This window comes from Crocodylus siamensis, chromosome 3 (assembly GCF_052110815.1).
Source record: "Crocodylus siamensis isolate JL-2025a chromosome 3, ASM5211081v1, whole genome shotgun sequence".
NCBI lineage: Eukaryota > Metazoa > Chordata > Crocodylia > Crocodylidae > Crocodylus > Crocodylus siamensis.
The window spans coordinates 136,812,263-136,884,351 of NC_143397.1; the positions used below are offsets into that span (position 1 = coordinate 136,812,263).

At 44.9% G+C, this 72,089-nt stretch overlaps 1 protein-coding gene across 3 annotated transcripts; it reads right to left on the reverse strand.

Moving 5' to 3' along the window:
* Positions 1–343: 343 nt before the first annotated feature.
* ZCCHC2 (zinc finger CCHC-type containing 2) lies at positions 344–47,057 on the reverse strand. Of its 3 annotated transcripts, XM_090039306.1 has the most exons (14): positions 45,793–47,055; positions 34,538–34,649; positions 29,630–29,706; positions 28,380–28,451; positions 26,633–26,745; positions 24,315–24,409; positions 22,146–22,229; positions 17,781–17,838; positions 15,119–15,257; positions 12,817–12,878; positions 11,237–11,331; positions 6,425–6,556; positions 3,354–4,853; positions 344–2,333 (listed from the first exon to the last, which is right to left on the reverse strand). In XM_090039306.1, the coding sequence occupies exons 1-14, from the start codon at positions 46,417–46,419 to the stop codon at positions 2,266–2,268; spliced, it is 3,234 nt and encodes a 1,077-aa protein (XP_089895432.1). In that variant the 5' UTR covers positions 46,420–47,055; the 3' UTR covers positions 344–2,265. The 3 variants fall into 3 exon arrangements, with proteins under 3 accessions (XP_089895432.1, XP_089895434.1, XP_089895433.1); XM_090039308.1 differs by lacking the exon at positions 6,425–6,556 and having other exon boundaries at positions 45,793–47,057; XM_090039307.1 differs by lacking the exon at positions 22,146–22,229.
* Positions 47,058–72,089: the final 25,032 nt, after the last annotated feature.

Consider the following 72,089-nt stretch of genomic DNA (forward strand, 5'->3'; position numbering starts at 1 on the left):
AAGGAGATAAACCCCGTAATAAATAAATCCATTTTTGTAATTGGGTGCTGTTCAATGCATAAAAGTGATGGAGGGGTGTTTTGAGCCTAAAAAGGTTGAGAACCACCTCACTAGGTTATTCTTTCCCTATTTATCTTCAAGAACTTTCAAAAACTCTCATCATTATTACTTAGTCCAAAACGCAGCATCTTGTCTTAAGGAAAGAACAAAAATTATATCCTAACACTCTATACCTGGACTGCTGTGCAAGTGAGACACAAGGTACTTATTCAGCTGGAAGCTGCTATCACACACCATAATGAGTGATTGTTATAAAGGATTAAGTATCGTACTTGCAGACAGATGCTTTTTTCTTTTTTTATTGCTGTTAATTCAAGGAAAAAAGGTTGCATAAAATCCAATCTCTTCTAGAAATATAAGTGACCTTTCCAGTACATTTCAAATATCAAAGTATATGGTAAACATACAAATAAAGAGAAGGTAACATACCTCCTATTTACAGTACAGTATTTTAAATCATAAAATAAGTTCTGTAAAGTACAACTGGCAGGTAATTCACAATGCGAGTCCATTGGTGCTTTAACACCCTCACTCAAACTCAAATGCAGTTAATTCATTTATCGTGGTCCAAAAATACCGAGATCAAATAAAATATTTAATCAAAATAATATCCATTTACTACTTAAACTTTCTCCTTTTAAATTAAAGCTTTCATCTACCTCCCTCCCCCAAAGAAAAGTTTCAAAATGTACACTGGTGCTATAAATATAAATGCTACCTATGAACAAATGTAGTAATCAAGCTTTTTTTTTCCCCTTCAAGTTTTTTTTGTTTAGCAATTTATTATTAGCCAGCTGAATCAAAGACTGAATTTTACTTATGTCCCTCTACTGCATACTAGTCTTAAACAACAACAAAAATACCCTCCTTTTGCTTCTGTCATGAACTGCGAGGAATGCCAGAATCCTATGGATAATACAGTGGTAGTTGTTCATCGGTGTTGAATGCAGCAGTCAAAAATACACTCATCTTCCAGATAACCTCAGTGCACTTTAGGAAATCAAATATTACCTGGAAGCAATTTAGTACATATATTGGCTTTAAAAAATAAAATAAAAAAATACAGCAGCATTAAACTTAGTGACATGATTAATACCATCTTAGCACTCATTTCAGTCTTTCACATTATACCATAATCACGCATAGTGGTAAACTGTTATAAAATAGTGACTTTGCTATTTGGTAGACAGGTTCTAATTATACCAATACCTGACTATTTTGTAGAAAATCTTAATTTTTGTTCAGCTTGAAATAAACCATTTACATTCTCAATACAATGCAACACTGTAACAGTTCAGGGAAAAAAAAATCTTCAATCAAATAACGTTCATTCTGTGTTGACACGGAAGTCGAATAGCTTAAAAAAAGGGAACGACTTTGCTGTCAACTTTCATTACAAATGCAAACACGCTGATTACAACATTCATACCAGGTTTGTTTTTTTACTGTCTCTGAAAAGAGAGGCTAAAAAGCTACAATGGATGTAAAATCTTTTTTAAATGTGTTCATTTTCATAAATTTTTTCAAGTCCACACAGTTTCAACTCCTTCCCATACCAAGTAATTTTGTTGATTTGAGACTCATAAGAGCTGTGTATATGTATTATCCATAATGTAGTACATATACACTATTCTGTGTTTCGGTAGTCTCCCCTAGTACAATGAGTAAACAGTTTTCCCTCAGTTTAGGAGTGTAATGATTTAGAATATGGACAAGGTCTGTATAAACGGCCAAATACTTGTTCAGTGCAATGAAACCATGTGGACAAAGTGAGGGTGAGAAAAGAAAACCAGCAGCATAAGGAGAATGAGGAGGGGGGAAGAGATTGTGGGAAAATATGACCAAGTTTCTTCTTTCACCATATGGCTGCTCCATCAGTGATGTCAGAGGTCAGAGGACATTTTTTTTTTTTTTTTAATGCAGTAAACATTGCACATGTCTCAAGTCTTCAGTGCAAAAGTATGGTTCAAATGCTCTTTTTGATTGTTTGGCTGTTAGTTTGAATTACATGCATTAGGCAAGACTTGTAGAACCAGAAGCCCAGGGACTCAGCTTTCTTCTTTTGTATTGGAACGGAGGTGCAAAAGCAATGAAAAATTCCAGAAAGAATATAAAACTGGGAATGTCCCAAACAAAGTCAAAGAACCCTCCCCCCTGCCCCCCCAATTTCCCAGCTTCAGTTTAAGTAGGCAATGTTTACTTGTTTCAGTCTGCAGAATCCAACGTATCATTGGAAGGGGGAGGGGGAGGTGCGTATCTCAGTCTGTAAGTGCCTAAAACAGGAAAGAGAACTACTGAGTCACTGTTTGCAATCAAATGGATTACACCACCACCACAAGGTATCAAAATGGACATGCTCTTCAAAAGGCACCATCTTATTCTCCAGTCCTATTTGAAGCAGCTCCGCAAAATTCCATGTCTTTGCTAAAATGTCACTTTTTAAAATAAATCCATCCCTATACATTTAAGACATCACCACAGAAAACAAACAAACAAAAAGCCCAAACCCCCAAACCTCCACAATTAGTCTCTCCTGTTCAAGTCTGGCAAAATGATTAGGTCACAGTGGACCACACAACATGGATCAGAAAGAGAACAAAGTATCCAATAGTCTAAACAAACAAACAAACAAACAAACAAACACTCTGCATTTGCCTCCACTCTTTTGAAGGAAAAATAAGACGGAAATCGTGAAACCAAAAGATACTTCCCTTCATCTCTTGGTATCTATGTGGTTCTCGTTGCTGAAACTGTCTCAAAAGTCTAACTAATTATGTGGTACAGAGGGGGTGCGGGAAGATGACTTGTGCAAAAGCAAGCTTTAGAAAAAACTAGAAATGAGCGCAGCCATTTCATTTTCTGAATCCACATGTATCTTAAAAATATATGGTTTGTATCACACGTAGCACTTGATAATTTCTAGTCCTTTTCAATGCTGAATTATATACCACACCTTTGATGGGGAATGAGTGAAAGAACCAACTTTAATGTGCAAGTCTCAACATTATGCCAAAAGCCCCGTGGAAAATTTAGATTTGGTACAATTTAACTTCCTAGCCCTATATCGTATCTCCTTTAAATATAACGCTTGTGAACCTATTCCCACGCAGTGTTCTACAGAATTAATGGACATAAACTAATCTGAAGTTTTATAGCAGATCACTTACGCACATTTGCAGACACACACACGCATACATACACGCACATTTCTGAAAGAACGGAAACAGCATGGTCAGTCAGATAAAGAGAAACTGAAACTCAAAAGCAAGTCCGTTGGGAGTTATCATGATTACCTTGTTGATTGGCCTCCATGGATGACTGCTTACAGTCCTGCGCATAATGTCCACTTATACCACAATTGTAACATGAAACGTTCCCATTCTTCTTGGGCCCTGATCCATTTGTGTTGGCAACTACGTTAGGTGCTGGATATACCGAATAGAACCTCCCAAATCCTGCCATCTGCTGCATACCATAGTTGGCTTGGCTCCCCATTACTGGGTCATGCATAAGCCCGTTTGCATATGGAGTCTGAGGCAGGAAAAAAGGAAGTTGTGTTCCATTGCTTTGATGTGCTTGGTTGAGGTAGCTGCCATTGCAAAGAGATGGCAGAGGGAAGAAAGGTGGAACTCTGTAGACTTGTCCATGAAGTGGGTTATGATAATAATAATTACTGATCTGAAGGCTTCCATTGGTCCCACAGCTACATCTACGTCCACAAGACCCACAGGTCCCTGACCCCAACTGCTGGGGCGGCAATATAGTTCCATTAGTGTTAGTGTTTCCAACAGCATTTATATAGGATGTGCTGTCACTCTGTGCAGTGCTGTGTGTTAAAGCAGGGCTTGGGCTAGGGGCAGGGCCTGGTGTATGGGTAGGTATTGCAGGAGGAACTGAGGACTGGATCTGACCAACACCTAGACCAGCTGATTGAGGAGGTGATGAAGTTGCTACAGTATTTAGCACATTTGTATTCTGGTTGGGCAACACACTGGTAGCATGAGGACTGCCTGGCAAAGTATATGAAGCTGGTGGAGGTGGCGGTGGGGCTGTTGAAAGACCAGCTGCTGGAAGAACTACCTTAAGACTGGTAGGCTGAGGGATTGCTCCTGTGTTTCCCTCAATATGAGGCACCATTTGATTCAGTCCTATCACCTGGGATGCAGGTTTTGTGACAGTATCTGTAGTAGGAACTGGGGATCCTGGAAAACTACCTGGGTTGTGGACTGGGATAAAGGCAGTATTTGGTGATCCAATGCTTATGTTTCCTGTTGGCTGTTGTGGTCCATTAACTGTGCAACTTTCTGATGATCCCTGTGGAGAGGGAATTTTCAGTCTCTGTATTGCCAAGTGCAAAGCTGGGCTAGCAGGTTGGGGAAGAAAAGTAGGTGGGACTGGTAGAGGGGAAGCCAACAGATCAAGGCGTTTCTCAGATTCACCAGAAGTCACTGACCCCAATCCGCTTGGAGTTGGATTTGCAGATTCTCTTAGTGGTGATGTAGCAACAGGAGTGGTAACAAGCATCTCCATTGTTTTACTGTCAGCAGATATGGGTGGTGGGACTACTGTTTCAGGCTTCTGGGCACCATTGTGCATCACACAGTGTAAGGCAGACATAAAGGAAATATGCTGAAACTTAGAATTCAAAGGAACCTCTGAAGTGCTTCCATTTTCATTACTTGGTGAAGAAATCTGAGAAGCCGATTTGTTGATATTAGATGGATCGACAGTACCATAACCTGTAAACCTGGTTGCATTTCGTTTCCCAGAATCTTCAGAATTGCTGTCCGTGTCTGTGAAGATACAGCGTGGTGGGGGGGGGGAAGGGGAAGAATCATTAAGTGTATATTTCTGAAAACATCTTCTGTGTCTCCTCTCAGTACCAATATTTATTCACATTAACTTAACTTTCATTTATATCATAAAATCCACTCGTTTCTTTTTTTTTTTTTTTTAAGGACTGTATTAGGAGGTAGTTCATCTACCTTGTCATTTCAAATAGGTTTGATTCCCTCTATAAAAAGACTGAGGGTTTTATTGCCTTGCTCCCTATTGCTTGCTTACACCAAACCTATGAGATTATTTGCATTTGGCATTCTACATGAGTGGAAGTCACAAAAACTAGAAGCTGTGGCCATCTACCTCAGAAAGTGCAAGACAGTCATTGCTCCAGAACATGAGTAGGCTGACATGATACAAGGCAAGGAATTGAGATTTCAGGCATAGAACTTTTTGGCTCCTTTTTCCTTTCAGGACAGTCAAAACATTTTGATCTACTGCACTCTAAAACTCAAGCAAATCTCAAAATCTAGAACACACAAATAGATAATGCTGTGATTTAGGACTAGAAATGCATGGCAGTAATGGACTTGGGGACATTTCAAGGCATGCTGTGTGGCACACTGGTCGGCTGCATGCCACATTAAAAATTAAAGCACTAAACAAACCAGCCACAAAGACGTTCCACATTCAGTGTGGAATATCTTTGTGGCTTGTTTGCCGTTTTATCATGTGATAAACTGGCTGAACATGTAGTATAATAAATCACAAGATAACCGTGACATCTGCCAGGGCCCTTATATAAAACCTTTCATGTATTTGTTTTCAATGAAAACATTACACAGTTTTTTTTGTAAAGAGAAAAAACTACTCTGCTTTCCAAAAGCCTTGGTCTTTATCAAAAAGAATGCAAGATTACTACAGAATCTAGGGACCGTATCTTCCCCCACTCTCAGGTTACTGCATACGTGGAAACGTTATTAGTTTCCTTGGTTATATTATAATAAGGATCATAAGACAAAGATGAGCATCATCTTTTGTTTTCATGTATCAATACTGCAGAACAATTGTCTAGGTAGTCTGCTATCAATACTGGAGGTACTCCAAATATGTATACATAGAGGAAGCCTGTGCAACAAACTAAAAATGGAAGGGCATACAATAATTGGGGATGTTTTTCCAGGCAACATCTGCATGTCAAGAGTTATATCCAGAAGATCCCATGTCATCAAAAATTTTCTTAAATTAAAAATGTTGATTATGTAGTTGAGTTCAGAAAGAATTAAGACAAAACCTTACTGAAGTTTATACGTTTCTTAGTAAGGTAGAAAACAGGATATATCCCAAATCAGAAGTTAAACAAGATTTTAAAACAGCAGTAAAAATCTAAATACCAACCAGCTGGCAAGAGGGTGACTGACTAAATAGAATGACTAAAAGCAACAAATTAATATAAAATAGTGTTTACAAGAATAAAGATGTTTCTGGAACACTGGTTTGCGTTTAAAGTGGTCAAGCTAAATAGGTGAGGTCCTACTGAGATAGGAAATGAGTATCAACATGCATAACACTGCACAAATCCAACCTCTGTCTTTTTCTTCTTCACTTTCAAAGCTTTCTTCCCTCCCATCATGCCGTGGGCTAGAAGGAGAACTGTAACCTTCTGAAGAAGTTTCTCCACATGTGTCATGTCCAGAACCAATATCCAAATTCAGATCTAAAAATGAAAGGGGAATCTCTTTATTTTGCATCACAATGCATATAGTGCCTGGGATTACTCATGGCCTGCTAATTCAGATTTAAGTATTAGTCTGTGTTTCATTCACAGACTTGGAGAACAGATTTATTCTTAGATCTTAATATACTGTATTTACCCCAGTCCACAACAGCTTCCAATTTAAGAGGACTCCCCAATAACTAGATTCTATATGGAAAATTTATAAGTCGGAGTGCCTGATTACCACCCTGAGGAAACTGAACTCTGCAAGGCAAGGCAACTAACTACCTATTCCATGCAACTGCTTTGTGTTCTCTCTTAAAAGGATGCTTCGATAGAGTGGAGTTTGTGTCTCTCATCTATAGTTTTTGCCCTTATCAAACCAATGTGCGAGTAACAGGAACAGGCAATGTAGAAGAATCCAGTTACTATTCAACTTAACCAAATTTGGGTTATGTAAAAATAGTCTGAAATTCTATCTGCATGCTTAAGAATTAGCATAACATTTGATTAAAAAACAAACAAACAGTGTTTGCTGCTCTAACAATAGAAAATACAACCCTGAAGTACCTGGCATTAGCTATACGTGTACAAGATTACAACACTAATTATCAATAGCTACAAGATGAGGCTTTTCAAACTTCCTGGAGGTATATACACCTCTGCCAACAGCTACAGATCACTAAAGTGTACCAGCTGATTTCTGCAGCTTTTATTGCAAAAGGCACAGCTTCTCTAATCAGCTGTGTGGGACTATTGAGGAACTCCAACAGATCAAAATAGTTGCATCCTTTGAAGTGAAAGCTGCAGCAAACAGCTGAGTGGCTCATCTTTAATTCAGTAACTTGCTGAGAATTAAACAGGTTCTAAACTACCCAGACATGAATAATCCAGGTCCTAATATATTGCCAGCTCAGGGAACAGCCAGATAACAAAAAGGAATGGATAGGAAGGAAGAGAAAGGCTTGAGAAACAGCTAAGGAAAGAAAAAGGGTTGCAGCTGGGTGACAGTAAGCTTTAAGAGATTCAAGTTTTCCAGATTGTTAAAATGCCATAAAAGAGGATTAAACTACTAATTTTTTCTTAATGAATGGCTGAACTGTTACCTTCAGTACTATGATCCTACTAACCAGTGATCTGGAGTGGAAAGAAGAGAAGACAAGCAGTTCTGAAAGGAGGGATGGGGCAAAAGAGCTCTGACCATACCAGTTTTTAAAGCAAACCACCAGTTAGCATATGTGAACTACTTGACTGTACTGCAGGGGTGGGCAATTATTTCGGCTGGAGGACCACTTAGGGTTTTGGTGAGTTGTTGAGGGCCGCAAGGGTAGCCCCACTCCTTCACAGATGTCCCACCCCCTAACCTCTGACCTTTGCCACCAGAAGTTCCTCCTCCTTGCCCCCCACCAGAAGTACTCCTTTTGGGAGGGGAGGGTTGCCATCTGGAACCAGAAAAAAACCCAAATCATACGCTAAAAGTCAAACACCTATTATAACATTTTAATTTTATTACAAAAATATTTTCGTTATGATTCGTGTTTGCAGACTGTGTATGGAGATGATTTTATAACTCAAAAATAAAGTCTTACTCTTGGTGTGTGTGGCTGTGTGTGGGGAGGCAACAGGGTATGCTGGGGAGTGGGTGTATATGTGGGGTGGTTCTGAGAGCAGGTTGTGGGTGACCCCTGCCCCCACTCCTCCCCTATGGCACACAGTTCCCACCAGCACTGCAGGTGGTGGCAAGGCGGCATCCAGGCCAGCCCATCTAATTGCATGGGGCTCTGCATGGCTTGCATGCAGCTCGGAGCACTAGTGCACCACTGGGGGAAGACCTGTGTGATAAAGCCAGCTGCCTTTGTTGCTCTCTGCTGTACAGGTCCTGGAATTCTACTGGAAGTGGTGGGAGCCCTGCTCCTGGCTTTCCAGCCAAGCTGCAGTACTTGCATGGCAGGGGGTGGGAAAGGCAGCCAGCTCCACTGCAGGGGTTTCACCCATGGTGCGGGGCACCACGTGATGGAAGCGAGCTGGCCTGGATGCACTCCTCACCATCATGTGAAGCACTAGGTGGTGCTGTGTGCTGCCAGGTGACAGCACCTGCACAGGCCACAAACACTCCAAACGCCTGTCACCTGCTGCTGCCACTGGGGCCTGTGCTCCATGGGGGGAAAAGTATGGGAGAGGGTCCCTACATCCCCCACCTCAAGCTCCACACTCTTGTAGCTGCCAGCCCCACGGTCCTGCACATCTGTAGTAACCCCCACTCCTGCCGCTTCCCTATCTGGTGCCTGAAGCAAGCAGGACATTGGGGAAGCAAAGGTCCCCCAGCAGCTGCAGCTGTGACAGCAGCAGCCCCACCCAGAAGCTGTGTGCTGGCTGGGACGGAACCTTCCACCCATGAGGGTGGAAGCAAGATTCATAGATTGATGGGACAGAAGGGACCTTGCACATCATTGGGTCCAGCCCCCTGGCTCTAGGCAGGAAGACAATTGGGGTCAAGTGACCCTAGTGAGGTGACTGTCCAGTCTCCTCTTGAAAGCCTCCAGGGTAAGTGACTGTACCACCACTGGAGTTTTTTCCAGTCTGGACACCCTGACTGGGAAGGAGTTTTGCCTGGTATTAAGCTTGAAGTGGCCTTCCAGGAGTTTGTATCCATTGGTCCTGGTCTTCCCCAGGGGTGCCCAAGTGAACAGTTGTTCACCAAGCTCCTGATGCACTCCTCTGACATAGCGGTAAGCCACAATCAAGTCCCCTCTCAACCTTCTCTTCTTTAGGCTAAAGAGGCCCAGGTCCCTCAGCCTTTCATCATATGGCTTGGCTTGCAAGTCCTTGATCATATAGGTTGCTCAAGTTTTTCCACATCCTTATTGAAGTGTGGTACCCAGAACTGGATGCAGTACTCCAACTGCAGTCTCACTAGTGCTGAGTACAGCTGGAGTATCGCTTCCTTAGTTTTATATGAGATGCATCGGTTGATGCATGCCAGCATGTTACATGTCAGCACGTTACGATGCGCAGGCTGGGCAGGCTACAATTAGTTGATGGGTGCTGACAGGATGAAATTGCCTGGTAGGCCAGATTCGGCCTTAGTATTTTGCCTGCCCTGCTCTACTGTGATGAAGGGCATCCTTACCAGGGCCCTGAAGGTTGCAATAATTTCTAATATAATCTCAAACTGTAAAGGAAACTGTAAAACATTAACTCTTAATGCAACAGGAAAAACATAAAAATTCATTTGAAGAGGAACAAAGAACATACAGAAATAGGCTACTGTACTGGGGGTGGGGTTCAGAGTATTATTCAGTTCTTCAGAGAGATAACAGATTTCACAGTAAAGCTTAAAAGGCACTCCCCCCCCAAGAATTTCATTACAGTCTTCTGATTAATTTCTGTCCTAATTTATCCTCTGTGCAACTCCCATTGACTTCAGTTTCTGACTGCTTGAGAGGCAACCCAGATGTTGTGTACTAGAAAGGTAAAGTAGCAAAATTCTTTCACAAGCTCAGGAATGCTGTAACGTTTTGCAGGTGGAACAGCTTTTGCAGCAAAAACAGCATTCATCTATCACATCTGATTTTATCTACTCTCATGAATCAGAGGATCATCTGACTAACAATATTTACTGAGATATGGTATACATAATATTCTGAATATGTTATTAGGCACAGGCTCAGAAGGAAATAGCCTTTACCATCTGCAAAAAAAAAAAATCACATTCCAAAACAGCCACATGACATTAAGATGCTAAATACTCAAAGCATTCCTATAACCCACTAGGAGTTGATAGTCTAAAAAGCCAGGTCCCACAGGATAAATATTTATCAGCCATCTCCACTGTAAAGGCAGCTTTCCCACAAGTTTTATTCATTAGATAATATGTATAATTGAAGTGGCAGTACTAAAATGATGGCAAAATCTCCAGTTATGCTGAGAACTCCTTGTGTGATGGATAAGTAACAGCTAAATTGTTACACCAGAAGCTTTCTAGAGAGCTAGGTAATGAATACAGAAGTAGTCCTCAAAATATGGCAATTCAAAGATTTATTTTCTAGCTGAAAAAACACACAGACAGTGACTTGACTAAGAAAGGCCACTAGCTATGCTACAAAAGTAAAAGAAAACTTTGAATGAAATACTGAAGACTGCAATTCCATATGATCAGGTATCATTATAGGCTTTCACACTTGAGGTTCTGGTTTTAAGCATTTGAATCAGACTGAGAACAGAAGTGAATATTTGCTGAGTAACTGGTGTCTTGCCACCATCTCATCTTCCATTTTTCTTGGGTTGTGGGGAGGGGAAATGAGGAGAAACAAATCACTTTATACTTATATTCAGTATAAAAAAGGGTTGGCTGCTGGTCCACAGTATGCTGGTCACTTCTGGTCCACAGTTTACCAGTCCACAGCATAAAAGGGTTGGGAACCCCCAAATTACATAATACATGTAGGGGCCTAAGGACTCATCTGCAACAGTAGTGGCACATATTGCAGATGCTTTTTTATTTTAATATTTTTGTGCCTAACCATTACAATTCTTCCATCAGAAGACTTGAACCCTGGACAGCAGTAATGCATGTAGTACACATGCAAAACTCTACTGGTTAAAGCTTATATTCTTCTGTAATATTGTCAAAAACTAGTATAACTGGTAAGGAGCTTTTCCCTTACAGGAATTTCTTACCTTTCACTGCCCCTGAACGGATGTGCTGTGTGGCTGCAATTCTTACTCCATTTATTCTATTGCTCAATCTGTTGTCAGTTTTCTTTATTTTCTCTCTGTGTAGATTAAACAGCAAGACATTTTTCAAGGGGTTTAAGCAAAACAATGGAAATTCCATTGGAAACCTCCAAAAATCCTCTAGAAATGAATGTATTCCAGTATCAGGGGTCAACACTGCAAATGGCATTAAAGTATCTAGTTAAGGTATCATAGTTACTTAAATCCAAGACAAGATTTCTTCCCCCTTCCTCCTGCCCACCCTCAGTCACAGCTCTGGCCTGTATCATCCCAGCCAGGCAGCAGCTGCAACACCAACTGCACCACCAACCGCAACCCCTGTTACCTAGCTGGGCAGGGGCTAGAGCCACTATACACTTTGTGCCCTAGACTGCAACTGGGGCCAGAACTGAAGGTTGGCAGCAAGGGTGTCATGCTTGGGAGCAGATGCTAGGGGGCATAGGCACAAGTGGCAGGGGGTTATAGGGAAGGAGTCAGGCTGCTTGCTTCTCTACCACTGCAGCAAGGAAAGCAGCATCAGGGGACAAATTTAAGATGACCCTGAAATAATTAGATTGTATATGTAGAAAATTATAAACTCATAAATTGTCCATGTATGGAGTCTGACTGTTAGGGGAATCATCTTAAACATGTGAAATTATCTTGGATTCAGGTAAATATACTAAAGACAAGACAAAAGGCAGGAATTAGTGTTAACATTCTTCAGGGAATAAGGAATAGTTGAGATAAACTCCAATATTGGATTTACAGGCATTATGGCACTGAACAGCAAAAAAGGGCAGATGTATTATTTGCATCTAAAATGAAATATACGAGGGGGAAAAAAAAACCTGTCTGCCACTCTCATGGGCTACTGCATGTGCAAGAAGATCTGAAATTGATCCAAATTTCAGGGCTGATTTGATTTAATACATTCTACTGCAAAGCAAACTGTCAGAGATTTCAGTCAGCTAGCATCACTTGATTGTAAGAAAACATTGGATTGTTTTACTTTAGCCTTTCATGGAAGCAAAAATTGGCCAGAAAAAGGCAATTCTATACCACTTCAACATCCCTCTTTATCTTTCCTCTGCCCCTCATACATTTCGCAAATTTGCAATTGTGTGCTGGGTATCTGTTTGCCTCTACATTAGCTATACTAATACTTTACAATATTCTCCCTTTTCAAAATGTGGCTTACATGCCAATTTTTTTAAACCAATGTGAAGCTGAAGCAAAAAGCTGAAAGTATATGCATAATCCGATCAATAGATAAGAGACATGTAAACTGACAGGTCCACAATTTAAGACTTACAAGAGACTCAAGCTATGAAATGGAAACACAAAACTGTTGGCTGACAAAGAGTATCAAGCCTTCAAGGATTTGCTGAAAATTAAGTGCAAACCCTAACCAATCTCATTTATTAAAATAAAGAAGCTTCATCACACCTAGATTAAACACTTTTTCTGAGGTTATGCATTATATTTATATACTTTTTTTCACCAGTTATTAAATTAAGTTAGTGGTAAGCTTAAACACCTACTTTTCAAGCTGCGGCTTTCCCTTCTTGTTTATTGCAGCTAAACTCCGCTTCTCTCCTGTATGCTAGAGCAAAGACCAAAATGACATTAAGAAATTCCCATCATAAAAATCATTCAAGAACTGTTTAAACCTAAGACTGGACAAAAATGGAGGGTTTCTACAAAATTTAAGACTTCTTTAGAAAGAGAAACCTTGATACTTTTCCCATCATTAAAAGCCCATAATTAAGGCAGCTAAGTAAATTACAACACAGGTTAAAAAAAAAAAAAAAAAAAAAAGTCTGTTCACAAACTATTTAGAACGCATTTTAGACTGAACATAAGAAAACAATTTATGCCTCAAATTATGCTTACGCATTGCCTTGACTGAGTGCTACTAGTTAGTGGTTAAAAAGCCCAGGATTTAACCTATATTTGGAGGAATGAACCAAATGGTTTACATGATTGCTGGAAACAAGATACATAAATATTCTTCTCAACATAAAAAGTACGTTTATTTACCATTGTCCCCAAATAGCAGGTAGTATTTTCCCCATTCTGCTATAACATTCAAGTTTCACCACCTAAAGCTTGTATACCTCAGCCTCTATTACTTCTAGACTGAACAGCAGAAACTTGGATACAGGTACATCCGTTACGGCTATCCAGTCTTTGAAGTGTTTGGTGGTCTCCTACCTTGAGAGCTGCAGCAGCAAGGACTGTACATGTGAGCTACACCAGCATGAGCCACGGGACTCCTGGGCTTCACACCACCTGTGCCAACCCTGTCTCACATACCATTCGGGCCCCTAGGTCCCCACTTCCAGCTCCCCCAATCATGTGCCTGCTGCACCATGCCATGTGAATACCCTACGCTATGAGCCACTCCATCACCCATGGGTTGTACCATGCCACCCATCCCCACCTCCCAGGGTAGGGGCAGGAAGGAGGAACCCAGAGACCCCTGGGTAGAGCTGCAGCCAGAGCAATGAAGCAAGTAGTGACTACATGGGAGCCAAAAGTTAACCTTACGATGGGGCATGCACATCTGTCCACTCTATTTCTGTAGCAGCACAGGTGTCACATCTGCCTATGGCCTGGATTACTCTGTACATGTGGCTTGCAGTGGCCAATTCAGCCATTAAATACCCAATTCTGCTTATGCGATGAAAACGTGATGTAGCACTACCCTATACAGCGACTCAAGTGTATGATATAAGTGTCATTACTTTCATTTCTGTCACTTTTGAAATCCTTACAAGCACAATGTTTCAGCTACTATGAAATGTGAAAATAGCTCCCAGTCACAAATACATGTTTCATGGCAACTGTATCATCCAAGATTATAGTATTTAAGTTGATAATACCATTCAGACAGGCTGAAAGAGGAGAGGGGCTAAAGAGCTGGGACTGTCACTGCAAGGGTGGCTGCACCCCCCAGCTGGCCCCTAGCCTTCCCTTCCTCACTCCCTACACCAAGACACACAGACCACGCTGCAGAAGCAGCAGCCAGGGAGCTGAAGTCTCTGAAGCAGGTAACTAGTCCAACACCGGCTCCCAATCCTTACTCAGCACCCACTGCCTTCTCTGTCCTCTGCAGAACTTCTCCTCCCATTCCCCCTCATACTTTCCACTGGGCATAGATAATGGATTGCTGCCCACCATCACCACTGCTGCCCTGGCCACTCATATGGAGACCCAGACTCAGTCAGGGATAGCAGCAGCAGGTGGATTCTTTTTCCCCTCAGCCTACTCCCAGGAGAACCAGACAGAGAAGGGGAACCCACCCAGCTGGGGTGAGGGGCGAGTAAGGGGAGTACAACTGAGCACTGACAGAAAGCGAGGAAGTGCCACATGAAGTACCACTGAGCACAAAGTGAGGGGGAGGAGACACGGGGGACAGGAACTCTTACCTGCTTCAGGGACTTAAATAAGCTCCCAGCTGCTGCTCAGGCAGTGAGGTCCAGACTCCAGTAAACCCAGGGGTCAAGGGCTGCAAGGAATCAATGTCCCAGAGCTACACTGTGGAAATGGGAGGGTGCAGTTGTGCCATTGCACCCACTTTGGGATTTGCCCCTGAATTCAGGCATGGTATAACGGATGCATCTGATACTACTTTAGAAGCATCAGTTTATACCAGGAGTGCTCAACCCCCACAGCCTGGTTTCTCAAGTACTCAAACCACTGGTCACTTGAACTTTTTTAAATGTTCTGAATTCAAATGTACACATTAGCACAAATGTGAAATTAAAATGTGTTCTCTGGATAATTTCTTCATGAAACATTGAATTAAAAAAAAATGTAAACCCAGAAGGAGCTACACACCTGGTCAAGTAAGTTTGTACAGTGCTCTGCGTGCTGTTGGAAGCTGTAGCTTTTTCTTCCCCAGTCTATTACCCCATTCTGTTCAGAGTGCTGTATGCTAAGGCCATCCAAAGAAGAGCATTTTGTACTGCTAGTTGTGCTAAAATTAAATAAAAAAAACTTTTATATTACACAAGATGAAGTTCCAAAAGTTTCTTAAAAGCAAAGCACATACAATTTTAGTTGAATTCTGGGAAGTAAAGGAATTACTACCGTGCTTTTAGGAAAAAAAGGGGGAAAAAAATCTCTCAATTAGTTTCAACACCAAATGTCAATGAGCAAAAAGTTATGGTCTTGTGCAACACAGATAAGTTAGTTCCATGAAGACAACTAAGTGTTCCTTGAATATAGCTACTTGTTATATAGCTTGACACAACTTAAGGTTGTAGAAGGTAGCTGGTTTCAATACGCATATCCTAATAGCTAATGGTAGTGTTTATAATCATGAAACCTCATGCACTTTAAATCTGGAAAAAATTCTCTACTTTTTAATTGTTCCAATCCATTTTTTTCACATCCACTCTCCCCCATCTTTAAGGACATATTTACTGTGACTACATATGCATTATTTCAGGAATTCACAAAACATTTGGGCACGCTGGACAGGAAACCCCAAACACCACACTTACACTCTACTTCAATGCAGTCACATGGAAGCATTTCCAATCACCTTTCTGGTTGTTCACTATGCTAATTGCTTTTAAGAACACTGGAAATCTGAATTAAGCATTTGGCAGTTACTTCAAGTCTCATAATGCCTTCCACTGAAACTACACATGGCAACAGACAATCTGATACTATGCATGAACATAATGGCCAGCATGCACTGCTCTAACAAGATTTCTTATGGAGTCAATAGGGCATATAGACCTATAACCCATCCTTCAACTGTCACCTACAGATGTGCCCAATTGTTGACTGGAAACAGAGAGAAAAGTAACAGTAAATGGTCTCAAATTCTTGCAACAGTATTTTGCAATGACAATTTGCTTTTAAATGCATTTTAAGTAGTAGTTCCTTTTTACGGGATCATCCTTTTTTTGTAGAAGCAGCAGGGAATATCACGTACCCAGTCTTATCCCAGTGAGCAAGCTGTGTGGAGAGAGAATATGCAGGGATGCCGTATAGGTTTCCCTAAAATGTATCACTGTTACACCAGAAAAGACTGTCCAGAATCCAGGAAGTACAGCTTTGTTTGGACAAACACTTAACAGCTTTCTCACTCTTAGATGAGACTATTACTAACAAACCCAAAGGGAGATAGGAACAGAAATTGTGTCCAACTTGCAGACAAAAACGACTTCTCAGCAGGACACTTCTGTCCCTGCAGCAACTAAGCAGGACAAAAGGTCTCCAATGCTGTCCCTCTGCTCCTTTTACAAAGACTAGATTCTGGATGGGAGACCAGAATATTTCTCCTGTCTGGCAGCTTGTAGAGGTACCACTTCCAGTCTATTAAAAAATGCTGACAGTTCTGAGAGATGGACTGTGCCATGTGGTGAATGCTATCACACTTTACTATCCCAGCAAGTGGGATAAAGAAAGGAACACTTTTCCAGTTACAGAAATGGGGGCCAGGGTTACATAAAGCAAGGCTTCAATCCTGATCCATTATACCAATAGGCATAAAGCCTGATGTGGAGTGTGAGGCTGCTGGCAGACATTAGTACGACTGCATGATTTGGATCATCATGCCAGATGTACAATTTTTGGGGATTAGGATTTGAGGAACTGTATGCCCAATCATGCAACTCTTGGAGCACACAGCCAGGGACAGCCAGTGGACTCATACCAGGCAGGAACACAAAGCTGTATGTTGCAAGGCAGATGGAAACCCCAGGTCCAGGACCTAGCAGGGAGCAGCCTCAAGTCCTGGTCTGAAAACTGGGGCTGCCAAAAAGACACCTCTCCCCTGCCCAACCACTTATAACATTCTGTGAATCTCCAGGGAGCTGCTAGTTTTTGAGATAATCCCAGAGATCTCTGCAATTAGCCAGCTTCTGAGAAGCTCACTCAAGACTTAAATACCCAAGAACAGTAACCTATAGCCTGGAGGCTGGATCTGTCCCTGGAAGTGATGGGGTCCAACCCACAGCACAGGGGAAGAGCAGCACAGCTCAGCCCAGTTTGCGTCCTCTCCCTTGTGCTAAGCCACCAACTCCCTCTGCAAACCTTACTGCTCTCCCTACAGCAGAGGGCGCTTTGGTAAGCAGCACTTCTCCCCTGGGAGATGCTTTATATCAGAGGAAGCTCTCTTCCTCTCTCCCTATCCTCACCCCTCTGCCCTGCAACTGAAGAAGTGTGTGGCTGGTGGTGGCAGCCACGCCACAAGGACTCAGCCCACCACTCTAAAAGGTTGCCAACGCTTGCCCAAAAACATGGATCTTTGGGAAAGAAAGGTAGAGGTTATTCAGCCTACATGTTAAGCAAGTGAATGTTCTGCAACATTAAGTATTTGCCAGAAAAGACTTCAACCAAATCTCACTTCCTCTTACACATATATTTTTAATATTTATGAAAATTAAAAAACTTTAATTCAAAACACCACATGCCTACTCAGTTAAAAGTAATTTAGGTTTTAAAAACAATCATTGTGCATTCATTTCAAAGATTCAATACCTACTTGGCAACAGGACTTTTCCCATTAAGTTTCTTATGAACCGCTGCATGCTGCATGACATCTGGAAAGAAAAAAAAACAAACCACACAAATAAACAGTTCTGATAGCAACAGTTGCACTTATTATAGTTTACAGTCTGCTCCAGTAAAGATTTTAAACCAGTTCATTAAGTTATTTGTTATGACTGAAGCATGACAAATAGCACAATGAAGGCCACAGGCCCGAATCTTGAAATGGATCCTTGCCAGTGCTGTAGACGCTTATGATCATCTAGGTGACCAGACCATTTGGGCTCTGCATAGCTGCACAATTAACTGACATCAATGAAGTGATAGGATTGGAACACTCAGTTTTATTGTTTTGGAAAAACACAATACAGACAGCAACCTATACATTTCTCAAGCAGTGGTATTTGGGAAAATTGGCTGGCATGTCATGCTCAAAGCATAGCGAACCAATGGCTCAATGTTTAGTTGGCAGCCAGCATCAAGTAGTGTGTCCCAGGGTCTTCCCTGGGGCAGTTTTTATTCAATATTTTCATCAATGATCTGGAAGGTGGAATGGAGTGCACTCTCAGCAAGTTTCTGATGACACCAGACCGGGGAGAGTAGTAGATACACTGGACAGCAGGACTAGGATTCAGAGACTGAACTCAACAAATTGGAGGTCTGGACCATAATAAATCTCATAAGGTTCAATAAGCAGAAATGCAAAGTCCTGCACTTAGACAAATCAATCCCATGCACTGGTACAAACTGGGGACCAACTGGCTAAGCAGCAGCTCTGGAGAAATGGACCTGGGGATTATAGTGGACAATAGGCTGAATACGACCCCATAGTGCGTCCTTGTTGTCAAGAAGGCTAATGGCATACTGGGATGCATTAGTAGGAGTGTTGCCAGCAGATAGAGAGAAGGGATTCTTCCCCTCTATTTTGCACTGGTGAGTCCACATCTGGAGTATCGTGCTCCATTTTCGGCCCCCCCTTACAGAAAGGATGCAGACAAATTGAAGAAAGTCCAGTGGAGGGCAATGAAGATGGTAATGGGGCTGAGGCACATGACTCCTGAAGAGAAGCTGAAGGAGCTGGAATTATTTACTTTAGATAAAAAATTGGGGAGCGGGAAGAGGACATAGGGGAACTAAAATAGTACAGGACAGATTGGAGAATATGGAGCAGAAGGGGGACTCCAAAGAGAATGGAACTAGATTGTTCTCAGTGGTGGCAGGTGACAGAAGCAGCAGCAATGGTCTTAAGTTGCAGCAAAAGAAGTTTAGGTTAGATATTAGGCAAAATTGTCTAATCAGGAGGGTAGTGAAGCACTGGAACAGGCTACCCAAGAGGTTGCAGAATCTCCATCCATGGAGTTTTGTTCTGTTTTTTTTTTTTTTTTTTTTTTTTTAAGGCCCAGGTAGACAAAGCCTTGGCTGGGATGATATAGTTGGGGATGGTCCTCCTTTGACCAGGGGGTTGGACTAGATCATAGTTTCACAGTTGGTAGGGTCAGAAGGGACCTGAGCAGATCATCAAGTCCGACCCCCTGCCATGGCAGGAAAGAGTACTGGGGTCAAACAACACCAGCAAGGTGTTCATCTAGCCTCCTCTTAAAGACCCCCAGGGAAGACGCCAGCACCACTTCTCTTGGAAGTTGGTTCCAGATCCTAGCCACCCTGACAGTGAAGTAGCGCCTCCTGATGTCTAGTCTGAATCTACACCTCTGCCAGCTTGTGATCATTACTTCTAGTCACTCCTGGTAGTGCTCGGGGGAACAGGGACTCTCCCAATGCCTAATGGTCCCCTCTGACTAGTTTGCAAACAGCCACTAGATCCCCCTTCAGCCTTCTCTTGTGGAGGCTGAACAGGTTCAGGTCCCGTAGCCTCTCCACGTACGGCCTGCCCCCTGATCATGCAAGTGGCCCTCCTCTGGACCCTCTCCAGGTTGTCCACATCCCTTCTGAAGTGCGGTGCCCAGAACTGGATGCAGTACTCCAGCTGCAGCCTGACCAGTGCCATACAGAGGGGGAGGATCACCTCCTTGGACCTGCTTGAGATGCATCTGTGGATGCATGACAAGGTGAGGTTGGCCTTCCTGACCATGTCCCCACACTGCCGGCCCATGTTCATTTTGGCATCAATGATGATTCCAAGATCCTTTTCTACATCTGCATTTCTTAACCTGGGGGTCATGACCCAAAAGTGGATTGCCAAAATGTACGGAAAGGTTTCAAACAAACTTCAAAAACCGATTCTCCTTTGAAGGAGATAAACATGGGAAACCATAGCTATTCCTGGCAGAGTTCCAGACTGCAAGGGGCTGCCCAGGGCCCTTCATGCCCCACACACACCACTCTGCCCCATATACTGCGGGGCTAGGGCCTGGGGGCAGCGGGTCAGGACTGGCCAATGGTTACAAATAGATCCTGGTACAAAAAGAAGTTGAGAACCCCTGGACTAGCTGATCCCCTGAGATTCATTCCAAACCTAGTTTCCTATTATTCTATTTGATCCATTGGAGTAAAGCAGGGAAAAATAATAAATCAATTAAAAAAGAGAAACACTGTACAAGTTTCAAAGTGCTAGACTTCTCAAGGAGTCCAAGTAAGTCTACCGCAAGTTCTTAACTGCTGAATAAGAAGCCTCTTGCACTGATAATGCACTTCAAACCTCTAATTAATTCAACATAAACAAAAATTAGAAGCATCTGGTGTGGAAAAAACTACACAGGTTTTATTATACTTAAATGATGAGTTTCTTGAGGCAGTGGTCTTCAGTTGCACAATTATTACACATTTATATCTAGGGATCTACCTAAAGCATGCAGGGGCAAAGTAAAAATCACAAGCTGCCTAGCACCATCTTCATAGTCTTTTTGCAGCGAGCACCTCCTCCCTGGCAACCCAGCCCCTTACTGCTAATTGGCCCAGAGGGCCGTCTTCCATGTGGCTTCGCACCACTGATTGGCATAGAGGGCTGCCCTTCATGTAGAACCACCCCTCACCTCCGACTGACACAGAAGGGCACGGCTGCATAAAAGACTGTCCTGTCAGCCAAACAACAGCAGAGGGAGTATGGGGCAGCTGATATCATGGTTGCTTCCCTTCATGCCAGCAGCTTCCCCTCCACCCCTCCTGGCAGGCTGCAAGGCCAGACCACAGCAGCTGTTAGCTCCCACTGGGGAGCCAGCATTTTATTTTTAGTAAGATTCCCTCTTCCTCCCCCCAGCAATTCTGTGCAGAACTGTGGGGAACACAAGTTTTTGTGGCAAATCGCTGAAACTGCTCTTTTGACGGTTTCTGCAAAAATCATGAAACTGCAAACTGAATAGATCCCCATTTATACCCTGTCAAAAAAAGTAAAAAAAAAAGTGTTATTGTTCCTACTGATGCTGATCATAGTCCTAAGTATCTTTTGACTCTAGTAGTCTGAAGTGTAGAGTGCAACTTCAGGATCAAGGAAAGAGTATTACACTATGAAAATTTTCAAATAAGATAGCGAAGTTTTGTACGTAGAAGTGATAACCAAACAGAGCGCAACACATCTTGCAGCACTGAGCTCAGCTTGTAACTTGTTCATAGAAAACAAGAAGAGACACAAAGGAGTCACAAGAACCATAGTGTCCATAATAAAACCAATTATTCTTAGTTTCTCAACCTTGCTGTAACCCTTCATTTTCAGGCACTCTAGAAAAACATGCAAGAGCCCTATGAAATTAATAAAAGCATCCAGTAACACATTTACTAAAACACTGTTTATACATATGCTTGGCAGGATTCTATTCTTATTGATAAATATTGACAAACATTGATTTCACTGCACACTAAGACTAACAAAAAATACTTCCATTGTTAATAATCAAAAAGGGATATAAGAAAAGTGATGGCTGATGGAGTGTGACATGACAGAAGGGAGCAGTCCCTACAGAATCATGCTGAATGTAGTTTTAGACTGCAACTCACAGAAGCCCCAGGGGACTGGGAACAAAGGGAGAAGAAATGACAAAGCGGACAGTGGAGCTACAGGCAAGCAGAGCTGGGACTGAGGGTAGCTCTGCGGATCAGCTGGCAGCAGTCCTACAGTAGTGGTGTTTGTCATTAATAAAGTATGTGCCTCCCACACTCCTAATTTCATGCAATCCTGAAATTTTAAATCTATAAAAGAAACAACCACCACAATAAATGCTTAAAAAGTAATCAATACTATCTGTTGAAATTATTAAAAATAAAAATTGAATTCTGCCAAGCCTATTTATATGGAAGTTTTTATGCTCCAAATGAGCAAAGAGATTTGGAGAGTTAGTTGACTACATCACCATTTCCAAAATGAAGCCTAGTAAAATTTCTCATAGAAGAACCCCCTTTGCACAAATACCTTCCTCCTGACTGGAAGCCTCTGAACTGTCCTCCTTGAAGTGTTCTGACATCTTAGTGGTTTTCAAAGAAGGCTGTAAATTACCTGCAAAGTGAGACTTATGTAATAACTTTCTAAAAAATTGCAGTAGCCAACTTAAGGGGGAAAAAAAGGCAGTTCTGCAAAGCTGAAACTACTGTAAGGGAAGAACAAGCAAATGCTATTATCTTGTGGTTACATGCTTGCCCCCTCAATGCACTATCACACGGCATAGACAGACAAAATAGAAATTCTGAAATAAAAGTGCCAATGGTGTGCATCAATCTGCTCTTATAGCAGTGTAAGGAAAGCAAAACAGCTGTTTTAATGCCAAATGAAACAGGTTAAAATTACGAGAGTTTTGCTCCACTTATCTAGATGCTCAAGTAGCGATACATAACATTTCAAACAGAGAAGCTGATGCACACTTGTGTGTGCAAAATACTCCCTTTTCGAAACAGATTTCAAGTTACATCTGATCAAATTAGCCTAAAACAGCAGGTACAGCTTCTACAAATACATTTCTACAAATGCAGGTACAGCTTTCTACAGATATCAAAAAACAAGAACCATACTATAAGTTTATATATAAACTACTGCACATACCAAATATTTGTGTAGTTAGATAATTAAAAAAAATGGAACAAGGTGCATATCAAGTTGTCAAATCTCTCCAGATGTGGCGTATAGTTAGGGAAGGTGTGCACAGACATGTCATTTTAAAATCATGATAAAACTCTGGGGAAATTCTCAAGTTGACTTTGGTGAAGCTATCCTTGAAAACTTGCCAGACTGAAAGGCTTTATAGTCTTTTCACAATGGAAATGGTAGATCATTTTAAGTACAGGTAAACACAGCTACAGGTGTTACTGATGTTCCACTACAAGCCCTCACCTTCAAGAACTACTAAAACTGCCAAACCACCCATTTTTTTTGTTTCTGCAAAAGAGGGCTGGGGTGGAAGGAGAAAGGTTTGGGTAGAAAGGGGGAATAAGAGGAACTTCTTTCCCAATATTCAAGCGTACGAATTTTCTGTGTTTTAAACAAAACACTTCTCTGCCTGAGAAGGACTTTGTTCCAGTAGCATCTGCTCTGGGTTCAGTACAGTTTCCTGTCAGTTATAAGACCATCCAGAATTGGCCCAATCACACACCCCTGAAAACTGCTGTTTGCACCTTCTTGGGAGCCTGAGAATACTAGAAGAAATCTTGTGGTCAACGAACGCAGTCAGTACTGGGTGTGCTCAGCTCCGAAAACTATGATAGGAATGTTTATGTGAGCACATGGATAGGTGAACGTGCTGTAAGTTCCTCAAGGTAACTTACTCCTGTACCAATGACCTGAGCAGTTGCCCTGGCAAGGCATTTTATGCCAGATATTTATCTATCTATTTGGATCCCAAACTGACTCTAGACAAGATCCAATATCCTTTAGAGACAAATTTGCCCCAGGTTAACATGATGTACAACTAATGCAAATCCTGCTTTAAGCACTGAAGCATTCAACAAAATATCATATCTATGAAGGAATTGATTATCTTCATTCTCCTCTTAAATTGTTCCACATCTGTGACTATGACAGATGCTCCCTGAACAAAGTAAAGTAACAAGACAGTGATACACTGATTACTACTCTCCTTTAAAATGCCTGTAAAGGACATACTGCTTTCCCCGATGAGGTCTTGCAGGCCATTACTCAAACTCTACAAGTGCAGGCCAAGGTCAAAAACCTATGTTTTCACTATTGGTAGCATACTAGTATGGTGGGTGAAAGTTTTCCCTCAAATAAAAGATATTCAATTTCATGATTTATGAAAGCCGAACTAATACTTTCAATTCAGCTTTGTATACTTCCACCACTCCTGTCATTGGAAAGGGAACCATACTATGAACAGCCAAGACAATTTTATATATAAAAGAACAAAGCTGCCAATTGGTAGGCATACACAAGTTCAGAACAATCAAAAAAATGAAAATAATATCCTGCAGCCTCTCTCTTCATTCAGTCAGAATTTGGCTAGCCTTAAGGGGAAATGATGACCACAAGAATAAGAATGCAAAATACAGAATAATAAAAAACAACTGGGGTAGCAGAATAAATCTTATAACACATTCATATTATACAAAATAATAATTTTTAAACATTTCTTACCATGAGTGTGCAAAGATTCTGATGAAACTGACTGGAAGAAATTGTACACTTTCTGACTCCGCAGAAAAGCTTGAGACGTATTTGAAAATAGCTGCCTAAAGGGGAAGTTACAATTTGTTACGAAATAAATCAGTATCTTCCTGTGAAGGATTTAAAGTAGCACCACAAAAATACTTTTAATAAATTAAGTTGACTTCTAAACATTTAATTTTGCATAGTAAGCACAGACAATATAAAATAAAAAAAGCAACTGTTTTCTTGTTCATTTGAGGCTAGAACAGCATTGTTTGGGTAAAGTTTGCAAAGGCATAATCCCGTCAAAGCCAACATATACACTGCAATTTTGGACACTAAGATGTTCAAACACTATTAAAAATATTCTGAATAGTCTTCACTGAGCCAACATTATCTGGAACTTTTTAGTTGTCTGAATTAACTAGAGGTGCACTGATACACTGGCCTGATATTGGATTGGCAACAATATAAAGAAAATCGATTGAATCAGAAAAAAAAAAAAATCAGCCTGATGTGGCCGATAATTTGGCCAATAAATGCCCATGCACTCATGCAGCAAGGAGCACAGCCCAGCAGCATGGAGAGCTGAGGGCAGCTGGTAAGTCTGTTGTGGGGGAAGGGGGAGGGGCAGATCAAGGTCTCCTGCAGTGAGGAAGGCAGTGGGGCTGGGATGGCTCCTGCTATTGCACACACCTGGGGAGGCACAGGGGAAGATGGTGGTGGTGGTACATGTGTGCCCTCGGATCTGCACAGGGTGGGGCAGGGCAGACTGCAGCTATGGGCTGGGGCAGCACCCAATTTCCTGGCAGGGGCTGGGCCAGGCTGCATTCAGGGCAGGTGGCGATGGAAGGGGGCTGCAGCCACCCCAAATCTTGCTGTAGCCCCCTCCCATGCCTCCTCCCAGCACTGCCACCTGTCCCGAGCACAGCCTGACTCAGCCCCCTCCGGGAAGAGCCTGGTACAACCCCAGCCCACACCTGCAGCCCGCCTTGTTCTGCCTGGCACAGATGTGGGGGCACACACCTCACCCCCTTCCTGTGCTCCCCAGATGAGCCGCAGATCCGTTACATGCCCCACCTGAACCTGGCTGGGCGGTGCCTGCCCCAGCCCCTGCCACACTCCCTTCCTCACCATGGGGGATGCCCCCCATATCCCTTCCACCACAGACTTACCAGCTACATGCAACTGTATCAAAAATCAGATCATACTGGGCCCTAAAATCTCTACCAGTGTACCCTAGAATTAACCTATGATATGGTGACGGATCTTGGACTATATCTCCAAAGCTTTACATTAACTGTTTAGAAGAGAAAAGAGAAAACTATTACTACCAAAGCACTGCATCCACTTGTTAATCAAAGTCAATGCATTTTGTTACAATTTAATTTTGTCAACAGAAGTTAGTCCTCTTTTACCCATGTTTGTCTTCCAGTAAAAGTGTAAATTTAAGAAGTCTGGGGCAATGAAAGCGTACTGTTAAGACAAGCTTGAGAAAGGACACCCTCAGGGATGTAAAAACAAAACTACAACTAAAACATAACCTTGTAACAGTGGCATGGCATCTAAGACAGCTGATATGTGGGTATCTTAATTGCACTTCTATACTGTAAAATGCTTGGATTTCTTTAAAGCAACACTTTCACCAAACAGCTTTGCAGCTGTTCTGAAACCACACATCACAACTTCCATTACTTTAAACCTCAGACTGGTCACGTACTTTCCACCCATACCTCCATTTTAAACTGCCTGCGTCTTAAGGCTGTTGAAGTCTATCACAATTACAAATTGAGAGCTGCCACTGGTTTTCTGAACGCTTTGGCCAACATAATTCAAGGACATTGAGCACATTTTTTAGCAAATATGCTAAGCAACAAAGAAAATCACCCAGCCCTAATTAAAATCAACTTGGTTTATCTGGGACCAAAATGCACTCTATGACACTATGAATATGGAATTTCATAGCCTCGTTATTCTTGTCCACTCATTCCCAAGAAACAGGAGAAAACAGAAAGATAACAGATGAAATGGGATGAAAGTGAAATGCAAAAAATGACTGAATTTGGACAGAGGAGGAATACACCTCTGACTTAAAATAAAAATTAATTAGCAAGGGAGAGAAAAGAAAAATCCAGACAGAACAAGCTATGACCTTTGGAACGTAAACATACTTAACTGTACTTTCTTGTAACGATGTGCGTCTTAATGTATTTCACTGAGGAAGGCCTTATTCATATAGTGCCCATTAATTAAATTTGACTTTAGTTCTCCTAAAAATAGTTTAACATGCCTTCTATAATCCTTACCTTACTATGGGCTCCAGATCTGCATGTCGCCTTTCTTCTCTCTTCTGAAAACCCTGATTTAGTGCCCGTAAAATAGTCTTATCAAACGCTTCAGAAGACAGCTCCTTTGGAAGCTGGTAAAAGGGTTCAAAATACAAAACTATGTGTTTTCATATGAAAAATCTTATCACTATAAAAGTTCTTTATACATGCTATTGCTATATAATACGCTATTCAGATCCACTACTGTTCCGATTCTAGACAATAGTCAGGATACAAACGTAAAGACTGCAAAGTACAGTATTTTCAAAAGTAAAGGTTGAGTTAACTACCACCACTGAGTTTCATTAAAGGGCCAGTATTTGAGGCACAGAGGATGAAATGCACAACACAGGACCACAGGTAATTTTTACAGCCAATTTCAGTTTCTTGTGTACATAAGTCTTCCCAATTGAAATAGGAGGGGAAAAAACTTTTAAACAGTAAATCTGCAAAATAAATAGAAGGACTTGCAGGCTAAGAATATACAATTTTCAGTGAATTAAGTAAGACAGGTTGCCCTAAAAGTGTGTGTGTGGTTGGGGGTGGGGGGTGGGAAGGAAGGGCGGGAAAACTAAGGCAGCAGCACTTACAGTTAACTGTGCACTGCTGCCCAGTGGCAGCATGCCCCTTAGATTTGCTACCTCACTGAAGTTATTTTTGTTGCTAACCATGGCATTTACTTCAACAATAAAACTTGCAACATTTTAGAGCTGTGAATGGCTTATGTACAGTATTAATACATTCAAGACAATGTTACAGCTTGGGAGAGACATACTCCTCTGCATTAATCACCATTTCAATACTATGAAATATATAAGTTGTTCCTCCATATTATTCAAGATTCTTTGAAATACCCGAGATTCTGATTTGAGGTATTTCTCTATCAATGAGGATACAGCTTTATTTTCATTTAAATGTTAGATACTTTTCCCTTTTAATTATCACATAACACACTGTCCAAAGTTTAACTGAACAATGGTAATGCAAGTTTTAATCTCTAGTATACCTTTAGATCAATGGGACTACTGAAATCACAGATGTGGCTGTTGGCAGGTTCCTTCTGCAACTTTGCAAGGAACTGAATCCAGAATGCTACCTGGGCACGACTTAGCAATTCACTGGCAATGAATTAAGTAATTCTTAAACTGAAGAGCAGTTTAATACAAGGTGGAAAACTGATCAAATTGCTCAAGGGCAGCCTTTAGAACTGAATTAGGATTTCTAAATAGATTTGGTGCAAGCAGGTCACCACAGTACCAAAAGAGTAGTGGGGTGTAAAAGCCATCTGGAGAGGCAAGTTTTCCAAATAGTATCTTTTTAAAGTTAGCCCCTTAATTTCAATATATACTGTCAAGTATGTTGCATGAATCCAGACTTTTAATGGTTTGATCTTAAGATGAGATACCAGATGGAATGAAATGTCCGAGTAGGCCTGGTTAGGCTTCTCAGCACACCAGAAATGACTAAGGGTCCAAGGAAGGTCTTGCAGAACCCTTCAAAGCACTCATGGATCCAGAAGTCTTCCATCAAAAATTTCAGCTAACTACCTTTTCTCTCTCAAATCACCTACAACACTACAAAACGTATCAAGATGATGACCCTCACCCAAATGGAACAAAGACTGTTCTCTGATTCCTGCAATTAAAATGAAAGATCTACAATCCCCTTCTAAGTTTTAACATAACGGCTAACATTTTACTGTACTAAAGTTAACTTTTATACATACTTTTAATAAGAATTCTTGCAGCTCCTGGTGTGTTTTCGTTACACATGTTACAGAAAGATCAGACCAGGTTACCTGATGAGAAAATGAAGAAAAAGAAAGTTAGACAGTATTACCTCTTTTCATGCATCCTACGATTAGTTAAGTTTAAATATATGTGCAGTGAAGTCCACGTTCCATGTGTGAACACTCATGAACAGTTCAGCATCAATTCCTCTTTTGTAAAATAGAAATAGTGAGGAACACCCTTTTGAGGAAATCCATTCACTTTGGGTACCAACTTATACACAACCTGAAGTTCATTTCTTGAGGAAATAAAATCTTTATCTGAGCTGCCTCAATTCAAGAGTGGCCAACTGTACTAGAGTGGTGCGCTGTAACAGGGCCTGCCCCTGTCACTGTGGGGAGGAGAGTGCCCAAACCGCTGCCAGCCCAGGAGGGCTCCCTACCCCCTACAAAAAGGACACCAGCATGGCCAGCATAGCTGCATTAGACAGCCCCGGATGGGGCAACACTCCCAGCTCTGGGCAACTGGGGGCTCATCTGCCTAACCAGGCAGAAGGGCCTGAACCTGCAGGGAGAGAAAAGCACCTAGGAGAGGCTGCCCAGGGCTGACAAGGAACAGGCAGGGAGGCTTCCCCTTGACTGACAGGAATCCTGCAGGGCAGCCTGTGCCCAGACCTGATTGCTAGGGGGACACACAGGACCCGCCATGTGGACAACAGATGGTGGGGACCGGAAACACAAGCACAGATAAGTACAACCTTTTTCAAAAACTCTTTATTGCTGATTTGAGTTTAACAATTGTTGACCCAGGGCAGGGAGCCCACAGCCTCAGGGAAGTCTGTAATTCCAGTGGCAAGCCTCAGGCTAGCTGCCTGGGGAAGCCAGAGTCCAGATCAGTGGACCTTTCGCTGACTGTCTGTAGCTATAGTAAAAGGGGCCAGGAGCACACCCAGCAGAACCCTTCCCAGGACCACAGCTGCCTTGGCAGGTCACACGTGCATAAAACATTTTGGGACCCAGTTAATTGTACCATCCCACCTCAGCATTACACCATTACAGGGAGTGCCACCTGCTCCAGACTTTAATGAAGGAAGTCCAGAAAATCTTGGAATATATGCTACTTTGAAGAACTATTAGTTAAAATTTATTTCCCAACTAGTAGTTTGTTTAAATAATCATATAATATTTTTAAGTTTGCTAGGCTCATAAGAGTTTTATTTTAAAAATTCCAAATGTTACAAACTTACTTTAAAGGTGTATTCCAAATGTTTGTCAGCCCTTTTCCTTGGTATGCCTTTCAGTGTTATCTTCTCAATATGTACAGCTGCAAAGAAAAAAGCACCCCCATAGAGTTTATTATATAAGCTACAGTTAAGCTGAAAATAAGTCTGCTTAGTTGCTAGAAAAGTCACCACATACTCCTAATAAAAATCATGCACTCTTACCTTCTTAATTATCTTACTAGGGCCAACAAGGCAAACTATCCTCAAATACTGTATTTTCTCACATGTCAAATGACTCCAAGACATACCATAACTCTGAAAAATGTTTTATTTCTCTGCCTTTCCAAAAATATGACTGCATACAGCAGGGGCAGAGCCTAATCTTCAGCTCACTCACCTTCCTTTTTCTGCACAGGCAAAAGCTACAATTTTAACAATTTCATAGCTGAACTGTCAGCAGCTCTTGGCTGCTCAACCAAAAGCTGAAAAACTAACTGCTGAAGATGTGCTCACTCTCCATAAGCACGTCTAGGATTCTGAAAAGAGCTAAAAAAACAAAATAGAAAAACAAAGTCTGCAGGGTTGTAAAATATGGGAAGAGACTGGGAGCAGATAAACTGCAAATTCTTCACCAAAGAAGAAAAAGTAGCTTGATTAGCAGAACAGTAAGACCATAAAAAAGGAGAGTGGGTCCAAAAAAGGAGAGAGTGATTAGTAGAAGCCAAGTAGACTGTAATAAACCATGAAGCCACTCAACTCCCCCAGCTGCCTGAACAGAAATACCACTGTTCTGAGCAGAAAATTGGGGTCCCCACTTAAGATGCATATCTCAATTTTGAAAGGCTACTTTTGGGGGAAAGAGTAGGTATGGTATGAGTAAAGACAGTGACTTTGTTCAGCCTGAACCCCAACTTAAATCACTCTGTCCACTATCATCAATTTGCCCATTTCCATTAATATTTTCCTGACATAGTGGACACAAGACCCTACAAAAACAACCATTAATCAAGTAACTACTACACGTGAAAGCAGTAACATAACATTTTAAAGTTAAATGATTAAGGGTGCACTGATAAAGTTTTTTTGGGGGCCAATACCAATGGCTGATTGTTAACGAGCCATATCAGCCAATACCAATCTGATTGCCAATATGCAGCTCAGGCAGCATCAGGCTGGTAGGTCTGTTGGGGAAAAAGGGGCACGGAGGGCAGGGGGCAGATAGAGGCCTTAGAGGTAAGGGAGGGAGTGGGGTTGGGGCAGGCGCTTCACAGCTGGGGCAGGGCATGGGACAGAGCCATGAGTGGCTTGTCTGGGGCTATAGGGGAGGGGAGAGTGGTGGTCTCCACTGCTGATGTACCCCGGGGAGGCACGGAAGGGTACATGCTTCCCAGATCTGTGTGCAGGGCAAGGGTGGGCTGCCACTGGGGATGGCACCAGGTTCTTCAGGGGTGGCTTGGGGAAGGAAGGGGCTGGGCTGGGGCTGCGCATGAGGCAGGCAGCAGTGGCACAGGAGGGGCAGGTCGGGGGGGGGGGGGCTACAGTGAATTCTGGGGTGGCCACAGCCTACCCCATAGCCCCCCTCTCAGCAATTGCCATCCACTCTGCATGCAGCGCACCCCCCCTCTCCAACAAGAGCCTGGTGCTGCCCCCAACCCCAGCAGCAGAATGCCCTTACCCTGTGCACAGATCCAGGGTGCACGTGCCCCTGTGCCTCTCCCGAGGTGCTTCAGCAGCAGGAATTACCCACCTACTGTCAGTGCCCCAAGATGAGCTTCCTGTGGCTCCATCCCACACACCACCCCAGCTGGCCAGCACCTGCCCTAGCCCCACTGCACCCTTACTGCAGGGGCCTGATCTGTCCCCCATGCCCCCCCCCAACTTACCAGCCCAATGCTGCTCTCCAAGCTGCCAGGCTGTGCACATGCAAATAGTATTTATTGGTGACATTATCGGCCACATTAGCCAAAAAAAGCCAACTGCCAATAATGTAAATCTTGCTTTTATTGGTGCTGATATGATTTGAACCGATATATCAGCGCACCTCTATAAATTATGTTTACAGAAAGTTTCACAACTGAAGAGAGCCAAAGCCATTATGTCCCAGTTCCACAGGGCAGGAGAGCCAAACAAGAGAAGGCAGCCCAATGGGCCAAAAGCAGCAGCCGTAAAGGAAAGTGAAACCGGAAGCAGTATTTGAGGTAGGGGCTGAAGGAGATACAGAAGTGGGTATATGAATAGGAAAGAAGTGAAGAATAAGAATATGAAGTTATGCCTTCACACTAGTTTTTAAACGCACAACACCTTTTCTACCCATTCTGCTTACACAAGGTATTGACAACAATGGACCTAATACCCCATTCTTATCAAATAAGCTCAGTCACATCCCTCTTATGAGAACTGTATGTCATCTGCTAATGTTTAAAACTAAAAAGATGCAAGGAGTATTACAAAACCCTGTTTCATTCCTGAACTGACATTCTTATGTCAGCTAATGTAATCACTTTGATAAAGGCTAAGAATCAAAGTGCTCAGGCCTAAAAACAATAAAAACACCTTCATTAACGTTGATAACAACTGTTTAGATTTTCGGCAATAAACAATGAATGTCCTTCTTTTGCCAAGTCTCATTTCAACTCTGAATGCTAGCATGATGGTTTTCATATAAAAGGGAACTTGTTTTCTATCTATCAAGAAAGTAGAGGCAATAAATTATTTTTTTAAAAAAAATAAAATTCACAAAACTCTTTCAGGAGTTAAGCTTGCCAGGTAATGATACCTGTCACTTATAAACCTAAAGAACTTTTAACTAAATGTATAATTAAGGACACTGTCTTGGATCTCCCCATGTAAAAACTTACATTATACACAGAGAAACAAATATTGCATAACATTTTAATTCTGGTGCCTAGGAGTTCCTCAGCAACATGGTTAAAGGGGAACAAGCAGTCTGCACTGTCAACTGACAGAAGACTTCTGTTGCCATCTTTAGAATATGTTGTAGATGCAGTTGCATCATTCTGCCGTAAGTCAATGTGGAATTGTGTAGGGCTTGATCAATGTTTCATTCATTTGGACACAAAATTACATTTTCTACACTATGAAACAGTTTGTGCTTCAAGATTACTAATACAATCCCTATTTTAGAGAACTTGAGTTCAAGGTTTTTTTCTTTTTTTAATATTTCAAGACATTGACTGAGTTGGTAACACAAGATTCAAGACACCTTTAACTATTCTTCCTTCTCCTTGTTCTTATGTCATACTCCCTGCAAAGCCTATGAGCTCGACAACTACAGCACTGTCACTTGAAAAAAACATCAAATGGTACCTGAAGTGAAAGTCAATTTTGTAGCTTTCCATATTGCCTTAAGACATTTTTGCACTGCCATCAGCCTTTTTAAAATTTGAAATGGATGGAATGATCACCAAGTAACACCAGGCAAACTAATAATGGCTCTATCACCCTCCAACTCAGACCATGCACAAGACACACATTGACAGCAAGTGTAATTAAGTAAACATACATGCCTACTGCGGGCTACCTTCATTCTGAAAATTAGTAAAGAGTTCTGAAACAACAATTAGATTCATCATCAGAACTAAAACTAGAAGGAATATCTGATTTCCACAACCAGCATAACTTCATGATGAATATCTGAAGCAGGGACAGTTCTTCTGTTACTGATCTATATGGTCCATGGCAGTTCCTAACTATTATAATGCAAAAAGACAGTGCCTTTTATCCAACCTTCACTCACCTCTCTTGTACCTTTTATCTTATCGGCAAATGCTGCTAATAACATTTTGCTCTGTGTGTTAAATTTAAGCACTTTTTTCCAGTTGGCTTAAACACAGGGATTTGAACTCACTGGGTTGCAAAGCACTTTATTCTACTGAATGTAAACCAGTTTGCTACAAGCTTCCTATATAACTTTCTGCAAGTTACTTGAACTCCACTCAGTTACTTCATCTGTACTTGCCACTGCACCTTCACTCCCTAAGCAAAGGGGACATCGGAGGAAGACTGCAGAAGTCACAACATATTTCCTATTCACTTTTTCCATTCTCAAATGTCTCTCTTCAGCCCCAAAGAAAATAAATAGCAGATGTTTCTTTGAAGACAGACCAATTTTTTAGAACTGAAATAGCCGATATAGCAATTCTACCTTTCATCTGCTTTTAGAAATCGTGCCCCAAATCAAGGGTGGCCAACTTGTGGCACATGCACCATACATGTTACAGGCAGACTGTGTGGGGCACATGTCTTCTGCTCTGCTTCCTGCCCAGTATGCCCAGGCAGAAGAAAGGGATTAGAGTGGCACAGGGCTTAATCTGTGGCATACCTGCCATGAAGGCTGGCCCCTACTGCCCTAAAAATTCCTCCAAATGAGACACAACAAGATTTCTTGCTGATGGCTCTTCTGTTCCACAGACCACAGCCCTTATTGACACACTGTAATTCTGCATTCAGTAGGACAAGCAGAAGTGGACTCCTTCCACTTTCTTTCTCTTTATAATATACTAACCTAGAAAATGTATTTTAGTTCCAAAACTTAAAATAAACAAACAGAGAGAGACTGAGGTAAAAGTGAATCAAGTAATCAAAAGCAGTTTGCTCTGTCAAAGTATCAATATCTTATTTCACAATTTTGTTCCGCCTCGCAATGCCCGATGCAACAAACACAATTAGTTACTGAGATTCTTCTTTTTCTCCTCTTTACAATTATCTTACATCTTTCTGGCACTACCAGTTGGAAACTAGCTAGTATGATATGATCCTGTAACTCTACTTCTAAGCATAGGGTAAGGGGCTGTGCAACTGGTATAAAAGCAGTGGGTAAAGAGATTAAGACACAGAACTTTAATAACTACAAGTTAAGTTTAACCTTGCATAAGCATCAAGAACACCTCAAAAATGTTTGGGTCTACCTACCTTCCCACTGAGGTCTATGGGAATTCATTGGAAGTCCGTCACGAGGTGCTGAGGTTCGTTCCAGCAAACTGTTCTCATTACCTGGCATGCAGTCAGCATGGGAAAAGTCATTCTGTATTGGGGAAGAGAAAGAACATGAATTCTATTATGGGAGCTCTATGTTCTCCAAGTCTGAACTTTAGTCACACAGGCTAAAGTGCCAGTTTGGAAGTCTAAAATTAAAAGAAGAAATAAGAAGCCACAAAAGAAACAAACCAGCAGTTCTCTCCCAAGGGGCTTGGTAAATACTGTCAAACAGCAAGCATCTAGCAGTGACTGGGCACTTCACCTTTTTTGTTTTTTTGGATGCTCAGACATTTTTAGGATACCTTACTAAAATGCTGAGGACCTATCCTCAGAGTTAGGTTCCTTTAAGAACTCTTCAATTGGACATCCAAAATTACCTGCACTTTCTAATAGCAAGTATTATTCATTGTATTGTAAATGTACTTAGCTTGTAACCCTGATGTTCTTCATGCACTATTTTAGTTATTTCCATCATCTTGAAACTAGAAGATAAACTAACACTTGGAATCATAAAATGACCTTTAGTTGAAAGCACCTCTGCTGCCTTTTTTCAGCCCAGGGACACCAATACACATGAGGCTGGAAACTGCTGCTCCAGACTCAAGTAATTACCTCATTTCAGCAGGCTTAATTAATCAAGTCTGATCTGACATGCGGTAATTACAGCACACTGGAGCAGTCTTGCTGCATGTGTATAGGTACCCCAGTATAGGTACCCCATAAGCCCAGTTCCCCGAGCCTCTCCTCAGAAGTCATGTACCTCAGACCCTACTTGTTACCCAGGAAGACTCTAGTCATTCACGGATCTTACTTTTGATTGATCATAATCATCTTTTGCTGACACCTTAGACCAGGGGTGGGCAAAATGCAGCCCGGGGGCCGGCCATTCTATCCAGCCCATGGGAACTCTACAGAATTTAGAAAATTAACATTTATCTGCCTTGGGCTGCCTGTCATGAGGCCCTTGATGGTTTGCCGGACTCAGTAAGCAGCTCTCTGCCCAAAATAACTGCCCACCCCGCCTTAGTCTGCAGACTGCCAGGGGACCGCAGACCACAGATTGAAAACTAATGTTTTACACACACAGATGGGGGATGGAGCAGGAGAAAAGATGAATTAATATAAATGTTGACATTAATGTTAATTATAGACACAAATACGAAGGTATGGAAAACCTTCATATCAGCATGAGTTGACCGTCAACTCGGGTGACAAAATGATGCGGTTCTGCATAAATTAACAAAAAATATATATGCAACTTCTTAACAGCGTAAGGCATTACTCAAGGGCTTCAAAAGAGGGGACAGGTGTCTTTAAAGGTAGGTACTTAAAAACAGTACAGCGATACCCACCTGAAATACAGGGAAGAGCTGGAAAAAAAACCCTTTTTCTTTAAATGAGCAGCATACAGTGTTGGTACACAACTGTGCACCATTAACAAATCCTGCCACTCAACAATGTTTTTTCTTCTTACTTTTCTCTTCCCCTGCCTCAAAAAGAAAGTTCTCTAGTACACTGTTTACTTTAAAAGAAACCCTGCCAGTTTCCTGAAACCTGCCAAGTTGTCCAGAAGACTGAAAATAGCTTAGAGGGTATGATTTAGTGGGCAGAGTGCAATGGACGCAATATATCATGCTTATTTAGATATATACAGAAAGGCAATACATGTATTGCCAAATTCAACACACTAGAGTTAAAGACAGTGTACTTCAATAACCCAGATATAAGCCGGAGATGGGCCTTGGATACCTTAAAATCTGTTTGCATGTATATCAGAAGGTAAAGTCTATGCATGCATACGTTTTCATCTTTTCAGTTCTGTCTTAGATAAAACAAAAAAAAACCTTATTACAAGAAAATTAATTACAAAAGAATCTCTGGAAGGATCACTGGTCACATGAACAATGTTTCCTAACCTAGAATGAGATTTTTTCTTTTTGTTAACCTATAAGAAGAGACTTCACAAAACCAGGGAGGGAATGCAAAATCCTTAGACAACAGCACTCATTTTTTAAACAGAGCAAACATGGGATTCTGGATTGAACTCCAGATTACGTAGAAAGAACTAGACGGGCCAAAAGCCAATTGTACTAAACTGTACTACCCAGAGTTGCTCTCCAGTTGTCACTTGTAGAGTGCACAGAATAACATCTAGTTAGGGGGGCATGGGAGGAGAAAGGAGGGAAGAGATACACACAGAGACACATTAGCTACTCTGCAGCAACTTTCACATTTCTGCTCCTATCTCAGCTAATGCCCGATAACTTAGCTCCATTTCATTCAACTGTAAGCTGTTTAGCTTCCACTTACCATGGGATGAAATCAGACAAGCACGAGAATTATTCCCTTGCACAGAGCGTGCACAGTAAGAGAGGGGCAGGAATTTACCTCCATTTGACTTGTTAGTTTGTATATACCCTCCTATATGAAATTAGTATAGATCTAGTCAGCTGTAAGTAGCTTTGAAAACCTTCTTATACACATTATTCTAGCCCTAATCTCCAGAAGCCTGAATGAATACACCATCTAATTCTGCCCCCACAAACTTAATTCCAAAGCAAAACAGCCTTCCATTCTCAGTTACTATTTTACACATACTCTAAACAAAGGGTGGGCAAAATACAGCCTGCCAACTGATTTGATCTGGCCTGTGGGCTCATGCTGGCCAATTTATTGAATCCAGCCTGTGGCTGCCTCTGCCATGGGGCTGAGCCCTGCCTGCTCCTGCCAGCCCAGTCCCAGCCAGCATCAACAGCTTCACTGTGGGGCTGCTCCCATTGTAGCTGTAGCCTTCCAGGTACTACTCAGCTCCCCCAGTCTCCAGCAGCTTCTCTGCCTCCTACCCATGCCGTGTTGTTCCAGGGAGGGGGGAAGCTTCAGCCAGGCAGCTCCTGCCCCAGCGCATGGAGCTCTTGCTCCAGGCCATCTTCCACTCACCTAGCACAATAAATAGCCACCTGTGCACAGCAGGTGGCAAAGTGCTTGAGGCTGAAGCCCTGTGGGCTAGGACAGGAGGAGGAAGAGCCACCACTTAAGGCAGAGGGAGGGTTCAGCCACATTGACAGCAACCCTGGGTGGGTTCAGCCACATTGACAGCAACCCTGCTGAGAAGCTGCGCACCCTGGCTGGGACGGGGGCCGGCAGGTGCAGGTAGGAGTGCGATGCAGGCTGCCCTGAGGGCAAGGCACAGCCCCATGCTGAGTTCCATGGGGGCAGTGCAGGCTGCATCTGCTGCGCCGAGCCTGCTCATTCACACCCTGCCCTCCCTACACCCCCAACTGGCTCCAGGGACCTAGGGTGCAGACAGCCTCCAAGCACACATGTGCACATCCCCATCCCCCGTGGGGAAAACAGAGGACTGTGGGATGCTGAGTATCCTCAACACCCAAGAGAAGCATACAGCCATTCAATTTGGTGTGGGAAAAGCCAATTTTCTTGTGCAAACCCCCTCTCCCCCTGCACAGCTGTACGCTTTTTTGTTGGCAGGAAGGCTTTTCTTTCAGCACAAATCTAACACCTGTATGTGGTGGACAACAGGTTATACTATGCTGAACTATACCTGCAGTATTTAAGCCAATAATTTGTAATATGTGTTTGGTAAAAGTGAAAGTATTTTATGGCTAACAAACCAAAGAAATGAAAGCAACTTCCAAAAGAACAGCTCTGCAACTGACATTGCATTGAGGTTCTTCTTAAGCTGTAGCCAAAGGCTTTGCCAGACAGAGCTTTGAAGTTAACTGTATTACATACAGAAAAGAGAACTGCATTAACATTTTGACAACAGTCCTCCAACCAATTTGTTTTTTCGTTCTCTACAAGAATTCTCCTTCTGGCTCTAGAGCCAGGAACTTTAGGGCTTGAGCCAGGGCACCGCCCATTTTAGGAAGCTGAAACTAGTGCACTTCAGATTTTTCTGTTGTAAAGCAGACTTCACAAAAGCTGTAGGAACTTTAAAACAAACAACACATTTTTTTAAAAACAAGAAGTTACAGGGATATAGGTTGTAGCCATGTTGGTCTAAGGACATAAGTGGACAAGGTTCTTTGGGTAAATTTGATATCTTTTATTAGACCAAGCCAAATAGTTGGAAAAATTCTTCTTTGCAAGCTTTCAGGTATAAATACCCTTCATCAGGCTTTCAGGTATAAATACCCTTCATCAGGCTTTTGTAAATTCAAATGGAATTTACAAAAACACCTTTCACAGGCAAGCCTATGAATTTCACTTCATCAACCTACGGATACAAAAAAAATCATGGACTAAATATAGATACTGGATTTATGACACATTATAACTTGCCTAATACGTGACTCCCCAGATACGTCTCCAAAATTTACCAGCTACATTCAGGCTGTTCCCTGCAGGGGTGTTGAGCAGCTTCCCTGACAACACACTTACATGTTTACCAGCCAGTGCTCCTGGCTGCCTGCGTGCTGTGCTGCAGCTGCACACATGCATACAGCATTTATTGGCCACATTAGTTCTGCGTACCCCTGTGACCTTTTTAAGTACCCCTAGGGGTATGCGTACCCCTGGTTGACAACCACTGGTTTAGAGTGTTGTCATTTATCATCTTCTACTCAAGCTAGTGTTATTCCACTAACTGCTGTAGCAAGGACAACTTCAGAATAATTTGGGAGAGAACCACGTGCTGGAGACTGTTCCCCTTCCCAGTGGCTTCTGACATACCGAGAAGTAACAACGCTATCTTTACTATTGCTGGTAGACGATTAACTGCGTCCTTAAATTCAGAACTCTCATCTATATTCTTTGAAGAATCATTTTACATGCTACAATTCTGACAGGGATGCTTAATAACACTAATTTTCTGTTCAGACTCCTCTCTCTCAAGCAAGACTCCTCTCAACTAGTAAGCAAGTTCACGTGTTGGAAGAGTTTGGAACTCTTTACTCATATCTGAAAGCAAATGGGAGGCACAAGGCTGAAGAAAGGCAGGGAGATCACAGGAGAATGAAGATGGCAGCAAGACCTTTGGCTTATCCTCTACAAACTCCAAACTCTGCTGATAACATAAAACAATACAAAATCCCACATACTGGACACCAGACCTTGGATATCCTCCAGCAAAACTTCAAACCCTGAATGGAGGAAATGCTTCTATTAACATGTGGAGAACCAATCAATTGCGTCCTTCTAAAGCATGCACATCTCCACCCCACTCAGTGAGGAGACTGAATACCTATGAATTGTTTAAATCAGTTCCCCGTTCATGCCCAGACCAGGCCTGATCCCGCCACATGGGGCATATCAATTTGGCAGTGGGGGAGAAGTGGCAGTGTTAGTGTTGCCACTAACCCCCCACCAAGCCTCCAGACCTATAGGCTGGCTGCCGTGGCTCAGTGAGCTGGATCTGACTCGAGTGCTAGGGGTTGAGCAGCCCTGGTTTAAACAGATGAACCTGATAACTTTACTGGTTGGTTATGTTGCTATTATACAGCTGCTCTGTGTACCCTCTTCTGCCTCTCACTCAGGTTCACAAATCCTGCTATTTACCAGCTAGACCACAACTGTAAGCTGTCAAATTTGACACATCCAAGTACTCATTCTTAGTTTACTAGTGCCATAAGAAATAGTTTTGCAGCTATGAAAGGCTACAGAGGGAGTCCCTGAGTCTATTTACACTAAAGCCTCTTACCAAGCTTCTTAACCTTCTTTTTTTAGCTTTTTATCCCTTCTTTAAATAAAGCCACATAGGTCGAACTACTCAACTTTTGCCTTTACCAACCACTTGTTTCACTAGTTTCTTTGTACTAAAACAGTAATTTTAACTTGTGAAAAGAACTTTAAAATTCCTTCAGAATATTAAGCAATCACTCAAGAAATACACTTCTCCAGGAGGCACTACATTTAGTTAAGTACTAATACACCACCTCAGAAAGCCCCAATACATTTCTGAAGACCCAAAACTCGTAGCTGGCACTGACTAGAGAACTATTACCCTCTGGCCTTTGGACAGGTTCAAAGGAGCCCTAAGTGTTTCATACCGTACTATGCAAGTGTACAACCATTTAAAACAAACAAAAAAAATGGTATTACCCTGTTCTTTGTCACCCCTTGCCTCTGACCTCAGACAAGGTGCATGAGATGCACCTAGCTAGATACTTAACCACCATATGACTAAAGCAGGATATATCCACTGGACCTGCTGCTTGATGAAAACTGGGTGTACATTTTTATTTTTTCAAACAAGAACTCTTTCCAGTCTTGTGTTTTTGTAAGCAACTGAAGATTAATTATAGAAAGTGTCATGTTGCCATAACTTACTGAGCAAAATATTCTCTAAATAGAAGTTTTCCTTTATTAGCAGACTAGGAAGGCTCTTTTGAAGGCAGTTCCTTCAGCCAGCTATTAATTATAGTATCACTCAACCTACAGTGATTTCTGAGAGATTGCTTATTTCAATTGAACCTTAGACCTACAAGCATCGCAAACTAAACCTAATGAATTATTCTAGCACAGTGGTTCCCAAACTGTGGTCTAGACAAAGCTATGGTAAGTGGCTTACAGCTCATACAGCACTTCCTCTTCAATTAAAAGCTTGATAAGGAGCATAACATGTTGATGGTTGATAATGGTCTCTTGGGTTCAAGCAGTTTGGGAACCATTGATCTAAAATCTACAGCAAGGGTGTCAAACTCATCCATCCCATCAGTCTGCGGGCTCAACTGGCCTTGCCAGATCCAGTACATAGGGGCCATATAGCAGAGCATCACATGCAGCATACTACCCACATCAGCCCCCCTCTGCCACACGCAACTTGCGTTGCAGGTGGCACGCAGGATGGAACTAGTATTGTGCATGCTTTGTAGGGACCAGAGGGGCTGGCACAAAGCACACGCTAAATATTGCGCCTTGCCAGACAGTACATATCTCCCTCCCATGCCCCCAAGTGCTGGATCTGGGAGTAGTCTGGACCAGGTCATGCTAGAGTCAGCCTGCAGGTACCATCCAGTAGGAGCAGCATGCAGTGCAAACCCCAGAGCGGGGCTGGCACATACAGCAGGCAATGAACAGGGCTGAACATGTCACCCCCACCCACCATGGTACAGAAGGCTGGTGCTGGGTTCATCCTACACCCAGTGCTCTGCCAGACAGCCCTGTGCACTGGCTCTGGCCCAGCCCAACCATATCCAGCACTAGAACCAATGCTCCAGTGCTGGTCTGGCAGGAGGCAGCATGCATGCCCCGTGCTAGTCTCCCCAAGCAGTGTGCAGCACCCATTCCGGCCCACACACCAGGCCAGCTCCACTCCACATCCCATACTGGTCTGAGACCCACAGGCTTGATCATATGACTCCATGAGCCAGATCTGTCCCACGGACCACGTTTGACACCCTTGTTCTATAATACACCCTGCTTATTCCACACCTCAAACAATGTCTCAGATTATATCAAGGCAATGAAGCAATTGTTTGAGGTCCAGAAAAAACAAAAGTGAAAAAACTACACAATACCTGCTTAAAAAAAGTTAATGCTATTTAATCAGTTGACATCAAGGCTCAAGTGAAAGTTTCACTGAACTCTGCTCCATTACTCAAGCTGACATGCAGAGATACCACTAGAGCTACTATATACTGTTTCCATACCATACCAGGTATGAATGGTGATAAGCAGGGATCCCGGTTTTCTGTTTCCCACAGAAAAAACAGGGAAAACCATGGACCCCGCTATTTTATGAGAAAAAAACTAGAAGCATCTTGCTCCCTCAAGGCTGTCATGTGGCGCCTCCGCCAATGAGCACACAGGCTGGCACCATGTGATGCCAGCATTCTGGGGTGCTCCTGCCTGCAGTGCCCCACCCCTGTGCTGGGGGGAGGAGTGGAAGTGGGGGGGGCTGGCATGGCACTGTGGGATGGGGTATAAGTTATCCTGGTGCTTTATAGGATCCGGGAGGCAAACACTGAGGTCAGTGCTTATCAGCAGGTGCTGCTGCGGTGCTCCGGGGAGAGTGCCTGACAGATGTTACATTGAACTGGCACAGCCTGGTGCAGGTTGTTTCTAGGCTGCCAAGGCAGTGCACCTGGGTGTAGGCCTGTTGCGTATTTAACCTGCACTGAATAGAAGAAACCCTCATGAAACAGGCCTCATGTTTCCCTTTTAGCGAGAAACCTGCAGATTCCCCGCTTTTGCAAAGAACCCTGTGGGCTGGCAGAGTTCCAGCCTGCAAGAGCCGATTGCAAAAAGGGTGGGAAACCCCCAACCCTGTCCGGAGGCAGAGGGGGAAGGGTGGGGCCTGAGGCTGTCAGTCACCTAAGGCTCAACTCAGGTGCACTTTCCTTCCTGGAGCCTGTGAGGTAAGTGGGGCTTGTAGAGGGCTGGCGGGGAGAGAGCTGGCTGTGGGCTGAGAACAGGGAGGTGTTAGGGAAAGATATGGAGCGTCCACCCAGGTGGTGGCACATGGACCTCAAGTGGCGTGGTACTGGCCTGAGCAGGCTCTGCACCTTCATGTACAGCTTCCCTGAAGGGCTGATAGTGCACCACTCTGGGTCCATGTGCCACCAGCTGGGCAGGCTATGGGAAGCTGGCTGGGCGCTGAGGCATGGGGAGGTGTTGGGGAAAGCCCAACATGGAGTGCCCACCAGCGACATATGGACCCGGAGTGGCACAGTATCAGCCCGAGTAGGCTTCATGCTTCCATCTGCAGCTTTCTGGAAGGGCTGATAGTGCACCACTCCAGGTTCATGTGCTGCCAGCCAGGCAGGCACTCCATGTGGGGCTTTTCCCCAGCACCTCTCCTCTGCCTACCAGCTTCCCACAGGAGTGCCTGCCCGGCCGAAAGCGCATCAACCTGGAGTGGTGTGCTATCAGCCCTTCAGGGAAGCCATACACAGAAGCACAGAGTGTGCTCAGGCCAATAGTGTGCAGCTCCCAGTCCATGAGCCACAGGAGCTCACAGTGGCAAGCAGCTTTCCTATGCGTTCCCACTGTGCCCTGCCACACTGCAGAGGCCCCAGAGGAGGGTAGCGGGGCAAGAAGCACAATCCTGCAGCATGCACTCACCCTGCTACCACAGCCCGCATAAATCTGGGGGTCACAGGTCCCTCCTGTCCCCAAGAATGTGCACTGCAGCTGGAAGGCAGCCTCATTCCTGCCCAAGCCCACAGCAGGCAGCAGCAGTGGGGGCACTGGCTCCGTGCTCCTTCTCCTGCAGCAGCTGCTGCCTTCTGCTGGGGGCAGGAAGCTGCAGACCCCACTCCCTGGCCCCACAGCCCTGACAACTGGAGGTCCCCCTTTGGCAGGGCTGGGGGGCAGGGGGCAAAGGGCACAAGCAGGGCTGGGAGACGAGGAGTGAGGGGCTAGGGATCTGCTGTGGGGGATTAAGGGGCATGAGGTGGGGGGGCGCTTTAAATTTTAATTACAGATTTTGGGGATTTTATCAGAGAATTTGCGATTTTTTTAAATCAGGGAAAACCAGGATCCCTGGTGATAAGGCACTGTTGATGTAATCAGCAGCTCTAATCAACATTCAGAGTTGATAATCCACAGAATGATGAACTAACCAAAACAGCACGACAGAAATTAACTTATTTAAATAAATTATTTATTGTACTCCACTTACATGCATGCTGAGCAAGTGCACAATTCCTTTAACTGTTGCACAACACTAGCCTCCAATCTGCTGCCTACCACGTAATAATGTAATGGACTCTGTTTATCTACATGTTGGTTAAATGCAAGGGTGTGTTCAACCCCTGGCCAACACAGCCATGCCATCCTACCTGCAGAGGTCCCCGGGGAGTCTGAAAATTTGGCAGCAGGGGACTGCTGGAAGCAAATGCTACTCCCCTGCTGCCAAGTTTCCAGCTCTGGGTGAAGCTCTGTAGAGCAGATCACACACCAGATCTGAAGGTAACAGTGACTCGGGGCCCAATCCAGGCACCCAGGATAGCTAGCAGGACACACTGCAGGCCCTGATCCTGCAGCTCAGGGCCCCATGAGGCAGCAGAGGCCCAGATACAGCCCACAGAGCAACCCCAAAGTGCTCATTCAGCCCGCACCAGTGAGAAGTTGAGCACCACCAGTTAAATGCAACACACCTGGCAATCACACGGTCTACTTTTTAATTCTGCTTAATTAGGTTTCCTTTGCAACTAATTATTTTCCTTCAGTGGCAGCATGTAGACACCCCCTAAGAGCACTGGTGCACCCCCCTGCGACAGCCAGCCAGCGCTCCCCGGTTAGGCAATGGCTGTGAGCACCAGCCGGGGAGTGAGGGTGCCAGGAAAAGCACTGCTGGCACTTCTGGCTCGACACGATCAGCTGTAAGGGACCCCCCTCCCTCACATCACTGACTGCCCACTGGGAAAGCATGTGCCTTCCCTGACCCAGGAGGCACCAGTTGCCCATGTACTCCTTTCCCTTTGCTGGTTCTGGTGCATAAAATAAAATAAATACATCAGAAAACTACCATCAGAAGCCTTGAAAGTGAGAGGAATGAGTGGTCTCGGGAGCTGCTAATATCACTCCTAACTTTAACCACAACCAACTTCTGTCAGTTTGAGGCCTGCTGCCAGACAACATGAAAAGAAGAGCAAATCAATTCCAAGTTGGTGCGTTTCCCGAGGGCTTCTTCTATTCAGCACAGGTTAAAAGCGCAGCCAGCCTTGAACGGCACAGTCTGGGGTGGGTTGTTTTTCGGCTGAACACCACGTCTGTCAGGCAGCCAGTCACCCCGGTGAGTATCAAGCTCAGCGCTGGCCCCAGGGGGCTGTGGGGTGCCAGAATGACATGTGCCCCCCTTCCCGCAGTGCCCCGCCAGCTCTCCACCGCCCAGCGCAAGGGAGACTGGGCACTGCGCAGGCAGGCGCGCCCCAGAAGGCCGGCATCACGTGGCGCCAGCCCCCGCGCTCATTGGCGGAGGCGCCACGTGACGGCCCCCGGGGAGCGAGACGCTTCTCGTTGTTCCCCGGCGCCGTCACGTGACACGGAGGGCAGGCTCCGGTGCCGCCATCTTGAGTGGGGGCGGGAAGCGCGGGGAACCGTTAGGAGCCCGCTTGCCGGCCATCCCGACCCAGGCGCGGGAAGCGGAGCCACGCTCCCCACAGGGACGGGTCTGGCGGAGGGAGGCAGCCCACGTCCTGCGCCTCCCGCCTCGAAGGGGGTGATTCGGAGCCGGCATTGTTACGTCACAAGGGCCCGCGGGATGGGGGGCAGGGGACGGGCGGTACCTGCGCTCCGCGGCGGTCGCAGCCCTCGTCCGCCTCGGCGTCGGGGCGCAGGGCGGCGCGCAGACGGTCCAGGTGGGCGCGCAGCGTAACGCGCTGGTGGAAGGAGAAGGCGGGGTGCAGCGAGGCCATGGTGAAAAGAAGCAGTAGCTCCTCGTGTGCGCGGGGGCCGAGGCCGGGGCCGCGGCCCGGCGCGCAGCTTTGCAGCACAGCGTCGAGCGGCGGCAGGCGGCGGTGCAGGCAGGCCGCGGCCTCACGGTTCTCGGAGCCCAGCAGCGCCAGGCACACGATGAGGCGGGCGCGCGCGGCGGCGTCGCGGAAGTCGGCGGGCGGCCCGGGCTCGCCCGGCGCGTTGGCCGTGGCCTCGCGCTCGCGCAGACCGTGGTAGTCCTTGCGCGCCAGGTCCTCCAGGCAGGAGCCCAGGAAGCGCAGCTCCAGCGGGTTGCACATGTCCAGCAGCCCCACGACGAACTCCAGCCGCTGGCACGAGTCCAGCTCCTGCACGAACCACTCGTACACTGCCTCCTTGCGCGGCGCCGCGGGGCCTGGGCTCTCCAGCCCGCCGGCCTCCTTCAGCCCCGCCGCCGCCCTAGGGCTCGTCTGCTTCAGCGGCAGCTTCATCGTCAGCATCCTCGGCCCGGGGCCGGCGCGGGCATCCGAGGGGCCCCGGCTGGGGCGCGGGGGCGGCAGTCAGGAGCAGCCGCGCATGGTGCGGACCGGCGGGGGCGGGGGGTAAGACGCAGGACCAGGCGCTGCTGCTGCCCTCGGCGTCGCCGGCGCGGACTGGCGGTCGGCGGGGAGGGGAGGAAACCGAACGCCCGCCTCAGCCTATCAAAGGGGTACCTTGGCGGCGGCGCTGCGTACGTCACGGTCACGCTCCGTTCTGACAGCCGCCGCCGGGTCCCGGCTCCTGCCGTCTTCTCTTGAGCATTAGGCGGGGCAGGGTGGGGGGCAATCCCGCGATTCCCCGGGTCGGGCACTGCGCCTGCGCGCAGCCCCTCCCCTTGGCTTCATTCGCTCCCCCCCCCGCCGGGGGGAAGGCGGGGGGCTCAGGGGCTGGGCTGTTTGCGCGTGCGCAGGGTCGGCTATCTCGGGATGGGGGCCTCCAGAGCCTGGGAGTGCGTGAGGTGCGCTGCCACGGGGAGTTAGTGCACTATATTGTATTAATATACTGCGTGTGCAATATATATGTCTTAATTATTTTAGTTATATGCACACACCTACAAATAAAATATTTATACCTTTTTATATATATAAAAATAATTATATAGTATATAAAAATATTGATGTATAATTATATGGCATATATAAAACCTGGTCCGAGAATATAACTGGTCTGAGAATATGCACCATATAATATAGGGAATGGCATATAATTCCCGGGCCAGTGTGTGTGTGCATGTATATATCTATAGATAGATAATCTCAGACCCATGTGTGCATATTATATACATAAAATGTAGCTTGACAATATACACCATATAATTATACGTCAGTATATTTTATATAATTTGATGTATATAATTATACAATGTATTTTATATAGATCTATAAAATATTCTCAGGGCAGTTTATACATAAAACTATAAACTACTCTGAGAATTATACGGCCGTCCCCTCAGGCCAATGGCCCTAGGTCTGCCCGGCCCAGCCCATGGTTGCCCTCAGTGGACTCCCCAAGGGGCTCCAAGCCCCTGGTGGGGCTGCACACAGGGAGCCCACGGCCTGTTAACAGCCTTTTCAGGCTTGAATCTTGCATCTTGTTTCCTCAGTTGAGAATCACTGGTCCAGGGCTTGCAGCCAGGAAACCAGGATGTCAGGACTGAGTGTCTTTTCCCCGCCAGAGGCCTCAGCCCTGCCTGCTGCCTCCGTCTGCCCATAAGAGGTGGCAATGCAGGTGATAATGTCCCGGTAGGATGCCCTTTTCCCTGTAGATCTACGTCCCATTCACACATGGGCTTAGTGCCTGCATTTACTGTACGTGGGTGGTTCTGTTGGGGGCCCACTCCATGAAGGTCCTTGGGCACACAGCTGCCACAGTGAGCGCCTAAAGCCAGCCATTCTCCACTGCTGAGATCTTTAAACCCCTTCCCAGCCAGATGCCGCCAAGGCCTGCAGGCACCTAAAGCCTCCAAGATATCCCCCACTCCCGCTAGACAGGATGTGTAAAAGCACCTGATTCCTGATAGTGGCGCTCTGTGCCACCCCAAAGCACTCCCAAGATCTTCACAGGAAGCTACCCTCTATCATCACACCTGCAGGGCCGTGTTGGGTGTGACTTTCAAGGGAGGTTGATGAAGCTGAGCCACACAGATGGGCAGGGATGATGATGTTTGAGGGGAAATGAAGGGTAGGACTCTGTGGATACGTCCTCAGTCCTCCCAGGATGGCCAAAAGCCTGAAATGCAAGGGAATTGCTAGTTAAGTGGATGACTTGTTTTGAAGACACACTTGGATCAGGAGCAGAAGTAACACCCAGGTCTCGCATTCTCCAGGGAAGTGCCATAGCCACCATCACACTTAGAGCTACTCCAAGATGAGTTGCCCTCAAGGTGCCTACAGATGTTCAGGACCCTGCTTTACATAAAGCACCATTGGTTAGCCCCCCAAATCAACAGACATTTGACTGTTGTAGGGTGGAAGGAAATGGAGCCTGCCTGCACCTGCCCTGGCCAGCAGGCAGGGTGCTCCAGCAGTCTCGGAGGAGGCTGCTGAATCATCCCTCTCTTCACCCCTGCCTCCCCGCTCCCAGCTCTGCAGCTGCCAGCTGGGCTTTGCTCAGCCTGAGCTGGCTGGGAAGGGATTGGAACGGAAGCCCCTGGCGTTGTGGGTCTGGCCCATCTCCCCCCAATTCCTCAGCTGGTATAGCTGGGAGGGGGACTGCAAGGCAAGGGGGCTCCCTTCCACTCCCCACCCCTCCAGCTCAGGGTGTGCAAAGCCCAGCCCGCAGCTCCATACTGCTCCCTGCCCTCTTTCTCCCCGCTGCTAGATCCAGGGGCTGTCCTACCCCCTCATGAAAAATTAACCTTTAAGGGAACACAAGTTCTCTAAGGCACTCCAAAGCAGCGCGCCTTAATCAAACTTGATTTGATAAGGGCTGCCATTTTGAAAGCATTCTGCAGCCATGCACGTGTGTTGTCACACCTGTAGAGCACTTTCAGGGGCCAGATCATGCAAAAAAATGTCACTTCTGTCTGCGTCCTGTGTCAGCCTCTGCCATGGAAGCTGTTCCACTTTGTCTACGGAATGAAATTTTCATTAAGTTTGTGTGAGATTGGTTTTGTAGCCCAGTCATTAGGGCAGTCTCCTGGGATGTGGTTCAAGTGCCTGCTCCAATGAAAATTTAATCATTTAGACAAAGTGGAACAGCTTCCCCAGAAGAGATTGAGAACAGCTCACCTCTTGCTACTTATTAGGCTGGTGGTTATGGCTTCCAAGAGAACTGAGGGACCTGAAGCCAAGTCCCTGGCCTAAATCAGAAATGGGAGGGATTTCCAAGCAGGTCTCCCTCCTCCTGTGGCTATCCTCACTCCTGGGCTTTAATAAGAAATAGGTTAGTGTCTCATTTTTACGAAAAAGGATTGACCTGACTTAATTCCAGGAGAAACATCATGGCTGAGAATCTCAAACAGAGATAATTGCCTCTTCCAGCCTGGAATAAAGTCCTGTTGTACAGAGAACCTAATTTGGGGTTGTGAATGCTAATGGTTGATAAGGCACCTACAAAATTCAGCATTGCAACAGTAAAATTGGATTTATCCCTGGGTACCTCATGTGAGAGATGGTAGCAGGAAACTTACAGTTAATATTCTTATATGTACCTGTGTTTAATCAGTCACACTGTGCAACATTATCAGGGAAGCTCAGAACAGTTGGAGAGAGAAGTTTTTAGGACCCAGCGCTCCGTGAGCCTTGCCATTATTTGTAAGCCATTAGTTTTTAAAATAAATGTTGAGAGTTTGTTAAGGACTGCTCTGTGAGTCATTGTATGTTTACCTGTTGCTTAGAGGTAAGAGGTAACTAGGCCCTAGTTATTTGTCTGAAAACCTTGTGCAAAGCATTATAATATGCAATGACTGTTCCATGACACACACTGCAAATTGGCTGGTTGTAATACTATTACCCTGGTGCAGATCCAGGATTTGGAAAGGTGGAGTGCAAGAGCAGTCACTGTCACTGAAGGGGAGGCTGCATCCCCTCCTCTGAGGCTTTTTCTCCCAACCACCAGTGTGGACAGATTGTCAGAGACTCTGGGAACTTTTTTAAGGTCCCCAAACCATCCCCCTCCCTGTTCAAAGGCATACCTCTTTTCCTCCCCTGCCCCATCTACTGTTGCTGCTTCCCTCTCTGTCCCAGAGGAGGAGAAAGCTTTAAAGCCACTCCTGCTTGCTCCAGCCAGACTGTGCAGAGGCTGGGCTCAGCTGGGAACAGGGACAGTGGCAATGAATGGGAGTTAAGGGTGGGGGAACCCACCCATCTCAGCTGCTGTCATTGTCGGGTTTCTACCGGAGTCCAGTCCCCATGCAGCCCAGCTGGAGAGGCAGGACAAATTTTGAAGCTTTTGCTGCCCCTGGGACAGTGAGAAAATCAGCAGCAGCAGGCAGGAGAGAGGGGGAAGGAAAGGGGAGGGGGTGTACCTTTGAGCATAGAGGGGAAATGGGGATTCCTATGTACTTTGGGGATTTAGAAAAAGTCCCCAGAGGCTCCAGTAGCAGAGTCCAGTCCAAAAAGGGGTTGTGGGGGAGGGTAGGAAGTGCAGTCATGCCACTACACCCTCTCTGGAGCCATCCCTGTTATCACCTCTATGAGTAGTTGAAGAGAAAATATTCAACTCCCCATCTTCAGTTCTGGGTAACAGGGCTGAAGAATAGTGAGAACTAGTCCCCAAATGGCTTGTCTGCACAATGTCACATGCAGTTACTTTTGTTTCAGATTAACAGGTTTTTGCCCCTGTTTACCAAAAAAAAAATCATTTAACAGGAACAAGAAACTTATTCTGGAATAAGAGTGTTCATATCTTAAATGCCTATATACCAATGCTCATAGTATGGGAAACAAACAGGAGGAACTCGCCCTCAGAATAGCCAGTTCAAACCCAGACATAATAGGGCTTACAGAAACATGGTGGGATTCATCCCACGACTGGGCAGTTAGCATTAGGGGCTATAGGCTTTACAGGCGGGATAGAGAAGGAAGGAAAGGTGGGGGTCTGGTGCTCTATGTCAAGGAGCAATACACATCCTCTGCCAGCGGAATGGGGTCAGAGGGGCAAGCTAAAATGTTCTGGGTCAAGATACAAGGGGGCCGTAGGGAGAGGGATTTAACGGTGGGGGTCTACTACAGACCCCCCCAGCCAAGGGGAGGAGCTGGACCAGGAATTTTTGGGCCAGCTTGCAGAGGCACTTAAGGCGAAGGATATAGTTGTCATGGGTGATTTAAGTTTCCCGGACATCTGCTGGGAGGAACAGTCAGCCAGGTGGGACCGTTCCAGGAGGTTCCTGGCTGAGATACAGGACCTCCATCTAACCCAGGAGGTACACAGTCCCACCAGAGGAAGTGGCCTCGTCGCCTGGTCCTGGCCATGGGCAATGACCTGGTAAGGGGCCTCCAGGTCCTTGACCACCTGGGTGATAGCAATCATCGCTTGCTGGAATTCACCATCCAGCGCAGGGTGTCAAGGGCCTGCAGCAAGGCGGTAGCCCTAGACTTGAAGAGGGCCAACTTCAACGAGTTGAGATTAGTGGGAGAGGCGCTGGGGTTCTCGAGAGCAGGGGAGCTCAGTGCCCAAGATGAGTGGTCGTTCCTTAAGGAGACAATACTCAGGATCCAAGGGGTGACCATCCTAACAAGAAGCAATGGGGGCAAGAGTGCCCGAAAGCCCCCCTGGCTTATCAAGGGCGTCCGGAAATGCCTGATTGCTGAAAAGGTGACATACACCAGGTGGAAGGGGGGTGCTATCACCAAAGAGGAGTATACCGCCTCTGCTCGGGCCTGTAGGGGGACTGTCAGGAAAGCTAAGGCAGACATAGAGCTAAGACTAGTGTCCAAGATCAAAGATAATAAAAAGTCCTTTTTCAAATATATAGGGAGGATGAAGAAAGCACTGGGAAATGTGGGGCCCCTGCAAGATCCTCTGGGCAATCTGGTGGTTGCACCAGAGGAGAAAGCAGACCTCTTTAACCAATTCTTCACCTCCATTTTCTTCTGCAGGGACCGGGACTTCCCCACCGTGATGCAAGACAGACTCGAGCAGAACGCCTCCAGACCTCAGGTTGGGGAGGACCGGGTTAGAGAACTTCTGGAGGGGCTGGACGTGTTCAAATCAGCAGGTCCGGATGCTCTCGACCCCAGGGTGTTGAGGGAGCTAGCAGGAGTTATTGCAGGGTCCTTGGCATGGCTTTATGAGTGCTTGTGGTGCTCAGACCAGGTGCCAGATGATTGGCAGATAGCCAACATGGTCCCCATCTTTAAAAAAGGGAGGAGGGAGGATCTGGGCAACTATAGGCCCGTCAGTCTTACCTCAATCCTAGGGAAACTCTTTGAGAAGATCATCAAGGAGCACATCTGCGATGGGCCGGCTTCAGGGATGATGCTCAAGGGCAACCAGCATGGTTTCATTAGGGGCAGGTCATGTCAGACCAACTTGATTGCCTTTTATGATCAGGTCACAAAAGCTTTGGATGCAGGTGTCACCGTGGATGTAGTCTTTCTGGACTTCAACAAGGCCTTTGACACCATCTCCCACCCCATCCTCATTAAAAAACTAGGTGACTGTGGCATTGATGCCTACACAGTCAGATGGACTGCAGATTGGCTGAAGGGTCGTGCTCAGAGGGTGGTGGTGGACGGGTCATATTCGACCTGGGAGGAAGTGGGCAGCAGAGTCCCCCAGGGCTTGGTCCTTGGGCCCACGCTGTTCAATCTCTTTATCACTGATTTGGATGATGGGATGAAAAGCAACCTGTTTAAATTTGCTGATGACACCAAAATTTGGGGTGAGGTGAGCATGCTAGTAGGGAGGGAAAGACTGCAGCAAGACCTGGATAGGTTACAGGGGTGAGTTAGCAAAAACAGGATCAGTTTCAATAGTGACAAGTGCAGGGTACTGCACTTGGGCAGCAGTAACCAGCAGCACACTTATAAGATGGGAAACTTCCCTCTTGAGAGCACAGAGGCAGAAAGGGATCTTGAAGTCATTATTGACTCCAAGATGAACATGGGCTGACAATGCGAGGTCACGGTTGGCAGGGCGAACCACACCTTGTCGTGCATCCACAGGTGCATCTCTAGCAGGACCAAGGAGGTGATCCTCCCCCTCTACGTGACACTGGTCAGGCCACAGCTGGAGTACTGTGTTCAGTTCTGTGTGCCCCATTTCAGGAGGGATGTGGACAACATGGAGAGGGTCCAGAGGAGGGCCACCCGCATGATCCGGGGACAACAGGGCAGACCCTACAATGAGAGACTGCGGGACCTGAACCTGTTCAGCCTTCACAAGAGAAAGCTGAGGGGGGAACTGGTGACCGTCTATAAACTCACTAGGGGGGACCAGAAGGGTCTGGGAGAGACGTTGTTTCCCCTAGCGCCCCCTGGCATAACAAGGAATAATGGCCACAAGTAGTTGGAGAGTAGGTTTATATTAGACATCTGTAAGAACTACTTCACAGTCAGGGCGGCTAGGATCTGGAACCAACTTCCAAGGGAAGTGGTGCTGGCTCCTACCCTGGGGGTCTTTAAGAAGAGGCTTGATGCCTACCTGGCTGGAGTCATCTGAGCCCAATTTTTCTCCTGCTCAGGCAGGGGGTCAGACTTGAAGGTCTACAAGGTCCCTTTTGACCCTACTTCTATGATTCTATGATCTTGAGTTAATCTGGGTTAATTTCCAGTGTAGACAACCTTTAGTCCTCATTTGGAGAAGCACAGGAGTCCATCTGCACTAGGTGGTGAGAGCAGGGCCCAGGATTTGATCTGTATGCAGCAGAATAGTACTGGATAACAGAAGCTTGTTTTATACATTCTTATCTCAGCTAGCGTACCTGACTGTGTTATTATTACTCCTTAAAAGTTGTAATGTTTAAAATCTTGGCTTTAATAAGGTTGTATGGCAGTGAGTTCCACCAGTTTTTGTTTTGCATTTGTTTCTACAGTAGAAGAAAAGGGATCGTTACAGAAAAAACATGATACAATAACTAAAGTATAAATATTCAGGGAAAATCATCATCAGTTCAGGCCACTGTCCCCAGTGTTGTGACCAAATGTTATATAAAAACACTGCAGTTATAAGATAGGGCAGTACTCTGAGTCATCAGGCACTTCTGTTTCCATATACACTTCTGTAAAACAGGTACAAGTGAGAACAGAATCAAGTCCATGGCTTGCAAGACATATATTAATAAAATGTGTTTTAATTAGAATTATGCAAAACAGTATCTCCATATCCTGCTTGCAATGGCAAAATATAGAACACTAGTACAAAAAAAAAACCCCATTATCTATCCTTCCAGAAGCTGATCCTGGTATAATGAAAGAGCATATTTATTAAACAAGCATGTACATTTCAGGCAAATTATAATAATGTTATATGTTTTGTTCTAATTTACCGCAAACTATCAGTATCACCATGAATGTTAGTGATAGGCCAAACCGCCATCTCTTGAAGATATTTTTGTAGCAAACTTGTGTATTCTATGTTATAAGAAATAAGTGTTTATGCGACAAGGTTTGATAATAGTCTTCCAATACCTGAAGGGCGATTATTATAAAGAGGATGGAAACAGACTTTTTTGTGGCCGTAGAGGACAGGACGAGGAGCAATGGCCTCAAGCTGCAGCGGAGGTTGGAGATTTAAAAAGAACTTTCTGTCTATGAGGGTTGTCAAGCATTGAAACAGGCTACCTAGAGAAGCTGTGGAATCCCTGTCCCTGGATGGTTTCAAGAGGGGTGCTAGACAGACACTGGCTGGCATGATTTGCTTAGGGATGATCCTGCCTTGAGTAGAGGGCTAGACGAGATGACCTTGTGAGGTCCCTTCCACCCTGGTTTCCTATGTTCGGCACAATCAAGGCTGTCTCCTGCTTCCTGGCAGCTGCCTCTCATTCCAACAAAACAACATGGATTTAGAAGCCTCCCCCTCCAGTGGCACTGTGCTGTTGTCTTGGCATGATGGCATCTTTGCTTGATACTCCCATGATGTAAGGATGTAGTGGAGAAAGGAGCACAGAGCATTGGAACGTGATCCTTAGCTGTTAATACAAATCATTCATCTCAGGATCTGTGAAGTGAAGGGTACAGAGAGCTACTTTGTCCTTTCAGGACCTACGTTGAAAACGGGTTGGCTGGAGTCCACCTAGTGTATCTTTAGTCAGTTGCTGTAACGCCCTGGTCATTTTCTCATGTTGTCACTGTGAAATCATTATTCTGGAATTTAATTGTATCACCCAAAAACTTATGTTGATCTGCTAATCTAGATGCAGTCTTGTGTTGACACTTATTTGGTTCTTGTATTTTCAATGTGGTGATTTTCCAAAGGATGAGGTGCCAAACTAGGAATCATAATGCAAAAACAGGACCTGACCTGAACTTTGTTGGGCATTTTGCTTGAATAAAAACTGCTGAATATGGCTTGCAGTGATACAAACATTAAAATGAAGTCCTTCTACAGTTCTTACTTATAAGTAAGTACTTTATTAATAAACAGTTCAAACATGATGCATGACAGTAATTCCAAGGGCAACTGGCTGGGAAAATTGGAAAATATTTTTTATTTGGGGGAGTGGCAGACTAAAGATGTACTTAATAATGAGTCTGATCCATTCATATATCTGCTAACATTGCATATATAAAGGGGGGCACTCAGTGGCTAGTAATAATTAGTAGTATAGTCCCCAACCCAAGACAACACTTCAGCACATGCTTAAATCCATCTCTTTCCAGGATACAATTATGTGTGTGCTTAATTTTTATATGTGCCTACATTGCCTCGATTAACCCCAGCTTTCTCAATCTGGTAACATCTCCAGTTGTGTGGAGATTGTTCAAAATATAGTCCTGTACTGATGAAAAATCAGACCAGTCACAGAAAAGTGAAAAAAAGGAAAATGGATTGAAAAACAGGAAGAGGAATAGAATGAGATCATTAAAAAAGCATAAAGGAGTTGAAACTCATTCTAAAAGTGGAAATATGAAAATATCCTAATAGTTTAGGAAGAGGTTAATCAGAAAAAAAGTGAACATAAGCATAAAGAAATGAAACTTGAGCATCTGGGTGAAATGAAAGTGAAACTCAAGAGTTTTGAAAAGGAAAAGACAACAGAAAAAATAATGAATACTGATGAGCCAGCACAAAAACAAGAGGCAATTATAAAATCTGACTCACCCCATGACAGTAATTACAGTTTCTTTCAACTTGTCTCTGGTTCTCTTTTTTCATTTGGCTCTCTCAGTTGATAAGATGCAGGGTGCGGGGGAGAAAAAAAAAGGAAACATGACTTTCAATACAACACAGTTCTATACTCAGGAAAACCAAATGCTGATCCCAGTGAAGTCAAAGGCAAAGGATCAGGATTTAATTCAATTTATCCAGCAAAACGTCTATGCACCAGGTAATTTACAGGCCACTTCATAAAAAAGTGTTTCTGGCAGTAGTGCCAGATAGAAGTCAAGGTAAATACACACTTTTGTAGACTAACTAAATAAGATTAGATATAGATAAAGAGTGAGTGTGCATGCAAACTTTCATGAACCCAAGTTCACTTTATCAGATGCTGTATATCAGATGGAACAGGGAATGCCAGAGGAAAGCAGGGAGTTAATCAGGTCTTCCAGACCTGCCAGTGGTGCATGACTTGGAAAATGACAAAGGTGTCTATGTCTATAGTCTGCCTCCTGATTCAGGAGCCAGTTCAGCTTCAGTGCAATTTAGGACAGGCTGGGGAGTACTCAGAGTTGCACTTTCCTACTCCTGGCCTGTGCTGCCAGTGATACCTGGAATGCAGTAGATATTACCCAGTCAAGGGCAAAAAGAGGGTGATGTAGAGCCAGCTCCTACTGTGGAACCAAATGTGAAGCAAATCTCATTTCCTCTTGCTGCCTACTTGCTATATTTTACAAATAGGCCTGTGCAAAGCACTTAGTATTCACTTTGGATTTGGATTTGGATTTGGCTGATTTGGGGAACAGTGATTCGATTTGGTGATTTGAATCGCTGTCCCGAATTGATTTGACTGAATCTGATTCGGAGGTGCAGCTGCTGCTGAGTCAGCCAAATCTCTGAACCAGGCAGGCCCCATCCCCTGCCCGCTCTCCCCGCCCTGTCAATGGGTGCCCCACCCAGCCCCAGGTCCCCGCTCTTAAAAAAAAAAGCCCTGCACTCACTGACTCCTGCCAGGTGGAGGTGTGATCCCAGCTGCCCCCACTGCCCCACACTGTGTGGGGGGCTCTGATACAAGCCCCCAGAAGCCCTGTTGGCCACTGCAGCAACTGGTGATTGCGAGGCTTTTTTTTTTTTAAAGAACTAGGAGCTGTGTGAGGCGGGGCAGCCATTGATGGGGCTGGGAGAGCAGGAGGGAGTCAGGGGGTGCTCAGGGAGTCTGGGGGAGCAGGCAGGGGATGAGGCCTGGCGGGGGTCCCCCTTGTGGTCCTCTTCTCTCTCCTCTAGCCGCCGCCCCCTATTTACCGACACAGAGCCTGGGTCCAGCTCCCTGTGGCAGCAAGCGGGGACTGCCTGAATCTCTAAAGTGCTCCAAATATTTTCTGAATTGATTTGGAGAATTTCAAATCAATTTGGACCTTTATACTGGTCTCCTGATTCAATTCAAATTTGGAGATTGGCTGCCGAATTTGGCTGAATCTTCTCTGAATTGAATCAGCACCCAAAACTTCACACAGCCCTAGTTACAAACCTTGTCTGTGTTTTCCAAAGGCAGAGAAGATAGATGCCAGAGCAAATTTTCCAAACAACCCAGAAAACTTTTTACCATTGCAAAGTCCCTTTGTGAATCTGGTTGCTGAAATTCCACTATTGCCAACTGTGGACAGTACTCCTTCATAGATACCTCAGACAACTATTGTGTATGTAACCAATTGTTATTACTGTGTAGATAAATGAGGTGCGGAGAATGACCAGAAAATACAATACATGTTTTCCCCGTTTACTGAACTGTGTTCTATATCACACTGTACAGGGAGCCTTGGGTGGCATTTCTTTTTTAATGTAACAGGCTGTATCAGCATTGCAGTATTTTTATTCTCCTGTATTGAAACAGATAAAAATATTTCAGCATTACAAAGGGGGAGTGAGTCATGAGGAAAATAAAATCCATTGCATAAGGACAGAATAGCTGAAGTGAAGGAAGAAGCAGCAAATCTCTTCAACGACCAGCCACACACTTCTCTTTTCGTTTCCTAGAGTTTCCTATGGTCTTGTCAAATCTGACCCAAACCTCACTGAAGTCAAAAGGAGCTTTTCCTTTTACTGCAACCATGCTTTGGGGGCAGCTCATAACTTGAATTTCAAGTGACAAAGGATGCATATTACCAGTTAATAATGACAAGGCTGCTTTGAATTTCTTCTTGTCTATTCTTTAACATCAGTCAGTAATGACCCATCAGGTAGGCAGTGGGACTTGCATGTGGTAGGAATCGGGATGGACTAGCAATTCTGTAAAGGGATTTATTAATTTTGTCTTAAACGTATGCTGTTGCCTGGGTATTTTGGTGGGGAAATAACTGACTGGGTTTACTGAAATGCATTGCGGGTTTTTTTGAGAAATTGTATTGCCTCAGACCGTGAGCTGTATGCTTTTGTGTTGCAGGGTAGAAGGCATTTAAACAGAGTTATAACACTTATTTCTTTCCCTTACTGATATGGAAATTCAGCTCCCTTTTTAAACCAGGTTCAAGAGCTGATGTCAGACCCCCTTTCAGTAGCATAGAGTCCCTTCTACTCACTCAGGGTAGAAACAGACATCACTGATGTTGCATTTGTGCCACCATAAACAATTTTAATGGCGGCACAAATGGTAAGCAAATGGATATCCATAACTTTTTTGTTACATCACATCAGTGGCCATGACACAAGAAAGTACTGTAAAATTGTGCCACCTTAATATGGAAGATGTCTATTTGCTCTGTGGCCGGTGAGTGTAGAAAGCCTAAGGCTGCCTGGAGGGGCCCTGATCCTGTGCATCCCAGGAGTTTCCATGCAGGATCTGGCCTTTCAAGCCCCAGAAGCACCTGTTCAACTATTCCCACACACAGGGACACACCCCAGGCAATATTGGGGCATCTTTCTGTAAGTGGGGAAAGTTGGGGTTGAGGCACAGGTCAATGCGGGACTTGGTGTGAGACCCAGCAAGGGGGCACCAGACAGCGAGAGACAGGGAATCCCTGGACAAAGGGAACACGCTGCCTGTTGTCCTGCACCAGGCCCCTGCTTGATGCAGGACAACGGGCGCTGTGTGTTTCACCCAATAAAATGAATCAGCTGTGCAAGGACTCATTCTACCACAGCTGATATGCTTCATTTGGTGACATCTATATTCACCCTCAGATTGCCTTGCTCAATGTTCAGACCCATTTGCATCCTCTGTACTGACATGTAGGGGAAGCGTTGCATACTGCCTCTAGATTACCATCACACCAAGAAGCTGGAGGTAGATTTATGTTAAAAGTGCAGGATCCATTTTGCTAACTCTTATGATATTGTCATTCATCTTGTGGTGTTTGGTGATTTTCTGAAAGCCCTAGCTCTTACAGGAAAGAAATTAGATGATAATTTCAACTTACCTTTAAAAATGTAAGTTTCTAGCTCTCAGATTTTCAGAAAGGAAACCTGAAAATGTGACTTTTGAATCCAAAATCTTCAGAAACCGGATGACAAAATAGGCTCCTAATTTTTAATGTGATGATCAGCAGATTCAAGCTTCTCAAAAGCAACTCCAAATCACAAGGAATCTCAGACACAATTGTTGAAACTAAACAGAAACACAGAGCAGCAAAAAAGAGGGCCTTAAAGAATAAAGACAGGATATCTGGAATAAAGGGTTTCAACAGCTACTGATTTTCATGAAGACCTGTGTGAAACTGAAAAATAGGTCTCTCTAAATCTAGTTCTCAACTTTTTAGAATCAAAGCACCCTCAGTAAATGCCAGCTCTTAGTTTTCACTAATTTTTTGTCTATAGAAAAATAATAGAGCAATTCTCCTGTTGCAGAGGACTAGAGAGAGACCACAGCAGGTCAGAATGTTTTTAATACTATGGACCCTTATTTGAAGTCTACAGGTTTATCTATGAATCATGTTTGCACTCCTAACCGTGCTAACATTGCATGGCATCCTGCAGCACAAAGGATTTCAAGGCACCCCAGGGTGCTGGGGCACCATGGTTAAGAATCATTGCTTTAGGAACAAATCTTCTACAGTTTGGTTATATTTGGAATACTACCTGAAGCAATCTGGGTAGAGAAACATATGTGAGGCTTGAAATGTTAAAAAGGGAGAAACTATTAAAATAAAAAAAGGGAAGAAGGGGGAAAAGGAAAAAAAGGAAGGAGGGGAGAAGTGTGTGGGAGGTGTATTTTGAAATATGTGTTGCGGGGGTGGGGAGAAGAAAGGACTGGCCAGGTCTGATATATGGCGCTCTCCCTCTTCCAGAACTAATCCTTTAAGTCCATAAAATGATGCCATGATTTTACCCAAAGTGACAATCAGGGGACCTTCAAGGAGTTCACCACATCGTAAACTCAGTTTAACCACTGATTTTACTGAGGGCAATGGTGAATCTTCACATTGTGGCATCCCTAATCCCACATTTGCACCTCCTGCCATGCACATGTGGCATGGCAGGAGCCACAATTATTGGGGTTGCAGATCAGGTCCCATTGAGCCTTTAATTGAATGTTTGTCAGCTGCCTTATAGACAGAATTTAACACAGAAATACAAAGAGAAGGTGCTTATTAATCAGGTAAAAAACTACAAACACACAGAAATGAATTCATCAGGTAGCAGCCTACTATTCTTGTGATGTCTTAAACTCAAATTTTACACTATAAATATTAAGGGTTTTAACAATATTAAATGGTAGAAGATGCTACAAGCCAAAAATAAAACACTTGATTTTTGCCTTGTCCAAAAATACCCACCTTAAAGATGATCACAGTAAATACATAAAATGCAAGTGATTCCATCTCCATATATATCTCCAGGTAAATAGAATAAAAGAGGTTTTGTAAAGGAAAACATATGGATGAGAAAGGCAAATGTATGCTTCCAAAAGAAAATACTAAAGCATGGCACCATGGCTGTATAGCAACGTGTAGACATGCCCTAGGGGTATTTCCTATGCTTTAGAGTTTTGCTGGTTGCCACATGGGGCTGAGAGAGAATTTTTTTCTTTTTCTGCTGGTACATGTGCCAGGTTTTGGGGGTTTTTTGGTTTTGCTTTGTTTTTTAATTTTTTTAAAGTCTTCCTAAAAACCATGGGATGTTGGGTGCAGAAAGGCTGAGGAATGTGACTGGGATATGCCAGTAGTCCTGGTGGGACAGTTACTTATTATTAGAGATTATGAGAATACACCCAAAAATGAAAACTTGGCAACTGCATATCCTACTTCTGTATGACCAGGAAAGAGTCTGAACTATTAGAGAGGAAACCAGGCTGTATTTCACTAAGAATTCTAATATTATAAAATCCGTAGTCTGTCTGTCTGTCTGTCTGTCTGTCCGTAAAGCTTTATTCTCACTCTAATTGGCTGATGGAAACAGCCAATCAGAGTGCAAATACAGCTTCGGACAGGAGGCGATGGTGGGGACACAGGGGACGTAGCCCCCCTGCCTTGCTCCCTGGAGGTGGCAGCAATGGAGTAGACAGAATGGGGGGGGCGAGGCTCTGCTGGCCTCGCACCTCCCCTCCCCCCGCTGCTCCTTGGAGGTGGCAGCAGCGGCACAGGGAGACCAGGGTCAGGACACCGCAGGACGGGGGGCGAGGCCAGGGTGGGGGGAGCGAAACTGGCCCCAGGCCTCTGTCCTCACCCTCCCAGCAGGCAACGGAGCAGATGGGCCAGCAGCACTGGCCCCACCGCTGCCCTGCGGCAAAGCTAGTGTTGCTGGCTCTGGCCCCCCCAACCCTGCAGGTCACATGCCGCTGTCCCTGGCCACACCCATTTCATTTTTGTTGGGCAACTGGCTAGTAATATACATAAAATTAAAATAATATTTTGTGAGAGGCTTTCAAGACAGACATCAGAGGAAACTTAATAAACAGCGTACCACCTAAGAAAGCTTGATATTGAATGTCTTGCTTTCAAAAGCTTGTCTAACTCAATCCCAGTGACACAGTTGGTTCAATAAAAGATATTGCCCTAAGAAATTGTTGCCTCTCTCTAAGAAAGCCTAAAAGAGAGGAAATGCAAAAGTTGCCTAGTGAGGTAGAAAGACTTTAAAATTATATCCAGTTAATCAAACACAGAAAGCATATACAAATTAATAGAAATTAAAACAAGTTAGATTAGTTACAAACTGTAAGGGCAGAAAAACACTTAGATATACAAAACAGGTATGAAAAGAGAAACAGAAGTGATAGATTTGCAAATAAGTTTTAAACAAATTACATGATAATAAAGTATCACCTGTCCAGAGAGCTCCAAATGACTTAGCAACTGGCTCAAAGCTATATTTGAAACACTGGCAAGTTATAAGAATCTTTTTATTCTTCAGATCCAGCAAATCCTGAATAAATACATGAATACCTAATTAAAGCAACTTTGCCTAGATTAGACCTAAGCACCAAGGTGTTTTAGAACAGGGCATAAAACCAGGAGAGATATTAGATGGAAAAAATTCCAGGCCCACATGGGTTCCCTCCAGAGTTTTACAATTTTTTAGAGCAGAATTAATGCACCCATTAGCCATTTTTAATGAGATACTGAAGGAGAAAAATACTTGATTCTTGGAGAGATGCACATATTGTAGTAATCCCCAAACCAAGTAAGGGTCTATATACGTGGGTAGACTTACAGCTTTATTAAACGAAGATGCTAATAATGTTTGCATTAATCTTAGCAAATACATTTAAAATATACTGCTTAAATATATTACTACAGACCAAACAGGGTTAATAATGAATAGGTAGTTTATTGATAATATCCACAGCATATTAGATCCCATTTTTCATGCAGAATTGACTAATGAACCCCACCTATTTTTATGATTGGCTATGGAGAAAGTTTTTGGTCAAGTCAACTGGCAGTTTTTAAAAAGAACTTGACACGATATTGGACTAGGACTAAAATGTCAGACTCAGTACTCTAATCCAGGGGTTTTCAACGTTTTTTGGATCAGTGTACCCCCAATGGCCAGATACAGAGTGGGGTGCGAGTGGGGGCAGCACACAGCCAAATGCAGAGTGGCAGCAACCGCCATGTGTGGGCTTCTCCTACCCCTTGCGTCTGGCTGGGCAGGCAGTGCCTGCACAGCAATGCGGGATGGTGCGTGGTGTTGCTCCAAACCCACCCGCCCATGCGTACCTTCTAGGGCTTTCACAAGTACCCCCTCAAGACAACCTCTGCTCTAATCCATAAGAGTAAATGGACATTTATCCCCAAAAAATCCCCTTTTAAGATGTACATGTCAAGGATGCTCATTACAACTCCCCCCTTTTGCTATTGTAATGGAGCCATTTGCCTAATCAGCCAGAAATAATGTGAATACAAAGAATAGATATAGGATGAGAGGAACATAAATTAGCATTATATGCTGATGTTATATTATTCATTACTAAACCAATTAACACAGAATCCGAACTACAAAAGGAGGTAATAAAATACGGCAGTTTCAGGATTTAAAATTAACTACAAAAAGTCAAAACTCCTAGACATTGGTATGGGACCAGGTACACACACACAAAAAAAGAGATAAAATAAAGCTGTAAATATAAATGGGTAATTACTTCATTAAAATACTTGGGGAATATTACCAAAAAATGAGAGGACTTAAACAGCTGCAAGTTACATTTCTTTGATTGAAAGAATCAAAATAGATTTCGAAAACTGATCAAAATATGAAATGTCATAGTTAGGTAGAATCACAGCAGTTAAAATGAATATTCTAGCTCAAGTTATTTTTTTATTCTAAACTCTACCTATTATAGTGGCAACAAATCTTTTAGATAACCGTCAGACTTATGATAAATACATTTATTTGGGGAAATAAGAAAATCAGATTTAAAAATTCCATCCTCAAGGGGGATTGATGCCTCTGAACATTAAATATAATTACCAAGATAACTGATTTAGAAGTTTGGTGTACTGAAGAATAACACCAATTCACAGTAAGCACTGGGTAAAGATAGAACAAACACACTAACAGTCAGACTTAATATGTTATCATGACTATAGAAATCTTCTAGGCCAAATTCATTATATAATCACCCCTCTATAAGAACATAGATGAAAACCTGGGGTAGCACATAAAAAAATAAGCACATACCCATCACATTTAGCATAAGAAGCTTTAATATCTGGCAACATATTGGTTTAATACATTTTGGAAAATTATTCAAAGAAAATAATTTTAATCTTTTGAAGAAATACACCGTGCCACAGGTGACATTAAAATCCCATTTTTTTTCAGTACCTACAGCTGAAACATGTTTCAACACTCCCAAATAAAGGCAAGCCTTAGTTGAAATTTGCCAGAATTTGAAAAAATATTGGTCACACCTATCTGTTGTGACCACTGGCTTATTGTTTGTCTTGAAGTAATTTCAGACACCCATATAAAAAAAACTCGACAAAATAAAACATTGTTTTGCACAAAGGGGGCTATTGACATTGGAACAGAAATTGCTGAAGAATGGGCGACCATCTGGGAGAATGGTCCTTCAACTTCCATCTGCATAATAATAAAAGAAACTAGTTTAAAATCCTATATGGATGGTATCCCACACTACTTAAACTAATTGATGGTACAACATAACAGAGAACCTGAGGCTCTCTGGTACTCTGAGGGAGAAAAAGCCCAGGAAGAGCCTCCGGTGGGGGAAGAGTATGAGGGGGAAGCTGCAGGAGAAGTGGCCTGGGGAGGTAGGGGCTATGAGTGCTTCACCACAGGGCTGGTAGCTCTGCAGCGGAACAGTGGGACTGTAGGCTGGAGCCCTGCAGGGGAGACAAGGCACTGCTAGAGGTGGGATGCCATGGAGACCAGTTAACAAGCCTAATTACGGGGTACTGCAGCCAGACCTGTGGAGTCACCTGGCCAGAATGGGGCAGGGCCTGGGAGAGATATAAGTCAGCACCAGAGCCAGGGCAGCCAGTCTGGCCCTGGAGGCTAAACAGGGAAGAGCTCTGCAGTGCAATGCCTGTTGCTGAGTGTCGAGTTAAGCCAATGCCAGCTGCCCGTATCGGGGCCGCCTACTGGTTGCCGAGTGTATCCTAACCTTCGATTAGGTGTGTCACACGCACCTGTCTCTTCTGCCATGACTTTGATAACGGAGTTGGTTCATATGTCTGATGCGTGCTGTCCAACGATGAGACTCCTTGGCATCCCGTGGGTCCCGAGTTTCTGAGGGCTCCACCACCCCTACACCCTCACCCATTCCACCGGGATGATGGCCGCCAGTCTGGTATGGCCATGTGTCCGTATGTCACCCATGTAGTCCCCAAAAGAAAGAGAAAAATCAACACAAGCACTACGACAAAAGGGGGCTTTGCCTGGTCAGATCAGCTGCTCCAGCTGGACTGCACTCGTTCTCCAATAACAACTCACCCTCTGTGGGTCGAAGAGTCCTTAGGGAGGGCTTGACCAAGTTCTCCCTCCTCCTGCTAAAGCTTTCTGTGAGCTGTGCCCCTATTACAGGAGCTACGGTACCCTGATTCAAATTGGGCCCTTCTAATACAGTCTTTATGGTACCTGGCTCTGGCCGGATTCTCTCTGTTCCTAGCCAGCAAATCAACAGTCCTATACCCCTCAGGGGCCCGCCGTTTGTCCTCAAAACCCCGGTTGGGGCTTAGCCCTTTTCCAGAGGTTCCTACCGGCACTCAGCGCTGCTCGTATCCTCTGCAGCGCCTGCTGGCCTGCTCCATCACCTCCATGTCCTACTTCCAGTTCCGCTTTGCCTTCTCTTGTCAGCACCGAGCTCTCTCTCATGCCGGCGAGGAAGTGTCGGCCCTCCCTTCTCCACACACCTGGGTAAGGGGCGTCTCTGCCTGTCTCCTTGGGGCTGCGGGCCTGGGGTCACTGGCCCTGCGCCACTTATCAAATCAGTGATCTAAGGGGGAGAAGGAAAACAGATGCTTACTTAAAAACTGGTAGACATTTTTCAAATTTGCTAGTTCTCTTGCCTTTAAACTAGAATATATGGGAAACTTTTTTGAGTATTGAAGAAAAGTACAACGCATTAATTATGTGTTGTGTGTAAAAATGAACAAACAAATAAAAACTTGCTAGGTTTAAACTGGTCTTCTACTAATTTCTGTGAGTTCCTCCTAGTTTTAATATTCTGGGACTTGGTGAATAACAGTTCCCTGTTCACTTTGTCCATGCCCTTCATGATTTTATAGACCTCTGTCATATCTTTTCCAAACTGAAGAATCCAAGCCTTTTTTAGTCCCTCCTGCCCTATACCCCTGCCAACTGCCCCATACCCCTAATAATTTTGGTTGCTCTTCTCTGCACTTTTTCTAATTCTACTAGATTCTTTTGGAAATGCAGAGAACAGAACTGTACATAGTAATCAAGATGTGGATGCATCATTGATTTTTTTTTAACGGCATATTGATCTGCTCCATTTTCTTTTCCTATTATCTTCTTAACGATGCCAAATATTTTATTAGCTTTTTTGGTTGCTGTTGAGCATTGAGCCAATGTTTTTTAGAGAACTAGCTATAATAACTCCAAGGTCTCCTTGTTGAGCTGTAACAGCTAGTTCAGGATTTTAGGAAAGGAGAACAAGGTCATCTAGTCCAGTTCCCTGTTCAAGCCAGGATCATGCATGACTAAACCTTCTCAGTCAAGTGTCTGTGCAATCTGCTTTTGAAAGCTGCCATGCGTGGAGATTCCACAGCTTTGTAGGTAGCCTGTTCCAATGCTTGACCACTCTTAGAGTCAGAAAGTTCCTCCTAATTTCTAACCTAAAATTTCTCTGTTGCAGCTTGAGGCCATTACTCTTTGTCCAGTCCTCTACAGCCAGACAGAAAAGCCCATCTCCATTCTGTCTATTTAATCACATTTCAGGTGCTATCAAATCCCCCCACAGTCTTCTCTTCTTCGGTCTAAATAAGCATAGCTCTGTCCACCTTTCCTCATAAATAAGGCTTCCCAGGGCTCTAATCATTTTTGTCACTTTGCACTGGACTCTTTCCAATGTGCCCACATCCTTCTTGAAGTCTGGGGCTCCAAACTGGACACAATACTCCAGGTGAAGCCTCATCAGTGGTGAACAGAGCAAAAGAATAATCTTGTGTGATTTGCAAGTGACACTCCTGTTAACACAACCCAGTATACTATTGAGCCTTTTTGCAACAAAAGCTTACTGGAGACTCATTCAGTTTATAGTCTACTGTAATCACCAGGTCCTTCTTGGCAGTACTACAGCCTACTCAGCCTGTATTTGTGCATGAAATGATTTCATCCCAAGTGCAGGACTCTTCACTTATCCTTATTGAATTGAATCTGGCTGATTGCAAGCCATTTTTCCAATCTCTCCAGGTCATTCTGGATGCTAGTCCTGTCTTCTGGAGTGCCTGCAACTCCACCCAGCTTGGTGTCACCCACAAATTTGCCAAGCTTGCACTCAATTCCATCTTCCAAATAATTAATGAAAGTATTAAACAATACCAGACCCAAGACAGACTCCTGGGGTATCCCTCTTGACCCCTCCTTCCAACTAGACATTGAGCCATTGAGGACTACTCATTGAGTATAGATTTCATAGATTTCATAGACATTAGGGCTGGAAGGGACCTCGGGAGATCATCAAGTCCAGCCCCCTGCCCAAAGGGCAGGAAGTCCGCCGGGGTCATAGGATCCCAGCAAGATAAGCATCCAATTTACTCTTGAAGGTGTTCAATGTAGGTGCTTGAATCACCTCCGCTGGCAGACTGTTCCACACCTTGGGGGCTCGGACAGTAAAGAAATTCTTCCTTATGTCCAGCCTGAAACGGTCTTGCAGGAGTTTGTGACCGTTCGACCTTGTCATCCCTTGGGGCGCTCTGGTGAACAAACATTCCCCCAGATCCTGGTGGTCACCCTCGATAAATTTATAGGTGGCCATCAGATCACCCCTAAGCCTACGCTTTTCCAGGCTAAAGAGTCCCATGGCTCTCAGCCTGTCATCGTAAGATCTGTTTTCCTGACCTCTGATCATGCGCGTGGCTCTCGTCTGGACTCTCTCAAGCTTCTCCACATCCTTTTTGAATTGTGGAGCCCAAAACTGGACGCAGTACTCCAGCTGCGGCCTCACCAAGGCTGAGTACAAGGGGAGAATGATGTCCCGGGATTTGCTCGAGAAGCATCTATGGATGCAAGCCAGCATTTTGGTCGCTTTACTAGCCGCAGCATTGCATTGCAGGCTTATGTTCATCTTGTGGTCAATGATGACCCCCAAGTCTCTTTCTTCTGTAGTGCTAACCAACGTAGCATTGCCGAGCCTATAAGGGTGCTGCAGGTTTTTCCTCCCAAGGTGGAGAACCTTGCATTTTTTGGTGTTAAACATCATCAGGTTCTCGTCCGCCCATTTGCTGAGCTTGTCCAGGTCAGCTTGGATCACCCGCCTGTCCTCTGGCGTGGAAGCTTTGCCCCAAAGTTTGGTGTCATCGGCGAACTTGGCCAGTCCACTCCTGACTCCAATGTCCACATCGTTAATGAAGATGTTGAACAGGATGGGTCCCAGGACAGAGCCTTTAGGGACCCCACTGGTCACAGGGCACCACAATGAGTGACTGCCATCAATTACCACCCTCTGGGTCCGACCACGGAGCCAATTTCCCAGCCAGCGGATCGTGGTGGAGCCAAGGCCACAACTGGCCAGTTTGGCCAAGAGGTGATCATGGGATACCACATCAAAGGCTTTTTTGAAGTCAAGATATATGACATCAACCTCTTCTCCCTTGTCCAGGTGATAGGTCACCTGGTCATAGAAGGAAATGAGATTGGTCAAACAAGACCTACCCGCAACAAACCCGTGCTGGCTGTCCCTTAGAATGTTAGCCTGGGCCAGTCCCTCAAGGATGGCCTCCTTAATAAACTTTTCTAGGATCTTCCCCAGGATAGAAGTCAGGCTAATGGGCCTGTAGTTAGCCGGATCCACTCTCCTCCCTTTTTTGAAGATCGGCACCACATTGGCCTTCTTCCAGTCTTCGGGCACTACACTAGAGCGCCAGGAGTTTTCAAAGATCCGTGCCAGGGGCTGGGCTATGACGCTCGACAGCTCCTTGAGTACCCTGGGGTGCAGATTGTCAGGGCCAGCTGACTTGAAGGTATCCAGCTTCTCAAGGTGTTCCTTTACGAGGTCAGCATTTATGGAGGGTAGGGGATCCCCCTCACCCAGATTTCCCTGTCCCATAGCAGGCATGGGCATCCCGTGTGACTGATGAAAGACTGACGCAAAGTACCCATTTAATAGGTTGGCTTTTTCCTGGGCGTCAGTTGTCAGTTGCCCCATCTGGTTTAGCAGGGGTCCAAGATTGCCCTTCCTTTTCCTCCGGCTCCCCACATATCTGAAAAAGGACATTTTGTTGTCCTTGATGCCTGAAGCTAGTTGGAGTTCAGTTGCAGCCTTGGCTTTCCTGGTTCGCTCCCTGCAGGATCGGACCAGCGCGAAGTAATCCTCCTTGGAGGTGAATCCCGTCCTCCATCCTTTGTAGCTTTCCTTTTTAGCCACAGGAGGTCCGCTAGGTCCCTGGAGAGCCAGGGGGGCTGCTGTGCCTTCTTGCTGCCTTTCCTCCGTGTTGGGATAGATTTAGCTTGTGCATTGAGGATCGCTTCCTTGAGAAGCAACCACTCTTCTTGAACTCCCATCTCCCTGGGGTCATGGTCCCTGAGGGCCTGACTGACTAGCTTCTTGAGCTTGTCAAAGTCGGCTTTTCTGAAGTCAAGGACTTCTGTGTTGCTGACTGACTTGCCAGCTTTACAGCGGATGGTGAAGGTGATCAGCTCGTGGTCGCTGTCACCCAGCTTCCCATCGATCACTAGGTCACCGATTAGGTCATCCCCCATAGCCAGTACCAGGTCGAGCAGCGCTTTGCCTCTCGTTGGCCCATAGACTTCTTGAGTCAGGTAGAGGTCATCCACGCACGAGAGAAAGCTTTGCGACCACTTGGATTTTGCTGAGTGATCTTCCCAGGAGATGTCCGGGTAATTGAAGTCACCCATGACAACCAAGGTCCTGGAGCAAGCGGCCTCAGTCAGTTCCCGGGCGAACTCCTGGTCAAGCTCAGGACTTTGAGTGGGAGGCCTGTAGTAGACTCCCACCGTTGTGTCCCCTGTGCCGTATTCCCCACAAATTTTTACCCAGAGGGTCTCTAGCTGTCCATGCCGGTCGCCAACATCAGCTTGAAGGGACATGTAACTTTCCTTGACATAGAGAGCTACACCCCCGCCCCTTTTGTCAACACGATCCCTCCTGTATAGCCCTCTATACCCGTGGTCCAGTCATGGGTGGAGTCCCACCAGGTCTCCGTTATCCCAATGACATCATATTTCTTTGCACTGAGCAGGAGGATGAGCTCGTCCTGCTTGTTGCCCAGGCTCCTGGCATTAGTGTACAGGCAGGCAAGTGTGCCCTTAGGGGCTCTTGCCTTGCCCACAGATTGTGCCAGGGCTGGGGCAGGGGTGGGCTCCCTTAAGTGCCTTGGTCCGCTGGCTTTGCAAGGGTCGCTCTGCAGGCCAGCAGTGGCAGTAGTCCCCCCATCCCCCAGCGGGCTTAGTTTAAAGCCTGGTGGAGCAGGTCAGCCAGCCTGGCTGAGAAGAGCCTCCTCCCCAGGGGAGAGAGGTGGAGGCCATCTCTTCCCAGCAGCTCGCTGCCTCTCTCGCCAAAGAGCGGGCTGTGGTCATGGAAGCCAAAGCCTTCCCGATGACACCAACTCCGCAGTCTTTGGTTCACTGCGTGGATCCTCCTCTCCCTCCTCCGCCCATAGCCCGAGACTGGGAGGATGGACGAAAACACCACTTGAGCTCCCAGACCCCTAAGCCCCACTCCCAACTCCCTGTAGCGCCTCATGACCTGGCTGGGGGTGCTCCGAGCCGTGTCATTGGTGCCCACGTGAATAAGGAGCATGGGGTAGTGGTCTGTGGGCCGGAGGAGCTGCAGGATCCTCTCCGCAATGTCTCGGATGCGGGCCCCTGGGAAGCAGCAGACTTCCCGGGCTAAGGGGTCGGGGCGGCAGATTGCCCCCTCGGTCCCCCGCAGGATGGAGTCTCCCACAACAAACACCTTTCGCTTGGTCTTGGGGAGAGCGGGGGCAGTAGCTGCGGTCGAGCCTGGGTTGTCTGTGGGAGCTGGCAACTGAGCAAGCTCTGCCGGGGCTGCAAGAGGTGCGAACCTGTTGCTAAGCTCCGGCGAGGGAGGGGCCTTGGTGCGGCGGGCCTTGGGACCCTTGACCACCTTGGTCCATCCCCCTGACTGTCAATGTAACCAAGATGTTCATTCCTGGCACAACAAGGTTCTCAAGCTGGGCTCCAACCTCTACACCCTCACTTCTGGACTCTCTGGGTCCTTCTCCCTTTTGGTTATCTTGCCCGCCATGACTTGATATTATACTTTCATAGGGAGGCTGCCTCCCAAAGACAGATACAGGTTTTGGGGGAGGTCCTTGTCTGAACCCAGGCCCTTCCTGGCCTTGACTCACTTTTAATCTGGTTAGATCCCACTGCTTGGGGTCCACTGCACCAGGATCTTTGGTTTTCAGGCCCTCTCAGGTTCTGGGCCTCAGCCCTTAGGCACTCCCCTTACAGGTATGGGAGTTATGTTCCTGTTTTTGCTGTCAGATATCCAGTCCTCTGACACGCCACTGTCTTCCCTCTGAATGTAGTCAGACTCCTGCCTGTACTTAACATCCCAGGGTTTCAGGCCCCAGGAGCGGTCTGAGCTCAATGGCCTCCAGTCCACCCTTTACAGCCACTCCTGTCCTCCAGTTCAAATGTAAATAAAAAACATGAGTGTCTGCTGCTAAAACATAAAGATCACAAACACAAGGTCCCCGGTTAGAGTTAATCCCACTCCGTGGTAGCACCAACACAAAATATTTAAGGTAGTTATCTAATATTGCCTACAGTGCAAGATCTCTTCCACCCTTCTGTGACACAA

Coding starts and splice junctions, on each gene's coding strand:
- ZCCHC2 (XM_090039306.1), bottom strand. CDS start 46,419: ATGCTGACGATGAAGCTGCCGCTGAAGCAGACGAGCCCTAGGGCGGCG. Junction 11,332..12,816: donor GGAAAGCCGCAGCTTGAAAA/GTAGGTGTTTAA, acceptor TAATCTACACAG/AGAGAAAATAAAGAAAACTG. Junction 4,854..6,424: donor TGAAGAAGAAAAAGACAGAG/GTTGGATTTGTG, acceptor GTATCTTCACAG/ACACGGACAGCAATTCTGAA.